This window comes from Sus scrofa, chromosome 14, assembly GCF_000003025.6.
Source record: "Sus scrofa isolate TJ Tabasco breed Duroc chromosome 14, Sscrofa11.1, whole genome shotgun sequence".
Classification (NCBI taxonomy): domain Eukaryota; kingdom Metazoa; phylum Chordata; class Mammalia; order Artiodactyla; family Suidae; genus Sus; species Sus scrofa.
In genome coordinates, this window is record NC_010456.5 from 92,286,514 (window position 1) to 92,347,461 (window position 60,948).

Below are 60,948 nucleotides of genomic sequence, written 5' to 3' on the forward strand. Positions count from 1 at the left end.
TGTGGCTTAGATTCGGTTCCCGGACTCAGAAGCTTCCACATGCTGCCAGTGTGGCCAAAAAAAATTTTTTTTCACCTATGAATTAACAGTTTGCAGCTTTGAAATTATATTCGACTCTATGTAAGTGATATACAGGCAAGTTAGTGATGAAGTTGCAGTTTTTTTTTTTCAATACTCCCTTACATTCTATTGTTTCTTTTCTATCCTTATAAAGACTCTTTCTTGACTTCTTTAATTAGTATATTGTTAAAATAATATAAGTTCCTTTATTCAGTTATTCATTCGGTCATTCAAAAACAGGCTTGCATTTTAAAAAACTACACACATACAAAATGCACGTGTATACATGCATAAGACGTGTGCAAATAATATGCACAAAATTTGGTTTAATGATTATACCTGAGTAGCAGGAGTGAGTATAAGTACTCAGTTTTTACTTTATGGGATCTGTGTTCTTCTACATTTTTTCCCAAAATACAACAGTAATATTTATCATTATATATATATATATATATATATTTTGTTTGTTTGTTTGTTTGTCTTTTTGTCTTTTAGGGCCACACCAGGGCACATGGAGGTTCCCATGCTAGGGGTCAAATGGGAGCTGCGGCCACCAGCCACAGCCACAGCAACGTGAGATCTGAGCTGTGTCTGTGACCTACACCACAGCTCACTGCAACACCAGATCCTTAACCCACTGATGGAGGCCAGGGATTGAACCCTCATGGATGCTAGTAGGGTTCGCCAACCAATGAGCCACGACAGGAACTCCCATTTTATATATTTTTAAAAATACTCTGCTCCTAATAGAAGCCAGTACCATGCTAGATACTGCAAAATGTTCTAAAAATACAAAGATGACTAAGGCATGATCCATCTGTTTATATCTACTGGAAGAGTAAGAGATGGCTTCATAGAGTAGGTGACATTTGAACTTTTTTTTCAAGTGAGGAAGGGTGGAGGTGCTTTCCAGAAAAAGGAAACAATATGTGCAAGTCACAGATATGCATAAGGGCATGATGTCCTTCAAAAGACAAAATAGGGGAGTTCCCATTGTGACTAAGCATATTATAAACCCGACTGGTATCCATGAGATTAATTCAGGATAATCACGCACACATTAAAAAAATAAAGGAATGTCTAACAAGCTATTAGAGGGGAAAAAATGGGGTATTCTAAAATTTGATTAATCTAAAAGATAGAAAGAAAGGAGGAAAAAATAAAAAAATAAAACATGGTTTTAAAAAAATTAGGAACATGGTAGCAATTCCATTAAATGCAAAGGACTAAATATTCCAATTAAAATACTAAAGCTATCATATTTGATAAAAACCAAATCAAAACGAAACTATAATGGGTATAGGAGACACACATTTTTAAGAAGACAAAGGCCCAAAGTTACAGAACAGAAAGACATATACATTGCAAATACTAGCCAAAAAGAAAGCCATATTAATATTAAAGAAGACTTTAAGGCAACAGCATTATTAAGATAAACATCTCTTAATGATAAAGTGATCGTTCTGCCAGTAAAACATCACGATTTCTTGTGACTGTATTGTGTGTATATGTGTGCATATATCCAATAATATGACTTCAAAATCTTTAAAGCAAAAATAAAGTAATAAATAGACAATTTCGCAATTACAAAGGGAAAACTTAAACACATCACCCATAGTGGCTGTGAGAACAATATTGTGATCACAGTTAACAAACTTGATCTAATTGGCACCTATATAAACTCTGCACCTAATAACAGATTCATATTAATTTCAAAAGCTAACAGATGACTTATGAAAATTTACCAATTCTAGGTATTAAAGCAAGCTTCAACACATTTCAAAGGATTGAAATAACTCAGTTTATGTTTTCTGGTCATGGAGAAATTAAGCTAGAAATCAATAGCAATAATTTTAAAAACACAATTGCCTGGGGATTAGACAATATATTTCTACATATAAATCATGGAAAAATCAAAATAAGAATTAGAAAATATTTTGCACAGCAAAGGAAACCAAAAAGAAAACAAAAAGACAACTTACAGAATGGGAGAAAATAGTTTCAAATGATGCAAATGACAAGGGCTTAATCTCTAGAATATATAAAAAACTTATACAACCCAACAGCAAAAAAAACCAATCAATCAATGGAAAAATGGGCAAAAGACCTGAATAGACATTTCTCCAAAGAAGATATACAGATGGCCAACAAACACATGAAAAAATGCTCAACATCGCTGATTATAAGAGAAATGCAAATCAAAACTACCATGAGATACCACCTCACACCAGTCAGAATGGCCATCATTAATAAATCCACAAATAACAAGTGCTGGAGGGGCTGTGGAGAAAAGGGAACCCTCCTGCACTGTTGGTGGGAATGTAAACTGGTACAGCCACTATGGAGAACAGTTTGGAGATACCTTAGAAATCTATACATAGAACTTCCATATGACCCCGCAATCCCACTCTTGGGCATCTATCCGGACAAAACTCTGCTTAAAAGAGACACATGCACCCGCATGTTCATTGCAGCACTATTCACAATAGCCAGGACATGGAAACAACCCAAATGTCCATCGACAGAGGATTGGATTCGGAAGAGGTGGTATATATACACAATGGAATACTACTCAGCCATAAAAAAGAATGACATAATGCCATTTGCAGCAACATGGATGGAGCTAGAGAATCTCATCCTGAGTGAAATGAGCCAGAAAGACAAAGACAAATACCATATGATATCACTTATAACTGGAATCTAATATCCAGCACAAATGAACATCTCCTCAGAAAAGAAAATCATGGACTTGGAGAAGAGACTTGTGGCTGACTGATGGGAGGGGGAGGGAGTGGGAGGGATTGGGAGCTTGGGCTTATCAGTCACAACCTAGAATAGATTTACAAGGAGATCCTGCTGAATAGCATTGAGAACTATGTCTAGATACTCATGTTGCAACAGAAGAAAGGGTGGGGAAAAAACTGTAATCGTAATGTATACATGTAAGGATAACCTGACCCCCTTGCTGTACAGTGGGAAAATTAAAAAAAAAAAAAAAGAATTAGAAAATATTTTGAATTGAATGATAATGAAGATACAATATTTCAAAAAGTGCTTAGGGGGAAATATAGTCTTAAATACATGTATTAGAAAAAAAGAAAGGCTAGAATTATGTTTCAATCTCAAGAAGCTAAAAAAATTAAAAACCAAAACTAAAAGAAATAGAAGATAGTAAATAGAAATCAATGAAATGGAAAACAAATGTACATGACAAAATTTTTAAAAATCAAATGATTCTTTGAAAGATTAGTCAAACTGGGAATCCTCTAAAAATAATTATTAAGAAAAAAGACAAAAAATATAGGAGGTATGACTAGAAAGAGGCTATTGTGAACAACTCTATGCCAGCTGAATTGACAATTTATTTATTTATTTTTTTTAAATTTTTTTTGTCTTTTTGCTATTTCTTGGGCCGCTCCCGCGGCATATGGAGGTTTCCAGGCTAGGGGTCCAATCGGAGCTGTAGCCACCGGCCTACGCCAGAGCCACAGCAACGCAGGATCCAAGGTCTGCAACCTACACCACAGCTCACGGCAACGCCAGATCCTTAACCCACTGAGCAAGGGCAGGGACCGAACCTGCAACCTCATGGTTCCTAGTCGGATTCATTAACCGCTGCGCCACCACGGGAACTCCTGAATTGACAATTTAGATGAAATGCACAAATTCCCTTAAAAACCCAACTTAACCAAACTAGGAGTAACAAATAGAACATGTATCTAGTCCTATATATTTTAAAGACATAGAAATTCTTATTAAAATCTTCACACAAAGAAAACTCCAGAAACAGGTAGCTTCAGAATATTCTTCAAAATATTTAAGGAAGAAATAGCACAAATCATACACAAATTATTGCAGAAATTAAAGAGGAAATATTGCCCAACTTTTTATAAGCCCACATAATTTGAGATAATCAAATTTGACAAAGATGCTCAAGAAAGGAAATTATAGGCCAATTTATCTCATGAACATAGATGCAAAAATCCTCAGCAAAATCTAGCAAATAGAATCCAGTGCTTTTTGAAGAAGATAATAAATCTGAAAGTGGGTTTTGGTCCAGAATTGTAATGATAATTTTACATTTGAACATAGTGAATGTCCAATGTGGTATGAATTAATATAATTCATACTATAGTAGTAGAGAAAAAGGATAAAAGTCACAATAATCTTGATAGATGTAGAAAAAGCATTCAATGAAATTCAACATGTAACTCAACAGTGATTAAAAATGCCCAATAAACTTAGAAATAGAAGGGAACTTAGTACTGCTATTACTTAGTAAACACCATACTTAATATTAAATCCAGAAAGAATGCTTGCTATCATTGTTTCTATCCAGCATGATAACTGGAGTTCACATTAATGCAACAAGGAAAGAAAGAGAAATAAGAGGCATATAGATTAGAAGAAATTAAAAAATTATCAAGGAACATATTTGCAAGAAACATAATTGTAAGTGTAGAAAGCTTTAAAATTCTACTAACTTTAAAAAAGTGAAATTAGCAAGGCTGCAGGATACAAGTATTATAAATTGTTTTTCTGTACATAAGAACACAAAAGGAAAATTAGGTGAAAATAACTTTTATGAGAGGTTTATAAAATTAGATACCTAGGAATAACTCCAATGAAAAATGTGCGAGACTTCTATACAGCAAACTGCAAAACAATCGGAAATTAAAGACAATCTAAGTACACTGAGTGATCTATATATTCATAGAAGAAAATAGTGTAGCTAGTTATGGATCTGGTGTTGTCACTCTAGCACCCCAGGTTTGATCCCTGGTCTAGGAACTTCACATGCTGTGGGTGTAGCCAAAACAAACAAAAAAAAAACTCTCAATAGGATGTTTTTTTTGTGACCCCAGATTCCTTCTGTAGAGGTGGGAGTCCATGTTCCCTTCCCTCGAATTAAGAGGGGAAGGGAACTGATTCACACAAGTGATGCTATGTGACTTGAAAAGCTAGATTATCAAAGGTCATAGGGCTTTCTCCTTCTTCTTTTTGTAGATCAGTTCTCCAGATGCTCCCTCTTGGAAGTGAGCTGCCATGATGTGAGAAGCCCAAGTCATATAGAAAGGTTTTTAATAAGTGCTCTGGCATTCACATTCATCCAGGTGTCAGATATCTCAGAGGAAGCCTCCCAAAGATTTCAGTCCCCAGCCATTCGAGTCATCCCCAGCTATGGTATCAGTAGATAAGTCATCCCTACTGTGCTCCATTTTAATTCCTTACCCAGTAGAATGCATAAGCAAGCATTTTTTTACATCACTTATTTTGGAGTGGTTTGTCATTCAGCAACAGAACAAAAGATGCTAACTTTACCAAAACTACCCTATAGATCCAATAAAGCTCCAGTTAGATTCTTAGCAAAGAGGAGTTCCCGTCATGGCACAGCAGAAACGAATCCGATTAGGAACCATGAGGTTGCAAAGTTTGATCCCTGGCCTCACTCAGTGGGTTAAGGATCTGGCATTGCTGTTAGCTGTGGCATAGGCCAGCAGCTATAGCCCCGAATCAACCCCTAGCCTGGGAACCTCCATAGGGCGTGGGTGTGGCCCGGAAAAGAAAAAGAAAAAAAAAAATTAGCCAAAGAAATGGAAAACCTAGTCCTAAAATGCATTTTGAATCACAGGGGATGTGAATAATCAGAACAATATAGTAAAAGAACAAAGAAAACCCACACTTCCTGATTTCAAAGGATACTACACAGCCTCAGTAATCAATATAGTGTGGTACTAGCATAAGGCATATAGCTCATTAGAAGAGAACTGAGTCCATTAAACAAGCCTCAACAAATGGTGTAGTCCTGATTTTTAGAAGGGCTTGCCTGACCAGGTTGGCCCTCAGCTGGTATCTGGGAACATGGGCTTTCGAAACTTTCCCTATGTGGTATAAGGTATCTGCTGTGCGACCCTGACCAGACTTTGTGAATAAACAATGAGATTTCAGTGAACACCTACTTGTCTTCTGGGAGCCCAGAATTTGGGTAGGCAAAGGGTGCCTACAGGGTTTAGCCCCACAATAAAACTCCTGAACTTTGCATTTCAAAACGTGCCTGCATTTCACTGTTAGAGGGAGACTGCACTCTGTGTGGCCCCTTCAGGGGGAGCTTAAGCCCGCACATGGATTTGTCCAGCCTGTGCCTGATTTGTCTTTTCCCCTTACCATTGCAGCTGTGGATCTTTGCTGTCCCACTATAATAAATCTTAGCTGTGAGTACAACCACATGCTCAGTCTTGTGAATTCTTCTATTGACACACCGAATGTGTGGGTGGTCACAGGTCTGCCAGAACGGGTGTATCAGGAGTGCTAATACAAGTGGTGTCACAACTGTTCCCCAAATATGTATATTAAGAGTTTACAATTAAATATTTCATATGCAACTCATAGTGGTCTTCTGCACTAAAAAGATTTTAACACAATTAAACAAATGATATGAGGAAACTTGCACATATGCCAGCATAATATATGCAACTTCTTCCTTGGGTAAGAAAGGCACATCTCCGAGTTCCCATCGTGGCTCAATGGTTAGCAAATCTGACTAGGAACCATGAGGTTGCGGGTTTGATCCCTGGCCTTGCTCCGTGGATTAAGGATCCGGTGTTGGCATGAGCTGTGGTGTGGGTTGCAGACTCGGCTCAGATCCCGTGTTGCTGTGACTCTGGCATAGGCCAGTGGCTACAGCTCCGATTCGACCCCTAGCCTGGGAACATCCATATACCACGGGAGCAGCCCAAGAAATCGCAAAAAGACAAAGAAAAAAAAAAAAAAAAGGCACATCTCTCCCTCTATAGTAGTAGAACCTAAGGGAGTGCTAAAATACGTCTCCAAGACATGTATCTTACTGTACAAAAATGCCTCCAAATATTTAGGTGCATATTCCCTCTATCAGGTCAGTTCATTTACAATTTAAAAGCACATTCTTACATAACAGGCTAATGAGAACAGAAATTTAAATGTAATATAAATGATAAAACACTATTAGGTTATCACCAAGACACTATTGCACTACAAACTGTTTCTACAACCAAAAATGTCAGCTGCTCAAAAATTTTCTTTTTTTTTTGTCTTTTTGCTATTTCTTGGGCCGCCCCTGCAGCTTGTGGAGGTTCCCAGGTTAGGGGTCAAATAGCCACCGGCCGACGCCAGAGCCACAGCAACGCGGGATCCGAGCCGCATCTGCAACCTACACAACAGCTCACGGCAACGCCGGATCGTTAACCCACTGAGCAAGGGCAGGGACCGAACCCGCAACCTCATGGTTCCTAGTCGGATTCGTTAACCCCTGCGCCATGACGGGAACTCCAAAAATTTTCAATTATTACTACTATTGAAAAAACTCCCAAAGTGTATCAATAGGAGTTCCCGTTGTGGCTCAGTGGTTAACTAACCTGACTAATACCCATGAGGACTGGGTTTGACCCCTGGCCTCGCTCAGTGGGTTAAGGATCCGGCGTTGTTGTGTCTGTGGTGTAGGCTGGCAGCCACAGCTCTGATTCAACCCCTAGCCAGGGAAAAAAATCCATATGCCACAGGTACAGCCCTAAAAACACAAAAGACGAAAACAACAACAACAAAAACCCAAAGTGTATCAATACACAGTTCGAGTTTGCAGATGTCAGTTAAAAAAAAAAAAGTAGAAATTGTTATCTATACAGAAGAATTTAATTTTTCTTTCTTTTGGGGGGGGGGCATGGTTGCACCACACATAAGTTCCCTGGCCAGGGACTGACCTCATGCTATAGCAGTGACAAAGCTGGATCCTTAAACTCTAGGCCACAATGGAACTCCCATATACAGGAATTTTTACAAGTAAAATTGGATGAATTTCTACCTGCCAACTTATTTGTACATCTGTCAGAACAGTAAAACAGAAGCACTGTAAAAAATGAGAACTTGCACAAATAATCTACATCAAATTTTAGGGCTATTAAACTGCTTTAAAGAAAAAAATTTTGGAAATCATAGTTTACAGCCGATAGTGTAGAAGTAAACTTAAAATTCAGATGTTATTTTTTAGAATTTTTTTAATTTTAATTTTTTTTTTTTTTTTTTTTTGTCTTTTTGCCATTTCTTGGGCCGCTCCTGCAGCATATGGAGGTTCCCAGGCTAGGGGTCGAATCAGAGATGGAGCCGCCGGCCTACACCAGAGCCACAGCAACACCGGATTCGAGCCGAGTCTGCAACCTACACCACAGCTCATGGCAACACTGGATCCTTAACCCACTGAGCAAGGCCAGGGATCGAACTCGAAACCTCATGGTTCCTAGTAGGATTCGTTAACCACTGAGCCACGACGGGAACTCCCAGATGTTATTTTTAATAATCACTTAAAAGACTTAAACTGAAAAGATAAGTCTCTGTTGTATCTAACAGGCCAGTCAACAATTTGAATACACTGAAGCTCTACTTATAGGGCCATGGCTAGAGTATTAATTACATTTTTTCATAGCTAGTCCTAATAAAAATGAGTAACAGGGCCAATGAATTCTGGACTGTAGATCTCAAACTTTAAAACATCATTGAGGGTTCTCCTGTGGTGCAATGGGATAAGGATCCAGCATTGTCACTGCTGTGGTTTGGGTCACTACTGTGGCACAGGTCCAATCCCTGGCCAGGGAACTGCCACGTGCTGCAAACGCAGCCAAAAACCAAACCAAATCAAACCACATCATTGACTGAACTTTGAATCCAGTTCAAATTAGGTACCAATAAACAGATAAGATATAAGATACAAATGGTTTCACCAAGAATCTCTCTTAATCCAAGAGGAAAATTAATTTCCCTATCTTTCCACTTTAAAAATACAGAACTGTTGGGGGGTAGGGGGATGCGCTGGGGTTGTGGGATGGTAATCCTATAAAATTGGATTGTGATGATCATTACACAACTATAAATGTAATAAATTCATTGAGTAATAAAAAAATTTAAAAAATACAACTGTGAGAGAGCAGGATTTATGAAATATCAATAAGTACAAAGATAAAAGTATCACTGTGATAAAATAAGGGAATGAAAGACTGCAATTGGTACTGTTTTTATTAAGTTTAAAAAAAGCTACTCTTGAACAGATGCTGACTCACAGACATTGAAAAACTTATGGTCTCCAGAGGAGACAGTTTGGGGGGTGGGGGGATGTGCTTGGGTTATGGGATGGAAATCCTGTAAAATTGGATTGTTATGATCATTATATAACTACAGATGTGATAAATTCATTTGAGTAATAATAATAATAATAATAATAAAGCTGCTCTTTGGAATATTAACTCTTAGGGTTGCCCTTGTGCTGTGTTTGTGCTTCTCCAGGCCTTTGGAGCCTTTGAAATTGCTTAAGTAGTTGACAAAGTAAATTTTAAATTTTCCCTAAGGAAAAAATAAATAAATTTTCCTTAAGAGAGTTCATGGAGAGGTTGGGGTGGGGATATAACTGAAAGTGGAAAATGAATAATTATATATGGTTTACATAGGCATGTGTATAAGGCAGCTTGCAGCAATGCCAGAATCTTAACGCCCCTGAGGGAAGCCACAGAGACAACATCTGGTCCTTAACTTGCTGAGCCACAATGGGAACTCCTGAACTCTTAAGATTTTTAATTAATTATGAGAACTTGTGCTCACTCCTCAAAAGTGAGGTCGTACAATTTACATGTAAGCAAAGGCAAACGAGAGCTAAGGCAAGTTTTAAAAACTTTAATAAAGAAAAAAGACACTTCCAAAAATAAATGCCACACAAATAAAAGTTTTTTAAAAAGTGAAAGATATTCAAGAAACAAAACCCTTTATTATCAAAATACACTAAATTATTAAATCCAATGATGTTTAGTGTTCAAATTCTGGGCCAGTGTAGCTTATAATAACATAGCTAGTAAAGTGTATTTCATGATATGGTTGTTTCAAGACATCACTGAATATAGTTACTTTTTAAACCTATTTTCTTAAACATCCATTTCACAATTCATTTAATTATTTTACATTCATTTATAAAAACACATTTTCTAACAACAGGCTACTTTGTGCTTTAATAATAATGAACCATGGTAAAATACTTAAGTGATTTAAATTCTTTGCTAATGACTACATCCATCACAGATTTTGTACACTTATACAGCTACTGCAATAATCAGAAGAGCTACAACTCTTCTTAAAAATGACACTCAGGTTTGGTAAGCATGCTAATAATTAGAGATGTATTTTTCTCCAAGTTAAAACATTAGAACTTTCTAGCTTTCTTTAAAATCTGCAAAGATAACCTGCTTCTTTAAACCACTTTTAACTGACAATTTATAGCAGAGGGAAAGTGTCATTTTAGAATTTTCGTTATAACTTCTATGATAAAAAATGGATGTCCTCTTTCAAACTGTGATGGCACTAAAACTCTATTTTAGAAATTCTAGATTTTAAAATGTTAAGAAATACAGTATCAGTTACATCTAGAGGGGCATTTTAATGATTTAACCTAATTATTCTTTAGATCTATAAAGACTTTTCTTCAATGTGGGTGACACTGCCTTATTTGTATCTCAGTACTTTAGAAAATAATCCATTTTAGATGTAATCCAAGGCAAACCCCAACTTATTCTAAATTCTCTTCTATAGCAAGGAACCAATGTATATCACCCTTTAGATTGACAATTTAATAAACAGATATAAATCTGAAGCAATAAAATTTATATAATTAACGGTGATTAATGCCAAATACAGCAAACCTCATTCTCACAATTTGGAGTTAATTTTCATGCAAAATTTTATATAGAGTATTGATCCTTACTATGGATAAAGTAATTTTTTAATCTTTTTAAGTAATCAAGACAAATAGTAGAAAAAGAATTTTATTTATATGGAAAAAGCTACATTAAGATCTGTAAAAGGTGTCAATATAATATTGCCTATACAGAAAAAAACTCAGATGTGAATAGTAACAAACAAAAGTTACACCTCTTCCTACTTAGCAGTGCAATTAATTCACATTGTAATAAAGTTGTCAAGTATAACAAAATCAAAACAAGTGTTTCTCCATAATCAGTATACTGAGAATTACAGTGTAAAGATCATTTCAGGTTTAAGAAATCTGTAGCCAATCTACAGAATACCCTAAGACAAGGGAGACAGACAGTTAATTAATTTCATTATCAGTTGGGGTTTTTCAATACTGTTCACAGGAAAAAAGTAATGAGTTTACATACATGTAAATAGAATATATTTAGTCTATACAGTAAAAAAATACAAATTATAAAGTGAGCTAACAAAGAATGAAATCTGAATACAGATTTATAAAATTGACATCTTAGACAACACATACAGTATTTTTCATGTAAAAACATCTAGTTTCAGCAAAAAATAATTTGGTTGCTTTTCAGGTGCATTGTAGATCTTATAAGCTGAAGATGCAGATGTCCAAGTATCTTAAAAACCATAATAAATGTCTTCCTCAATGCATACAAAATGATAAATGCTCTCATCACAGTCTTAAGGATATTTTTGGAAGTTTCTTTTGTCTTGCTTCAGAAATACATTTAAAATGGGTAAAAATCAAAAGATTTCATGGTACAATGAAACAGTAAACAGTGCTCGATTTACTGCCAATGTTGAAAAAAAACCTAGATTTTACAGTACTCTGGTATATATGAAAATTTTTTTGATTTTACATTGCATATTTCTGAGTCCATTCTCTTGCATGTCTGTTGTATCTGTAGGCATACAAAAGGATATAGTAAAAAAACATACAAATTAAATCTTTTAGAAGATCTATGTAAAACTGTAGACTCTACCTTTTCAATCTTAATTGCAATAGTGATCATACATATACCACTATTGGGTCAATGTGACTTAGGCCCATGCATAAATAAAACAGAAAGCATGTTTTTTTTGTTTTTGTTTTTGTTTTTTTGTAAACTAATGGATCTCTTTACAATCTATATGAAAACATACCTAAATTATAAACAAGAAAATAAAGAAACCAATTTCTAACAGAAATCTACAAAAGTCAACTAACCCTGAGTAGTCACCACCTTTAAAATGCAAATGAATCAATGGTGCCAGCAAGATGAAGCAGCTTGAAAATAGGTAAGTTTAGGGGATAACTTCTCTTCCAGGGAGGAGATAAGGAATACAATATTCAGTATTTTCCAATTACCAACTTTTTTTAAATGGCTGCACCCAAAACATTTGGAAGTTCCCCAGCCAAGGACTGAATCTGAGCCGCAGCTGCAACCTATACCACAGCTGTGGTAACACTGGATCCTTTAACCCACTGTGCCTGGCAAGGGATCAAACCCGTACTCCTAATGAAGGCAGGAGTGCAGATATCTATCTACACTGTTTTCATTGCCTTTGGATGTATATTCATGAGTGGGACTGCTGGATCATATGCTAGTACTATTTTTAATTTTTTTTTAAGGAACTTCCATACTGTTTTCCAGAGTGGCTGCACCAACTTATATTCCCATCAACAATGAACAAGAGAACAAGAGTTCCCTTTTCTCTATATCCTTGTCAATATTTGCTATCTCTTGTTTTTTGATGATGGCCATTCTAACACTTGTGATGTATTATCTCATTATGATTTTGATTTGCATTTACCTGATGATTAGTGATGTTGAGCATCTTTTCATACACCTGATGGCCATTTGTATTTCTTCTTCTTCTTTTTTTTTTTTTTTTTTTAATTTTATGGCTGCACCGGAGGGATATGGAAGTTCCCAGGCCAAGGACTGGATCCAAGCCACAGCTTGGACCTATGCCGCAGCTGTGACAACACCCAATCCTTTAATCCATTGCACCAGGCCGAGGATCAAACTTGCATCTCTGCAGGGACCCGAGTCACTGCAGTCAGATTCTTAACCCACTGTGCCATAGCAGGAACTCCTCAACTTTTTAAAATTTAAATTTACTACCTAGAATTACAGACATAGAGAAATTACATATACTATGCCAATGCAGGACAAGTACTATTAAATAGTAAATGATTAAACAATAAGTGGGAAGGAACAAGATTTTTCTGTAAACAAAGTTTAAAAAGAAAGGTTTATGGAGTTCCTGTTGTGGCACAGTGGAAACGAATCCAACTAGGAACTAGGAACCGTGAGGTTGCCAGTGCCATCCCTGGCCTCACTCAGTGGGTTAAGGATCTGGCATTGCTGTGAACTGTGGTATAGGTTGCAGATGCAGCTCAGATCTGGTGTTGCTGTGGCTGTGGCATATGCCGGCAGCTACAGCTCTGATTAGACCCCTAGCCTGGGAACCTCCATATGCCTAGGGTGCAGCACTAAAAAGCAAAAAAAAAAAATAAAAAAATAAAAAGAAAGGTTTACTCCATTGCAAAGATAAACTTAATATAAACATAATGAACATAACCAGATATACTTCAATACATTAATAATACTTATGTTTTCACATTACAGAGAAATGCACCCAAAGAGAAACTAAAATAAGCACTTACTTTTCTTTGTCTGATTTGTAGATTTGTGCAATATCTGGTACTAAGGGGTCATCTGGATTAGGGTCACAAAGTAGAGAACATATGGACAATAAAACTAGAAGGAAAAGAGAAATTGTATTACATAATGAACTTTCTACTTTTACAAATTACACATGTAAAAGCAATTTTACTGAATAGACAATAAAGTTATAAAGAAAAATATAAAATGAACATATCCATTTTAGATGAACTTTGGTTAGTAGAAAATACCTTTAATGTTTTAATTACAAAATTACCATATAGTCTACATATAATACAAAATTATAACTTTGAAGTTTAAAATTCTATTTTAATTTCTATTTATTTAAAAAATATAAGCCTCCAAAATGGCTATTAACAACCTTCAAATTAAAAGAGTTTTCTACAAAAATATTTTTAGGTAACACACATATACCCCAAATGGTACATAACTGAAAGAATATTAGGATGGCATCCTAGTCTTTAGGTATTTCTTAGAGATGCTTTTTTACTTTAGTGAGAAAACTAACCACTTTTAATTCCATTTTGATGCAGAAAATCTGTGTTCTAATCAATTCAAGGTAAAGCAATCAAATTATACTTAACAGTCCAAACCATTTTGGGAGCTTGAGCTCATGTACTTTTTATACTTGGGCTTAGAGCTAATGAAGAAAGATTTGTAAGATTTTTTTCAAATTTTTTTAAATTCCATGTATATTATTAATACCAAATGCATTTAAAAATAATATGAACTCTTGTTTCTTGCCACGTTTTATCAAAATACTAATGCATACAGCTACATTTAAAAAAAAAATCTAAGTATCTGAAAAAGGAGGGAACAAGGGGTCTGGTTTCTCATTTGTCTGCTTCAATTACATGCCACCACTTCTGAAGGGATACCTGGATTCTTTGAAACAAACTTCCATCTTCACCTTCCTCTGCTATGTTCCTCTACCTTTTCCTATTCTTACATACCCAAAGGTGAATTTTTTAAAGCAGAGTTGATTCTTAAATGATATGGAAAAGGAGTGTTAAGGACTAATGAAAAACTAATATTTTATTCATCATCTTTTATTTTCCATCTGCCCAATGCAATTTCAAGCTTGTATATTAAAACAACAAGGTAAATTATGTTGGCTCCTTCTCCAGAAAGTTTCCAGACTAAACTCATGATAAAAAGCAAAATAAGATTTAAAATACTAAAAAGTGAAAAATTTACAAATAAGGAAAAGTATAAGCTACCTTATAAAGTAAGCAAAAGGGAAGTTCCTCATCTTCCCACTCCTACTGCCAAGAGTACTGTGCCTGATTTCATTATTATGCACACAAATCCAATGCTTTAAGATAAGGGAAAAGGTGATAGTTTTAGGGCCCCATCTGCAGCATATGGAAGTTCTCAGCTAGGGGTCCAATCAGAGTTGCATCTTCCTGGGCTACACCACAGCCACAGCAACGTCAGATCCTCAACCCACAGAGCAGGGCCAGGGATTGAACCCATATCCTCATGGATACTAGTCGGGTTTGTAACCTGATCAGCCACAATGGGAACTCCAAGGTAACAACAGTTAACATTCATTTGAGTGCTTACTATGCACTAGTTGCTGGGACCATATGTAGTGTTAGTATTATAATTCCCATTTGAGGAGTTCCTGTCGTGGCGCAGCAGAAACGAGTCCAGCTAGGAACCATGAGGTTGCTGGTTCAATCCCTGGCCTCGCTCAGTGGGTTAAGGATCCGGTGTTGCCCTGAGCTGTGGTGTAGGTGGAAGACGTGGCTTGGATCCAGCACTGCTGTGGCTGTGGCGTAGGCCAGAGGCTACAACTCTGATTAGACCCCTAGCCTGGGAACCTCCATATGCCACGGGTGCAGCCCTAAAAAGGGAAAAAAAAAAAAAAAATTCCCATTTGACACATGAGGAAATTCAGGCTCTTTGAAGTTGTTCTTAAAGAACAGTTTCCAGAAGCCAACAATAACTAATTATTTTCTATCAAGAGCTACCAACGTCAGAAGGTAAGTGTTCAACATCTAGTAGTTTGCTCTTTATAGGTAAGTGTTTAGCTGCATACGCCAAATAAATTCCATTTTGTGACACTACTGCAGGAAAGAGTATATTAATTTGAATAACCCTATGACACAGTATCTTTCCTTTATCTAGTGTGTAACAGTTTTATTACGTGAAAGATTTTTACTCTTTTTTTTTTTTTTTTTTTGCTTTTCAGGGCTGCACCTGAGGCATATGGAGGTTCCCAGCCCAGGGATCTCAGAGCTACAGCTGCTGGCCTACACCACAGCCACAGCAGCATGGGACCCGAGCCAAGTCTTTGGACCTACACCAAAGCTCAGGGCAACGCTGGATACTTAACCAACTGAGCGAGGCCAGGGATCGAACCAGCAACCTCATGGTTCCTAGTCAAATCCATTTCTGCTGCTCCATGACGGGAACGCCTATTATGTGAAAGATTTTAATTTTATTTTAATTTTTAATTTTTTTTTGTCTTTTTGCCTTTTCTAGGGCTGCTTCCCGCAACACATGGAGGTTCCCAGGCTAGGGGTCTAATCAGAGCTGTAGCCACCGGCCTACGCCAGAGCCACAGCAACGCGGGATCCGAGCTGCATCCGCAACCTACACCACAGCTCAAGGCAACACCGGATCCTTAACCCACTGAGCAAGGGCAGGGATTGAATCCACAACCTCATGGTTCCTAGTTGGATTCGTTAACCACTGAGCCACAACGGGAACTCCAATGTGAAAGATTTTTAAAAGGACACTAGAATCCACATGAATTTTTTTTTTTTTTGGGTGTACCTAAGGCATGAGGAAGCTCCCAGGCCAGGGACTGAACGTGCGCCACAGCAGTGACAATACTGGCTCCTTAACCCACTGAGCCCCAGGGAACTCCTTTAGCATTTAAAAAACAAGTTATAGGAGTTCCCTGGTGGCTCAGAGGGTTAAGGATCTGGTGTTGTCACTGTTGTGGTGTGGGTTCAATCCCTGGCCTGGGAACTTCCACATGCTGTGGGCACACCAAGAAAAATCACAAAAGACCTCATTACATATTCAGACAACATTTATTAAAAAAATTTTCTAGGCATTCCCGTCGTGGTTCAGCAGTTAACAAATCTGACTGGGATACAAGGGAAAACAGGTTTGATCCCTGGCCTTGCTCAGTGGGTTAAGGATCTGGTGTTGCCGTGAGCTGTGGTGTAGGTTGCAGACGTGGCTTGGATCAGGCATTGCTGTGGCTGTGGCTGTGGCTGGCAGCTATAGCTCCGATTAGATCCCTAGTCTGAGAACCTTCATATGCCTCAGGTGCAGCCCTAAAAAGCAGAAAAAAAAAAAATTAAATGACCATGGATTCCTCTCCTGAATCCTTCAAGAGAAACAGTTTTCTTAAATTTTATAAAAAGCAAACTACCAAGTTGCTTTTATTTATTTTTTTTTTATTTTTATTTTTTTTGGTCTTTTTTTTTTTTTTTTTTGTCCTTTTGTTGTTGTTGTTGTTGCTATTTCTTGGGCCGCTCCCGCGGCATATGGAGGTTCCCAGGCTAGGGGTCGAATCGGAGCTGTAGCCACTGGCCTACGCCAGAGCCACAGCAACACAGGATCCGAACTGCATCTGCAATCTACACCACAGCTCACGGCAATGCCGGATCATTAACCCACTGAGCAAGGGCAGGGACCGAACCCGCAACCTCATGGTTCCTAGTCGGATTCGTTAACCACTGCGCCATGACGGGAACTCCTGCTTTTAGGGGCAGATGCTTCTAACTCAAAATAGTAATTCAAGTTCTCTTCTGTTGGAGAACCATGACAAAATTAAGAGGCTGGCAAAGCAAACAGCATTGGCTAATGAAACAAAACAGCTTCAGATGCCCTATACATACATCTCATAATTTATTAAAGAACAGTGCTATATACATTTGCGAAAGTTGAGAATCTCCATGGATTATGTATCAGTCCTTACAAGGATGCTATAGATTATTTGAAGTTTAGACTAACATGCCACATGTGCTACATTATTCTAAAGTGGTAAATATGTCTCTCTTTTAAAAGCATTTATTTTATCTGCCTAGTCTGACATTTCTTCTTAGATGAAGTGAATTAGATGTAAAGCTTTACTCATTACGTCAATAAATAATTCCATCTAATGGGTAGGACAACTGGTCCCAAAATCTTATTATTATTATTATTTTTGTCTTTTTAGGGCCGTACCCATGGCACATGGAGGTTCCCAGGCTAGGGGTCCAATCAGAGCTGTTGCTGTCAGCCTATGCCGCAGCCACCACAAGGCCAGATCCGAGCCACGTCTGTGACCTACACCACAGCTCACAGCAACTCCGGATCCTTAACCCACTTCGTGAAGCCAGGGATCGAACGCGAAAACTAGTTGGACTTGTTTCTGCTGCGCCATGATGGGAACTCCCCCCAAATCTCATTTGTATTGCTATGTGTGTGTTTGCGTGTCTCTGTCTCTCTCTTTTTAAAGATAAAGCCCAAACTAAAGGAGTAAAAGGTCAACTGGCTTATCCCCAAATTCCTAGCTCTAACATTTAAATTTCTGACATTTCATCATTTAGATTTGCCCATCAACTCCTCAAGCAAGAGTAATATAAAAGATAGGAAAACAAAGCAGTATCAAAGCAGAAGAAAACACAGTAAATTGGTTTTTTTAAACTTTTGTCTCTGAGATACCTCTGCTGTATTTTTCCTGTCTCACTGTTACCAACAACTATAAATCTGATAAAGGAAATTACCTTTTGATACAGTCAGAGCCGGTGACCACTGTGACCTCAGGATATCGAGACAAATACTTCCATTACTGTTTATGTTTGGATGGTAAATTTTTGTTGTGAAAGCAATCTAGGCATAAAACATAACAAAACAAAACTGTGACAACCCATGAACTATGAAACCAAACAATTAATTTGCCCCAGGGTAAAATGTCCTCAATTTTATGTGATCTTACTGGAGAAATGCATTCAACACAAACTGGATGAGCATCTACTTTATACTCGCAAAGCTTTAGCTATTGATAATGTGAAAGCAAATAATCAGTCTCCTGCTCTCCCCACCCCAAGGAATTAAGAATTATTTTGGAAAGTGTGATAAATAAGTCTACAATGGTTAGTATGACTGGTTCGGCAGCACCTGAGGTAATTAACCATCCCTCAAAGCAAGACTTTTCTTAATTTGATTAACAAAGGGACACCTGGATCTAAAAATAGGATGCTGACCCTATTCCAGAAGAAAGTTGAGGGGCCTCGGCTTATAACCTGTCCTAAGAAATTCACCAAGAATTCTAATCTTCCACAAGAGCTGTTATATCACTTCATATACAATGTTTTCTTTGGTCATGCCTACAGCACACAGAAGCTCCTGATTCACGGATCAAACCCACACTACAGTAGCAACCTGAGCTGCAGCAGCAAAAACAGGAGGTCCTCAACCTGAGGAGCCAGAGAGGAACTCCCTATTCAGGGGTTTTTAAAAATCTAAAATAATTATTTCTTGAGTGACAGAATTTGTTAATGATTTCCTCCCGCACTGATATACTCCCATCATTTGTTTCCTCTTTTGATCTAACTTTAATAAGAACGTGCTTTTAATCCCACCTACCACACTAAAGGGACTGTGTCACATTTAGTTTTTATATTCCCCAATGCAACAGAACATGGTAGGTGTTCAGCAAATGTTTACTGAGTGCTTAAAAACTGAGAAGGAAGGGCCAACCTAGGATAGATAACCCCTTGAATGGAAAGTCTAATTCTTAACCATAAAACCCCCCTGTACTACATATATCTAATGAGGAGAGAAAGACAGGTAGGGAAGCTAATTTACTGCCTAAGAGACACTGCCTCCTGTGTACAGACATAATACAATATTTGAGTAAGAAAGCATAATTTAGATTCAGTGGTTTTATAGAAAAGATTGAACATGCCAGCCTACCCATGGTCTTTTGACATCATGAAAATATTGGATAGAGTAAAACCCCTGACAGAGTTGTCACATGAACCATAAAAATAAAGATACCTTTGGTGGTTTAAAAGGATAGTCTGTCGGGAAATGTACAGTGAGAAAGAAGACTCCACCTTGATATGCGCTATCAGGCTGAAATTACAAAATAATTGCATCAGTGTTTGATTACTATATTTATTAGTAGTAACCTAAAATGATTTCCCCAAAATATATCATTAAAAAAAAAAAATGCCAGGAGTTCCCGTCATGGCGCAGTGGTTAATGAATCCGACTAGGAACCATGAGGTTGCGGGTTCAGTCCCTGCTCTTGCTCAGTGGGTCAACGATCCGGTGTTGCCCTGAGCTGTGGTGTAGGTTGCAGATGCGGCTCAGATCCCGCGTTGCTGTGGCTCTGGCATAGGCTGGCAGCTACAGCTCCAATTAGATCCTTAGCCTGGGAACCTCCATATGCTGTGGAAGCGGCCCAAAGAAATAGAGAAAAGACAAAAAAAAAAAAAAAAAAAGCCACTTTGTCATAAGTTCAAATCATTTAAACTTGAAAACAGGTTTTTCTTTGCAGGACTGAAGGAGAATTTTCCAACAATTATGCTGACGTTGTAGTTCAAAACAAAACAAAAATAGGACACATGGTGGTGTGACTTACCCAAACAAATCTGTTTATGAATATAAATTTTTAAAGATCAGTATAGACACAAGCCTGCTGTGAGAAAAGAATAATTTTTGGCAGCAGTAATCAATATAGAAAAAATGGCTGGGGCTAGTATTTAACCTCCTTAATTACAAAACTAAAGTCCTGATGGTCCTTTAAGGGGTACGAATGGAGATGAACTGAAACAACCAAATTATAAAAGAAAAGGCTAAGTGACACTGTGATATAATTTAGACCTCAAATCTTCACTTAGTTTATAAAATAACATGGAAAATGCAAATAAGCCCCAAACAAAATTAGATAAATTCAATTTCATAGAATTATAAAATTAGGAATCAGTTTTACAAAAGGAATTTAAATTTGGCCATGCCTTTATAGCAATCAGGAAATATTTGTTACAAGCAAGAAAAAAAAGTTTTTTTTAAAAAAAAAGGGAAGGAGTTCCCATTTCGGCTCAGTGGTTAACGAACCTGACTAGTATCCATGAGGATGCGGTTCAATCCTGGGCCCTGATCAGTGGGTTAAGGGTCCGGTGTTGCTGTGAGCTGTGGTGTAGGGAGCAGACGCAACTCAGATCCCACGCTGCTGTGGCTGTGGTGTAGGCCACCAGCTACATCTCTGATTTGACCCCTAGCCTGGGAACTGCCATATGCTGTGGGTGCGGCCCCTAAAAAGACAAAAAAATAAAAAAATAAAATAAATAAAAATAAAAATGAAAAAATAAAAAAAAGGGAAAAAGAGGGAAATAACAAAAATACCTTAAATTCTATTTAAATTCCTTTATATTTAATTAAATGTACTATATTATTTTAACTTTTTATTAATAACAGCAAGGCTATTATTACCTCCTCTTTAAGTTTCTAAATAGACATTAGAGGTCTATACTGTATAACTATTCTTACTATATACCTAGTTTAATTCTTGTTCATCAAAAATTATAAAGAATGTAGAAAATTTAAGTTAGTTACCATCAACAGATATACTCAAATGATACCACAGAGTGGCAATATTTACATTACTAAAATAAAGGGGATATGAATAACATAACTGTAACCATTTGCTACATGTGATTTACCTAAGAAATATTCCTGAAGGGCTATAATTTAAATGGCAAGGATGAAACTGGAAATACTATTTTGAAGGTTCTTGGTAGGCAATGAAAACAGATAACTAGATTCTTTTTGGCCACTCCTGCAACATGAACTTCCCAGGACAGGAATCGAATCCGTGCCATACCAGCAACCCAAGCCGCTGCAGTGACAACGCTAGATCTTTAACCTGTGGCACCACAGGATAACTCCCAAATAACTAGAATCTTATTAAAACTTGTTAAATAAATATGTTGTACTTCCCCCTTTAAAAAACTAACTTAATACAACAATGTAATAATTTAAGTTACTTGCCCAGGACTCCTGCTCTGAAAATTCAGTAACTTGTATTTCTTTTTTTTTTTTTTTTTTTGTCTTTTTGTCTTTTCAGGGCAGCACTCTGGCATATGGAGATTCCCAGGCTAGGGGTCAAATCAGAGCTACAGCTGCTGGCTTACGTCAGAGCCACAGCAACGCTGGATCCAAGCTGCGTCTGTGACCTACACCACAGCTCATGGCAATGCCAGATCCTTAACTCACTGAGCAAGGCCAAGGATAGAACCCAAAACCTTATGGATCTGTTTCCCCTGAACCACAACGGGAACTCGGAATAACTTGTATTTCTTAAAAGTTAAACGTGCTATGATAAAAACTCTATAGCTTACAAAAACATGCTATAATAAAAACTCTATGGCTTATAAAATGAAGCTCTTCTAGGGGAGGGAGGAGAGAATGATGCTCATGGAAACATGTTACAAATATACTCTTAGCCAGAGAGTAGATTTGAGCTGTCTGTGTCCATTCTTATGCAATCAGATTTTTGCCAAAAGAAAGAAAAGCCTACTTCAAGTCAAAACTGCTTCTCAGGTATAGAAAGGAATAATCGTAACAAAGGTAAGAACTGTTAAGAGAATCCAGTCATAAAACAACAGGTAATTTTGAGTGTAGGACAATGCAACAAAAGAGGCAAATTCATGAGGTGGCAACAGCAGAGCCACTGTGATATATTATTGGTTCTCTCTTACACATAGGAACAGTGATGAAATTTACTGCAAAATAGTGCTTATTACATTATTGAGTTAACCAAACTTATTTCTAACCTACTAAAACTGTTGAAGTAAGAGTAATTACGCTTAGTTTTGAACAAATGGCTTTTTGTGTTTTTCAAAAAAAAGAAAGCAAATACATAGCCTGGTTACAAATTGTGGGCAGTCCATTACTATGCATAATGATCAAGGATTTGGCAAAGTAAATGTGATCCAAATGAATATTTGCCCCCATGGCTCTAGAAAAATCACCCTAAATCCTTGACTTGTATTTTGTTCCCAAAGTGATTCAGAACACAAAAAAATTCAACCTTAGCCACAAACATCTGATCAGAGGTGAAATGGCAAGAATGAAGTATGTCTGAGGGGATTAATTTTATATATGAATCATACTTACAGGCCCCATAATAGTTGCTTGCCAGTGGAACACTGAAACAAACAAAGGAGTTTTGGAGTCATTAACAAGTGTTCAAACCTGTATTATTAATGGTAGTAAATTCCTAGCAAGAGAGCAAAGCTTACGGTCATCTCCCACAGGTCCAGCCGAACAGTGAGCAGGTGGGTCACGCTGTAGATCACTTAATTCCTGGAACAAAGCAAAAATACTTGAGGTTAATTCTTTTCCAGTGAAACAAGCACAATAATCCACGAAGGCAGACTATTCATTTAAAAATCATTTTAGGTTGTTCTATTCAAATGTGGGAACATAAAATGTGCTTGGTCACTGAGATGTAGAAGAGTATGAAATGAAGGATTAAATTCCACGAGACAGCTCCAAATCTTGAAAAAAAATTAAATGAATTAAAATTCATTTAACATCCCTGGGGATGTTTTTCTTTAACATCCATAAGGCAAAATATTTTTTAGTATCTACTGAATGTGAGGTAATTTACATAAGTTCTAGGTATATAAGAAACAGATCTGACTTCAACAGTTTTTTTTTTTTTTTTTTTTTTTTTTTTTTTTTTTTGCTTTTTAGGGCTGCATCTGCTAGCTTCCTAGCTTCACAAATATACCATTTACTGAGAAGTGGGAATACTAGAAGACATGTTGAGTTCCCTTCTGGCACAGTGGGTTAAGGACTGGGTGTTGTGTTGTTACTGCAGCAGCGAAGGTCTTTGCTGTGGCAGAGGTTCAATCCCTGACCCAGAAACTTCCACGTGCTGTGAGCATGGCCAAAAAAAAAAAGACAACAACATGTTGATTTGGTAAGTTGATAGACTGAATCTGTGATCCCTGTGATATCAAGGAAAAATTTAGTTAAACATACAGGGTAGGAGCTTAAAAAAGGATTAGACTAGAAATCAGAAAATCACTGAATATATTTGGTATATATGTGTGTATGTTACTAGTCAGATTCATTTCCACTGAGGCACGAGGGGAACTCCTACCTGGTATTTAAAACTGTGGGAATGATGTAAACATTTTTATAGGAACACATGTAAACAAATACTACATTCATCAAATCTAAGATGCCAGCGACTGTAAATCACATCCTTATTTTATGTACTGATAATTAAGAAGAAATGCTGCCAATTAAATTTTAAGACACCAACAATTTTAAGGCACATCCAGACTTCAGAAATGTTAAAATGAAAAAGATATGCACCTTAGAATCACTGCCATACAGTAATTACAGCAATGAGTTCAGTGTTCTAACAGAGACAAACAAGGAAGAAGATGCGGTAGGGAAAGGTTGTCCTAAGAAAGTGATATATTGGCTAAGTAACCAATCGAGTCAAGTGCAAACTCAAACTCAGTTCTCTTCCCAAGTCTTCCAGTCTTTTCCAGTATACCTTGGTACTTTCATTTTCACTTTCGTTTTGTTTTGTTTTTATCCTCCACAGCTGGTGCTGTGCTTCTTTTCCTGACAAAAATTAACTAATGGAGTTAGCAGCTTCTTTGGTACAGGTACAATTAAACGATGAAGAGGCAGATTTCAGTGATTGGGAGTGGCTGTCGTGGCTCAGTGGTTAACAAATCCGACTAGGAACCAAGAGGTTGCGGGTTCGATCCCTGGCCTCACTCAGTGGGTTAAGGATCCAGCGTTGCCATGAGCTGTGGTGTAGGCTGCAGATGCGGCTTGGATCCTGCGTTGCTGTGGCTCTGGTATAGGCCGTCGGCTACAGATCCAATTAGACCCCCAATCTGGGAACCTTCATGTGCCACAGGTGCAGCTGTAGAAAAGACCAAAAAAAAAAAAAAAAAGAATAGTGGTTAAAAAAAAAAAAAAAAAAAAGCACGGTTTTGAAGTTCAAGTCCAGATGCCATCGATCACTTGCCACATGATCTTGGGCAAAACTTTGTTTTTCTCTATAAGCCTAAGTTTTCTTTAATACCAAGTGGCATTATGACATTCATCCACAGTTTCTATGACAAACAAGTGAAATGACACATATGAAATGCACGGCAGTATTTAGCACAGAGCTGGCATTCAAATAAAGATTAAGATAATATGGAATTAATAACAACCATCCAATTCTCTAGTGGCATAATATAATTATTTAACCATTTTAAACGATTGGGGGAGAAGCAGTTTCTAAGTCATAGTCTCACTTTAGAATGACTGTGCTTTATTTAACAGTTTTCTAATTTGGGCTTTTAGGAGATTGCTTTTGAAAAGATTCATCATGTTGAGTTTTCTAAACATTAGCGTAAATGGGTAAGTGGAATTTCTTTCCCCTTATTTTAACTAGAAATCTAGTTAATTGGAAATTGATAGCCTCTAATTGTGGTTTAAAAAACTTAAATATTTGTGCACATATATATTTTACAGAGTAATATATGTGTGAATAAACCACATATACATTAATACAAATTTATTTCTTTACTAAAAACCCCAAATCATATTTTACTTGCAGTAGCCTTAAATTGTGTTCAAATTTCAAATGTCAGACTATTCTTTCAAATCCCTTCAAAATAGTAAAGTAAAATACTCATTATCTTGTAGCTATATTTTTGTGTCTTGATTCAACCTCTTGTTAGAAGTTAGGACTAAGGACAAGTAAGAGAGAGAGAGAAGGAAATCCAACAACTGAACTCCTGCAAAGGCCAGGTTCTTAAGCTGTCTATTTAAAGCTCACTTATTATAGGAAAGAGGCAGCTGACAGCATGTCAAACATTCTTAACAGTCACATCAACCATTACTTACTACTAATGACATAGTGTTTTGATGAGATTTACACATCTTACTTAGACTTTCTAGGAGAGTCTAAATTTCTAATGTTCTATCTCTTTGTCAAAATATATGTCTAGGAGTTCCCGTTGTGGTGCAGCAGAAATGAATCCAACTAGGAACCATGAGGTTGGGGGTTTGATCCCTGGCCTCACTCAGTGGGTTAAGGATCTGACCTTGCCATGAGCTGTGGTGTAGGTTGCAGAAATGGCTCAGATCCCGAGTGACTGTGGCTCTGGCGTAGGCTGGTGGCTACAGCTCTGACTAGACCCATAGCCTGGGAACCTCCATATGCCGTGGGTGCTGCCCTAAAAAAAAAAAACAAAAAAGTAAAAGATCTCAAAAGACAAAGCATTTAAAACTATTCATTTTTAATTAAGTTGTATGTGTGTCTTACAAAAGCAAAGCAAAGCAAAACAGTGCTTTGGAGGCAACAAAACTGGAAGAGCAATGTAGAAATAGTCAAAAACCCATAATGCCACTACCCAAACCAAACCATTCTCAACATATTAGACTACCTCCATCCATGGTTGTGATGGGGAATAAAGCATGTCACTGCTGGTGAAGAGAGTGTTAGGCTGAAATAGAACTTTCTGGAGGGCAATAACTATGAAAGTGAAAAATGCATATGGTATCTGACCCAGTAATTTCACCTCATAGTAATTAATAATTGTCCAAATGGGGTGGGGAATAGAGTGGCATTGTTTCATACATGTTCAGATCTCCTTAAAGTCATGCTTATAAATGACAGCTAAATTTTCACTTTTGTTCATGCACTCAATGTTACAACATCATATATCATTAAAGTGGAAAACTCCACTGTATACCCAGGAGAAAACTGAGAATGAAAAAGGCAAATAATATCTTAGTTTTATTATGAAATTAATTTTGACCTCACAGACCTCTTGAAGGTCTTTAGAAAACCCTCTTCTACCAGAATGGTATTTTAAAACTAGGACTTTTATGCACTTTATCCATGGATTCTTCCACAATATAAGGTGTTTGATATTGTCTGAATTAAACAATACAATTTAAGAAATAGTGTGATCAGGAGAGCAGAGACATCTGAAATTTCTATTTTTCAGAAATGCAAATGATTAGACTTGGCAATCCAATCTGAATTAATTACTCCCTTAAGCAGATGTACAGATTGCATATAATAAAAAATCTTAATAACAAGTGTTAAGAGAGAGTAGTGCAGGTCACTTAAAAACAATGGGGTGGCCTTTTAAATAAAATAACATCTAGAAATCAACCTCAAAAGAATATTAATCATTAAGGTATCAAAAACACATGCCACTGCTACTATTTTCAATTTATAGAATGTATGATATTCTTACTAGACATTTTTGTTGTGGCTTTTCTGATTTAGAAAACCTCAAAACTCTAAATACTCCATCCTTATTGTTTATTTAAGAAGCTGATGACCTACTTTCAGGACACAGCTTTGGGCTGCTTTTCCAAGAGGAGTTAGGGGTTAGTGCTGAGCCGACCTAGTCTCAAAGTTGTCTTCTAAACACTGGCAATCCTTGATGACAGAGCTACCCATGGACAGAGCTGCAATCTGTGGCATGGACAGAAGTTTTTTTTTTTTAACTTGTTCCAAGCTTAGTTTAACCAGATGAACTAATTACAGCAGGAGTTTATTAAGCACTTCCACATCCTTTTTAAAGGGATCATGATTCTGATTTTATACCCTTCTCCCAACTCTACACTCCTAATGTTTTAAAAATTTATTTTAATGGTATAGGACTATGATGCTAATAAAAACCTCTCAAGTCACTGGTCAGGCACAGTTGTTGATAATTAAACCGGGGCAAGAAATTCAAGGAAAATTTTTTGTGGAAAAAAGTAACTTCATAAGATAAAAGTTTAACAGATTTGGAAAGAGGTCCTAGAAACTTAAAAGTAGTTGTGTCTCCAAGAAAATACATGTAATAGTAGCTATAAGCCTCAAGGGTCACCTTCTGAATATGTTCACGGATATTTAGAATACCCAAGGGAGTCCTAAAAAAAATTTCTCCTAGGACAGAAGTATGATCTATAAAGAAACTGGCATAAAATATCTTAACTGACACAAACTACTTTTTAAATAAAAAAATAAACTTAAATATGAAACATTAAAAAGGTTCCAAGAGCTGGGAAATTCTGAAAAGGCACATGGATTGCCTAAGAGTTTCTTTCTTACTCTAGCCCTTTAAACTTGGGGCACACCACAATACTTAACCTTCATTTGTTAAAACGTGGATTGCTGGAGCACAGAAAAAGGTATTCTTTTTTTTAAAAATTTACCAGCTATTATAAGCAGCGCTGAGGACTGCTGCATTTTGCCCCACGTGCCAAGAGCACCAACTCCAAGGGGCGCCATTCACATAGATTTCAATGTAAGTGGTGCCCCAGGGCTCTACAAAGCTTCAATATAGAAAGTTGCACATAAAAGAAATGAACATATCCTTCACACCCAACTTAGGATATCATCACAAATTTGAATAAACAGCATTTTTTTTAACTTCTTTTTTTAATAGATTTTTATTTTTTTTCATTATAGTTGGTTTACTATGTTCTGTCAATTTCTGCTATACAGCTAAGTGACCCAGTCATAAACATATTTTTTCTCACATTATCCTACATCATGTTCCACCACAAGTGACAAGATATAGTTTCCTGTGCTACACAGCAGGATCTCATTGCTTATCCACTCCAAATGCAACAGTTTGCATCTATTAACCCCAAACTCCCAGTCCATCCCGCTCCCTCCCCCTCCCCCTTGGCAACCACAAGTCTGTTCTCCAAGTCCATGAGTTTCTTTTCTGTAGAAAGCTTCATGTGTGCCGTATATTAGATTCCAATATGTGATATCATATGGTATTTGTTCTTCTCTTTCTGACTGACTTCACTTAGTATAAGAGCCTCTAGTTCCATCCATGTTGCTGCAAATGACATTATTTTGTTCTTTTTATGGCTGAGTAGCATTCCATTGTGTGTATATGTGTATATATACATCTTCTTAATCCATTCATCTGTTGATGGACATTTAGGTTGTTTCCATGTCTTGGCTAATGTGAATAGTGCTGCAATGAACATAAGGGTGTAGGTATCTTTTTCAATGAAAGTTTTGTCCAGATATGTGCCCAGGAGTGGGATTGCTGGGTCATATGGTAGTTCTATATTTAGTTTTCTGAGGTCAAACAGCATTTCTCATGTAGAAGTAAAAGTGACGGTGTTTGACATCTGAGTGGGACCATGAGCACTTATTTTAACTTTACTTCATCCATGTGCTGAAAATGGGAGGCAGGGGAAGGGCAAACCTGAAATTCAAAAATTAAAAGTGAAGAGGCGTTCCTGTCATGGCTCAGTGTTAACAAATCTGACGGGCATCCATGAGGATGCAGGTTCGATACCTGGCCGTGCTTAGTGGGTTAAGGATCCGGTGCTGCCGTGAGCTGTGGTGTAGGTTGCAGATGCAGCTTGGATCTGGCATTGCTGTGGCTGTGGTGTTGGCCAGCAGCCATAGCTCTGATTCAACCCTAGCCTGGAAACCTCCATATGCTGCGGGTGCGGCCCTAAAAAGACCCCCCCCCTCCAAAAAAAGTGAAGACAGTGACGTTCTAGTGGAGGGAAAAGGAAAACTTTTTTCAATAGATGGTGCTGTTTGTCAACCTAGCAACTATTTCCTAAAGGGTATCTATATAGGAAAAAAAAAAAAGAACTTTAACCTCCCTCTACCTCAAACAATACACAAAAATCAATTCTAAATAGATAGGAGGTTTAAATTATGAAAGGTAAAATAGCACTTTTATTTCACTTTATTTTTTGTCTTTTTAGGGCCTCACCCACGGCATATGGAAGTTCCCAGGCTAAGGGTTGAATTGGAGCTGCAGCTGCCAGCCTATGCCACAGCCACAGTAACTCAGGATCCGAGCCTCATCTGTGACCTACACCACAGCTCAGATGCCATATCCTTAACCTACTGAGTGGGGCCAGGGATTGAACCCGCATCCTCATGGATACTAGTCGGGTTCTTTAGCAATGAGAACCTCGAGATTTCTTAAATAGGACACAAAGAGGATTAACCATAAGTGAAAAAGAGAAAATCTGGATTTGATTAAAATCAAGAACATCTATCTGGGAGTTCCCTTTGTGGCACAGCAGAAACAAATCTGACTAGTATCCATGAGGATGCAGGTCCGATTTCTGGCCTTGCTCAGTGGTTCAGTGATCCGGCACTGCTGCGGCTGTGGTGGAGGCTGGCAGCTGTAACTCCGATTCAACCCCCAGCCTGGGAACTTCCACATGCTGCGGGTGTGGCCCTTGAAAAAAAAAAGAGAAGAACATCTATCTGTACACAGAGAAGACACATTAAAAGTGTGAAAAGGTAAGCCATAAAATAGAAGATATTTGCAATACATGTATCTGACAAAAGGCTCACATCCAGAATATGTTTTAAAAAAAATCCCATGGATTCATCTTTCGTTCGTTCTTTTTTTTTTTATGCTTTTTATAGCCACACCCGTGGCATGCGGAGGTTCTCAGTCTAGGGGTCTAAGTGGAGCTACAGCTGCTGGCCTACACCATAGCCATAGCAACGCAGGATCCAAGCCGCATCTGCGACCTACACCACAGCTCGTGGCAACACCAGATCCCTGACCCACTAAGCAAGGCCAGGGATGGAATCTGCAACCTCATGGTTCCTAGTCAGATTCATTCCCGCTGTGCCACGATGGGAACTCACGGATCCATTTTTCAAAGGCAGACTTGAATAAGCACTTTACAAAAGAGGCTATCCAAATGGTCAATATGCACATGGGGAAGGGCTCAGCTCCATTAGTCATTACTGAAATGCAAATCAAAACCAAAATGCCATGTCGCTACAACTCCAAAATAAAAGTTAAAATAAAAAAGGAAGTACAAAATGTTGGCAATGAAGCGAAGCAACTGGAACTCTCATGTGCCACTGGTGGAAGAAGAAAAGTCTGACAGTAACTACGAAAGGTGAACAGAGGAATATTCAATGACCCTGCAATTCTACTGCCAGTGATATATAAAGAAATCATATAATGTGAAAGATGGCTATCAGATAATGAGACAAGCTATAAATCCATATACGAAAAGAACACACTGTGTGTATACATATATTTTGTGTATCTTTCAATTTCATTTCCAGTGGCTTTTTAAATCTAAAATTGAAATACATCATTTCAATTTCCGTTTGCTCCTTTGAGACAAAGTGAGCTTAAAACAAACCAATCTTAAACACAGACCATGCAATAAATATCATAAAAAACTGGTGAAAGTATGCCCCAAGCTAAAGTAGTCTTTGTTAGTGAAGCAACTTTCTATCCTAATACAATTGAAACGCAAGTAAAAAACTATTTAGGATATTTAAATTTCAAAATAAAAATATAAGACATAGTAATGAAAGGCAGATTACAAGATACTGTCCCTATATTATGACTGGCACTATAAAAGCACTATGAGTCCACAAAAACATGTACTTAATGGATTTATACAGCCTTACATGGCTAAGGATCTCTATTCTAGTTCAGATTTCTATAGCCATCTAGACACAAAGAAAAGTACTGAGAGGCCTCAAACTGAATTTTAAATTGGCACAGATGGCATGTTTATAACACCTCCACAATATGCTGAGTGTTCTCTATAAAACCAACCTAGACACAGTCCCTGCCTCTAGGGGACTTAAAATCTAAAAGTAGATGAGGCAGCCTAATTCAAAGAAAGTAAACAAATAAAAAAGGAAACAAAGAAGGGAATGTAAGAGAAGAGAGGCCTGCATTAATCTCTCAGCTCCCAGAAGGGTCACAGCACAATCTCAACAGTGGAGAAGGAAAGCTAACAAGTTAGAGTTGCCTTATTTACCATCAGGCTTAATATGACACCATGCAGTAAATATTCTCTAAAAAATTGTGCTGACCAGACTGAAAATGCTTTGTTGTTCTCTAGTTTCAACATTCAGAAGGTCTAAATCTCCATAACAGATACAATATATACCCCACTGGGTGTCTGTAAAGGATATTAAGCAGCCCATGCATAGGGACTGATTTACAGTCTAAAATCTAAATTACTGAATCCAAAGCATATGAAAGCATTATTTCAAAAATTCTGGCTCAACTGGCAATTAATTAACGTGACACAAGCATCTTTGTTTCAACACTCTTAAAACAAGACAGTGATTCTTACTGGACTGCATTTTTGATGTTGTCTCTAAAGGGATATACGAGCTATATTTGGTTTGTCTGTAAATAAACATTTCATGGGCTTACAGTTCAGACTCTGATCTCCTTATCCAGTTGACTAGAGCTATTTCAATAGGGAGATGTCAAACAATTCTCAGAAATGTCTCTGAATACAGAACCTCTCTAAACTCTTGAATTAAATAACATCTTTATTTTAAACCATGAAGATTCTTTCTGGAAGACTCTTAAATGCTGACAACATCCAATTAATTAAGTTATAGGAACCAAATTTACTTCAATAAACTGGTTCTGGCTGCTTTGCTGTCTCTTTAGATCAGGTATCTCTGGCAAAGACTGTTTGTTAAAAATAATGATAATGCAGCCAAATTTCACACAAAAGGAAGAAAACAAAGAAAGCAATGACACTACTGACTTGGCCACATCAAAGTAATATTTATTGAATCTGAACTGTAAAGATCACAATTTAGAATAAATGTTTAAAGTCAGGATTAGGGACATTACACTCAATGTCTCAGATCTGTAACCACTTTCCTCCAGTGCTCTCTACAGCAGCTGTAATGTAATTATTTTCAATTTCCCAAAATGCTATCTTGACTCTAGTTTAAAACATGGTTTCCTTTTAAAGAGAAGATTTTTTTTGTGTCTGCTTTTTAGGGTCGCACCCAAGGCATATGGAGGTTCCCAGGCTAGGGGTGGAATTGGAGCTATGGCTGTCAGCAATGCCAGATCCGAGCCACGTCTGTAACCTACACCACAGCTCACGGCAATGCTGGATCCTTAACCCATTGAGGGAAGCCGGGGATCAAACCCACAACCTCTTGGTTCCTAGTGGGATTTGTTTCTGCTGCGCCACTACGGGAACTCCTAAAGAGAAGATTCTTGATCACTTCCTTTTATATGTAACATTTCCTTTGTGGGAATTACATAAATAAAATTATATCTTAGACAACTCCAAGGTATCCCAAAAAAGACTACACACGCGCACACATTTTTGCCTTTTAGGGGCGTGCCTGAGGAATATGGAAGTTCCCAGGCTAGGGGTTGAATTAGAGCTGCAGGTGCTAGCCTATGCTACAGCCACAGCAATGCGGGATCTGAGCCTTGTTTGCGACCTACATCACAGCTCACGTCAATACCAGATCCTTAACCCACTCAGCAAGGCCAGGTATTGAACCCCCATCCTTATGGATACTAGTCGAGTTCGTAACCTGCTGAGCCACAAAGGGAACTCCCAATAAAGACTATATTTGAGTCTAACTGATAAAGGTTTTTTTTTTACTTTATTAAGTATTATAGTAAAAAAGCGCTTATTCCAGGAACCTGACTCTAAAGTTGGGATCATCATGATTCCTTCTTCCCTTCATGTCCCACCCCACCCTCCTACCCACTACATTAATCAGTACCAAGTTGTTCAGATTATCCTTCAGTCCATATTCTCCCACTGAAAGGATCCCAGGAGGAGGCCCATTATACAGAAAAACAGATCCAAAGGGCAGAAGAGCCTGAGAAAAGCCAAAGGAAGGACATTTCAGGATAAGAAACCAAAGGTTGGAACCAGGGAGACACTATTCAAGAATCTGAGGAGTTCCCGTCATGGCGCAGTGGTTAACGAATCCGACTAGGAACCATGAGGTTGCGGGTTCGGTCCCTGCCCTTGCTCAGTGGGTTAACGATCCGGCGTTGCCGTGAGCTGTGGTGTAGGTCGCAGACTCGGCTCGGATCCCGTGTTGCTGTGGCTCTGGCATAGGCCGGTGGCTACACCTCCGATTGGACCCCTAGCCTGGGAATCTCCATATGCCACGGGAGTGGCCCAAGAAATGGCAAAAAGACAAAAAAAAAAAAAAAAAAAAAGAACCTGAGAACAGACTGGGCAATAGATAGAGTCTGAAGATACTGCCCAGACTACTGAGCCTTAGACATATGACCTGATGGGCCAAGCAGGGGTAGGTTTGGTGGGTTACACCAACTCAAAAAAGCCAGGTGGTACACACCTTATAATTTTTATTACATACCCTTCTATCTGAATGTCCACTGCCACCATGCTAGCTTAGACTCTTGGATCTCACCTGAACAAGTGCACTGCTGTCTTAACTGACATATTGTCTTACCATTTCTCTTGTTATGAGTTAAGGATCCAGCATTGTCACTGCAGCAGCTTGGGCCACTGAGGTGGCAAGGGTTTGATCCCTGGCCTGGGAACTTCCACATGCTGCAGAGGCAGCCAAAAAAAAAAAAAAAAAAAAAAAAAATCTTCTTAAAGAACCATGTCAAACCTTTTCAATGTTTTTCATTAGCCTTAATAGAAGATTTATAAATCTCTAAAACGGCTTCCAGAATCTGAGTCCTCTCTAACCTGTGTGTGCAACCACCTTCCTCCCCATGCTCTCTCCACCAGTCATAATGACTTTCAATTCCCCAAAATCTATCTTGCCTCTAGTTTCAAACAGGATTTCCCTTTAGATAGAAGACTTCTAATCACCACCCACTACCACACACACTCATTCACCTCATTTGCTTTACTTTTATTTTCATGTCTCATCTTAAACATCATTTCCTTAAAGCAGCTTTCCTCAAACCCTCCAAAGGGTCCCTACCATATTCCTATGGCACTCTGTACTTCCCTTTTCATGACATACAACAAGTCTATAATTAGAAACGATAAAGTATCTCACGTGCTATGAGGGCAAGAATGTATACCCAGCAACAGGATTAATAATGTTATTTCCTTACTTGAAAACCTTCAGTGGCTCCCAACTCTATATTATTCATTTACTTTTTTTGTCTTTTTTTGTGTGTGGGGGGGTGCTGCACCCATGGCATATGGAGGTTCCCAGGCTAGGGGATGAATCGGAGATGTAGCTGCTGGCCTACACCACAGCCACAGCAATGCCAAATCCGAGCTGTGTCTGCTCCCTACACCACAGCTCGTGACAACACTGGATCCTAAACTCACCAAGTGAGGCCAGGGATCGAACCCACATCCTCAGGGATATGAGTCGGGTTCGTTAACCACTGAGCAGGGCGGGAACTCCCAACTTCTACATTAAATATACATTTCTCAGTATGGGTCTTCAAGGCCCTCCACAGGATGAACTTTTATGGTCTACTGTTTTCTGAATGCTCCCCAAAGCCGGACTATCTGTTCCTTTCCAAATTAGCCATGCACTTTCCAGTGCCTTCATTTCTGTAGCTCCCCTATGAACCTGGCTTCCCTGCCTTTCAAAATGCTTCCCATTCTTCCAAACTTATATCCATCTTCTCCATAGACTTTTTTGCTGATTTTCCCTAAATAGATTTGGTCTCTCCCACCTTTGACTCTCTTCCTGCTCAAGTATGTTGTACCTTCCTTTTAGTATTTTCCTAAGTCTACCCAGTTGTTATGGTACATCTCATACCCTTAATAGTTTTAAGTTTCTTAGATAATGCTGGTTATATCTTATTTTTCTATATATCTCCTTATTACATTTTTGTATATGCTTTATATACATAAGGTACTCCATAAATGTGTTAACTTGAATCTAAAAAAATCTACATATAAGGCAGTTGTCTAAATATGTGGACAAAATAATCTCTAAAGTAGAAAAGATACCTGTGAAACAGAAAGGTGTTAAATGGAATTAGAAAAGCACATTATGTTACTAGTACAAAAACAGAGATACATCTTATTTGCATCACAAATAAACACTCTTTAATCAAAAGCAATACATCTTTAGAGACTCATTAATTTCATATTATATGTTAAGATGCCCACATTTATTTCAATTCTGACAATTTAAAATAAATAGAACTTTAAGTTTCACATAGCAGTAGAACACAATGCCACTGCGCAATATTTATTTTTGTGACTATTTTTGCTGTTTGCTGAACCAAAAGAATCTGGTAAATGACATTATTTAGGAATGTCCAATATTATAAATCAGAAAAGACCCAGAAGTTATCTAATTCAACTCATTAAGTTTCTAGATAAAGAAAATAAAGACTGAGTTTCTTGGTCAAGGTCACAAAGCCAGAGCTAGGACAAAGACACAGACCATCTGACTCGCACTTCAGCACTCTTCCCACCCCAAAACAATACTCACCTCAAGGCTGCAATAACTAGAGCACATTATTCTCAACTGACATTGGAGCCAACAATGCCCCAGTACTGAATTAAGGCCATTTGCACATTTTCAGCCATGCTCAAGAGAAACAAAAGTGTGATGAGTGAAGAAATGAAAAGAAATTCTTATTATTTTTCCCCAGGAGACTTATACCTTATAAAAGGTTAGAAATGAATACTATTTCATAAGCTCTGAGAGGCAAGACACTTGAGAGGCAAGAAAAACATGATAGGAGATTATATACAACTTTTCAAATACATAATAGAATTGTCACACTATGGAACATGCAACAAAGCATTTTAATTGCTACATTATCAAAAGTTACTATTTATTTCATAGTAATCAAGAAAGATAGTGATTCAGGGAGAAAGAAAAAAAGCTAGCAGCCTACTTCTCAAAACCTACTTAAAACACAAACCTATCTACCAATATTTACCAAATTTACCTTCCTACACCTCTATCCCTAATAACTGGCATAGAGTAGGCACTCAATAAGTATTTGAATAATAAATTAATCTCTCTTAGTATCATCTAGTATTATTCTTGAATATTGCAGTTGTACATCAATATCTATAAAATGCTGCTACTTGTAGTAGAAAACAATGAGCATTGACAGTTGGCATCAAATAGAAACGTTTTCTGGTATGTGTATATGCATAACTGAATCGCTTTGTTGTACTGCAGAAATTATCACAGCATTGTAAATCAACTATAATTCAATAGAACTTAAAAAAAAAAAGGTAAAAAACCCAAAGCAATGCACAGATGAAGCTGGATGCATCTAATTTTTAGATCTCTCTTAGCAAATCTCCATGAGTAATCCATAGTAAAATTATCATTAAGTTTGCTTTGGGGGGAAAAAAAAGAGAGAAATGTTTCCAAGACTAGAATATTTTACATTGTGTGTGTTATCTATATGTGTATGTGTGTTTGTATGTGAGGATACATGTTCATTTGCTTCCTCTATATATACATGTATATACATATATGTGTATTTGTATGAATATGGCATGTATTTTTGACAATACTGATTTTACCTAAAGAGTTTATGCTATGGAACAATGATTTCCAAATTTTCCTTAAAGTAATTCATAACAAGAAAAACAGCATACACCACAACCTAATAAATACACACACACACACACACGCACACGCACACGCGGGAACACACATGATAACTAAAACAAAGGTTTCATGAAACAACACCACCATTACCATACCAAAGCATTAATATTTTCTATTTCTTTTTTTTTTTTTTCATCTTTTTAGGGCCGCACTTGCGGCATATGGAGGTTCCCAGGCTAGGAGCTGAATCCGAGCTGTAGCTGCCGGCCTATGCTACAGCCACAGCAATGTCAGATTGGAGCCGAATCTGCAACCTACACCACAGGTCATGGCAACACTGGATTCTTAACCCACTGAGCAAGGCCAAAGATCAAAGCGGTGTCCTCATGAATGCTAGTCAGATTCACTTCCGCTGAGGCATGAAGAGAACTCCTATTTCATTTTTTGAAATGCGGTTTGTAATCCTCTCAACTGATTCTGTCACCCCTGTTCTGAAAGCTCACAAAAGTGGGAGAAGACACTGGGAAGGTGTAAACCTTAGTTTAGCACTCATTCCTTAGACATAGCTTAGGTTCCATAGATTCCAACCAGACACTGGCAAAATGAAGACCAGAAATGATTAAACACTGTTCATTGAAAAGCTATGTGTAACACCAGAAGGGTTTTATTACTGCTTAAATAAGTAAAAAATTCAGACAACATTTTGGGCCATAAAAGAAGTCTCAAAAATTTTAAAGGAGTCAAATTATAACACTTATTCTCCTGATCTCAATACAAATAATTAGAAATCAAGAATAAAAAAAAAAGCTCTGTAAAATTCCAATTATTTGGAAAATAAATAATATACCTCTAAATAACCAAAGGATCAAAAAAATCAAAAAGGAAATTAGGAAATAATTTTAACTAAATGAAAATGAAAACACAATGCAACAAAACTTGGGGGAAGCAAGAGTTTTCCTGGTATAGGGAAAAACAACGAGTACAGGGCACCCAGTCTGAGGGCTTCCCTCTAGAGCAATCCAAACTGCTCACCAAAGGCAGTGGCCACTTGGAGTGAGAACCATCAGGTTAATTTTACTGCTAAGTTTAAGGTGAGGGACCCATCTCTTCCCCCACACCCCACCTCACTGCTATTAGAAAGGCTCTTCTAAATTTGCAAGGAGACTAGGAATCTAACAGGCAATGTGCTGTCAGGGAAGGAGAAGAGCCACACAAACAGGATGATGTGAATAGAGAACAGTGGGGGGGAACATCCAGAAAGAGTTAAGACAGGAAGCTGCAGAGCATGGCGGAGATCCAATGGGCAGCACCAGACAGGGTGTTTCAGGATGGTTTCCTCCCCCAACTAAGGACAACTCCTGAATAGGAGCCTCTTACACTGTCTAATGCGGGGGTAAATGAACCTTCACAGCTTCATACCAGAACCAAATTAAATCCAGAAGAAAACCCTCAGCTACTCTGAGGCCATCCAGACCAAAACAGACCCAAAATAGATCCTGTTTAGCCTTCATTTATTCTGAGGTAGCCTAAAGACCCCTCCAACTCCGAAACCCTGCAAATGTGAGTTATACTATATTCCAGTATCTTTCAATCTAGCATACAGGGTTCAGAGAGAGGACAAAAATGTCGATGCTGGTTTTTAATTAAATATAATATCAGTTCATCCACTCTTGAAAAAAGGGGTGGGTGGTGCTGATACATGCTAGATAATCATTAACTCCATTTGACAGAAAGTATTAGGCTGATCATTTTGATTAGTGATGCTCATTAAACATGTTTTCTACATGTATTTCAGGGAACTAAAAAGAGTAAGGATGCTACTCTGCTTGGCTGGAGGCAATCCCACATCCTGCTAAGTTTGGTTTTATTATATGTGCTGGGCTTCCTGAAATAGGCACAAACAACCTTATTTAGATCTATGCTCTTTATTTCCACAGAGAAGGAACCTCAGAATTTTTAAACCAGAATAGGTTATCTTGTCTTTTTATAACTTTGTTGTGATAAAGAAAGAAAAATCATGATACTATGGGCAAAAGGAAGATTGAGCTTAATTACCAAGATTCAAAAGCAGAAAATTCATACAGTGGCTCTTTAAAAAAAGAACACTTTCATCTCAAGGCAAACCATCTATTTATCTACCAAGAACCACATTATCACGCTCCTTCCTTTTAAAACTCTTTAAAAAGTTATATCCTTTTTTACTGAAGGCACCTGTAGCCTTGTACTCTTGTAATCTGAAAGTTTTTCTAACATATCCATGCAATTTGAACTGCTGACTACTACTCAAAGTCATTATAGGAACTAAATGGCTAGATCAATTCATAAACCATTTCCTCAAATGAAAACTTCAAAATGAAATAATACTTTTGACAGAACATTTATGAATTATAACCAGTTTTTCTAAATCTTCTTGGAGGAGAAAAATTTTAAGTGATGCAACAAAGACGAACAACGTTGTATTATTATTTTACCACATTAACTGATCCAGTGCACATTACTTTAGAGCAGAAATTTATAATGCATAATCAACACACTGAGTGATGTGTCAGTGAAAATGATTAAATGTGCCAAGGCTAATTACAATAATACCACTTTACATTTGTATAGAACATTCCAGTTTGCAAAACACTCACATCCATAGACTCATCTGACTCTATGTCTTTCATTAAGTACAAGAGATATGATGTGAATCTATCTGTATATACTGAAATAGTTAACAGGGACTCCGGAGTCAACTGCCTGGTATGGACTTCTTAGTGCTGCCACATACTACTTATGTGATTCTGAGTACATTACTCAACATCTTTGTGCCTTAGTTTCATCATCTGTAAAATTGGGATAATAATCATTTCTACCTCTTAGGTCTACTAATGATTAAATAAAGGAATATGTGTCATGAACTTAATACAGTGTCTAGCACAGAGTTACCATTATGTATTATACGTGATGGTTGTAGTTATCAGCAGTGTCACTACATGGATAAGGAAACAAGCTAGTAAGTCACAGAACTGGAAACAGAAACCAGAGCTGCTTCTCTTCTCCCATTTGATGCTCTCTCCACAAAGGGCTGGGGTTTTTTTGGTTTGTTTTTGAAGTATCCTCAGGATTTTTAGACTGACATAAACAGTCAGTCTAATGTGGAATTGTACAAATCCAAAAATTCAGCAGCTTAAAATGAATTTGTTGTTTCTTTTTCTTTCTTTCTTTTTTTTTCTGCACTCGAGGCATGTGGAAGTTTCCAGGCTAGGGATCAAACCCACATCACAGCAGTAGCCTGAGTCACTGCAGTGACCGGAACCTTAATGTGCTGCACCAGAATGGAACTCCCATTATGTTGTATTTTAATTTACAAATACGTTTTAAGTTAAATTGACTATTAAATATTCCATTTGGGGGACAAAACTATACACTAAGGAATAGCCATCTGTGTTGCTATATTTGTAAAACAAAACTCTTTTGTTTAATTTTTCAAGATAGATCACATCATTTAGTATTGTGATTAGTACTTCAATTTCTTTATCAAATAAAATCTAGAGGGAAATATAAATACACTCAGACGATGACGATTGTGTTAAATTTCCTTTTTTTTTTTTTAACTTTCCAGTTTTCAAAACATTCAGTATTGTGATATAACATCTGTAATTTAAAAAATGATTTTCGGAGTTCCCGTCGTGGCGCAGTGGTTAACGAATCCGACTAGGAACCATGAGGTTGCGGGTTCGGTCCCTGCCCTTGCTCAGTGGGTCAAGCTTCCGGCATTGCCGTGAGCGGTGGTGTAGGTCACAGACGCGGCTTGGATCCTGCGTTGCTGTGGCTCTGGCGTAGGCTGGCAGCTACAGCTCCAATTCGACCCCTAGCCTGGGAACCTCCATATGCCGCAGGAGCGGCCCAAGAAATGGCAAAAAGACAAAAAAATAAAAAAAAAATAATAATAAATAAATAAAAAATGATTTCCAAAAAATTTACCAAGGCTTGAAAACAGTATTAACAGAAGAAACATTCAAAACTAATTCTAGAAAATAGCAAATGCCCAGCTGAAAACTGCCCTCTTTTTTCAGACATGCCTTAGTTATCTTTCCTTAGACTTTGCTCAAATTTCTTCCCTTTAGTGATTTAGGTGACTATGATAACATCTTCCACTGTATCTAAAAATAGGGCATGAGTGTGTAAATTTATGAGCTGAAATGTAAAAACTGGCACTGGATGTCTAAATTAGAGTATTAAATCATTTACCGTACTCTAGCATAAAAATATATTTTAAGCACTCATCTCCACATGCTTTGTATATTCATACAATTTTAATTCAACCATCCTTAATCTTTTCATATGAAGTGAAGAAATGTGAAATCATGAACTTTTTAACATTCTCAAATATGCCAAATCACTTCTTAAGAGATTAACTTGGACAAAGCACTCCACTCCAAACCTCAGACTCCTCTGACTAACAAGGAGACTAGACTAGAATGTCAGTGGTTCTCAGCCTTCTTTCCACCCCAGCCCATCTGAGGGATTCTACAACTGACAGCAGTCATGGACAGCAGTGGGGACAGCCTGCAATACATCTCTCAGAGGTGATTCTGATACACTACCCTAGAAGCTGTTCCCCTTCTCTCCACTCCACTCTGCTACTGCAGAGTTCTTTGAGGTTCTGCAGTTCTATAGGCTGCCACTGCAGGTACAGGAAAATAACAACCCAGAGGACCTGGAAGGCAACTGACAGTATTCCTTTAATACACTTAAAAAGAAAGGCCAAACATTACTATGCATTTTCTTTTGTTGAAGCATGCAAAATTCAAAGAGAATCTGTATAATGATGCTATCAAATAGGGCTTTGTAAGTGTTCATATGGCAAACAGCACACATTCTCTGGAATTCTTTTTTAATCAAGGGGGTAGGTAAGGCAAGAGGAAAAGTGGGGAATCAAAACAAATACCTTCTAAAGTTTGAGGGAATTGTTTGAACATGGAAGAGAGATTTATGCAAGTCAACTTTTCTGACAACAGAGAAGGAAAGCCAAAGACTGACACATAGAGATGGGATGTTATGTGACCCCAAATCTCCTCCCCAAACTATCAATTTGTTACAGATCTGACATCAATTCTACGTAAGAATATTTTCTTAACCAGACAACTCTGTTACAAACTAAGAGCTGAAAATATGATTTGGGTATATGCCATATTATAAATACAAATCAAATATACTGGCTCAGCATGGTGATTGATAGTTGCCCAGTATATTTACAAATAATGACAATTTCCTTTGTCTACTGTGGACAAATTCTACACTACTTAAAAGCTATTATATGTGTAAAGCTTTGTAAAAAATTCTCACAACTAGAGAAGAAGAAAATGTAATTTTTAAGACTTACTTGGAAAAATGTGTGTGGTTTACTTCAAATGAGAGCCAATATTACATCATCATTAATAAGTACACAAGGCATGGCAAAGATGCTGAGTGAGGCTTCAGATTAGAATTATCTATTAAAAAAAAATGTGTAACTGCATTATCTTCAAACCAGAAAACATACTAATCAATAAATGCTGATCATTAGCTATGGGCTTTATAGCGAGAGGAACTTTAAAAAGTACAAAAATTAACAATATTCCACAGATTTAGTATTTGACTCTCCCCCCCCAAAATTGGCTGGTTCTAGAAAGTTGCTGTCCTCTGTACCAGAAGATGCCACCAATGGTGACTAAGAAAACATCTCTATCACTGTTCTTTTGATTCATGCCTGAAAAGGTTGATAAATTTTTTCGGTAGGATTTCTTCTGAAATCCTTTACAAAACATACTGTCCATTGTTGGCTTAACTTGCTGAACCTAACTCCCATTAAAATAACAAATTCTCAATGTTCTCCACATGAAACATACCAATAAAACCTAAAACTTGTGTCAGTGAACAGACCAAATCACCTAACAAGAAGTAAAAGTGAACAGAAAGAAAATGCCCCAACCCAATTTTGTAAGATGTTCATGTAGAGACAGTAGCAATAGATACTATGCAAGAGAAGACAATACCTTACACTGCGTTTGGGATAGACAAACATTTCTTTAATGAACGTACACATTTCTTCCTCATTCTATACCCATGTGTCAAAACATCAAACAATTAAATTTGTGGCAGTTTCTGTTGTGTCTCAAACTTTACACCTAAGTTTATCATGAGGGGTAAAAAAAACCTGCTTGGCTTGACTTGCCATGAATCACAGCCAGGAGGTCATCTTGCTGTGTATCAGCAACTATGTTTTCACTACAGCTATGTGACCTGAAGTGGCAGCAGCAGAGGGACCAAAATAGAAGGGGCAGGAGGCTTCTCGGCCCCAAACAGGCTTTTCCAGCCCATTCGGGCATCTGAGCAAGAGCCAACCTCAGAGGAGAGAAAGAACAAATCCAAGGGCTCCGCGGAGGAAGGCTGCAGGCCCACCACACCTTCCTTGCCCTCCCCGGGAGTCCAGGGAGACAAGAACATAAAAGAGAACCGGCTTAAGAAACAGCTTGAAGAAAGCAGCATGACAAGGGCCAAAACTCGCCCGGTATAGGACAAAATTCAGGCGCGACCGAGAAGCACAGATTTCGGGAAGGTCTGGAGACCGAAACGATCTCCGGCCGGGGCTCCGGGCGCAGGTCCTGAGAGAGCGCACGGCGGGCCCCCTGCCTCCCAGCACCTCCAGCGCCCGGGACCTGCCGCTGCTCCCACCTCACCTGTCGGGTGCCCGCTGGCCCCGCCAGCATCCCTGGCCCCTGGTTCCCGCCCCGGCCCATCCTTCTTTCACGTTCCCTCCAGGCACAACTCTCAGACCACCGCCGGGCTCAGCGTGGGCAGGGGGCTGAAGCCCCCGCCCCAGACCGGGCCCCGGCACTCACTTTCTGAATCCGCTTCAGCGCCATGGGTCAGGGAGGACAGCGGGGACACTGGCCGGTGGGGGACGGCTTCGGGGCTCGGAGGCGTGGGATCGTTGCGGACTCGGTTCGCTGGCTATTCGGCTGGCTCAGCCGGGAGGGTCCCGGCTTGCTGCTCTCTCGCTCGCTCCGGGAGCCGCTGCCCGTTCCGAGTGCGCCCCAGCGCCAGTATGCGGGCGGGGACGCCGGTGAGACTCTTTTGTTTCCGCTTTTGCTTCTGGGAAGGAGGCTGTGTCCGCCCCGCCCCGCCCCGCCCCATCCCGCCGGGCACTTTGGGAAGTGTAGTTCCGGCTCTTCCTGGCCGCCGCCCGGGGCGGGGGTGCGTTGCTCACAGATGACCTAGACCCGCAGGCTGATCTCAGAACTACCCCGGGTTGAGTAGGTCTCTGCAGTTGGATTTTGAGCAAGGTACTGAAGTGGAGTCCCCATTCTGTAAAATGAGGATAACAAATTAGCTTGAAAAACATGTACAAGAATTTCTGACGTGCTGTAGCTCATCTTGCTTTTTTTTACGTTTACAGATTTTACCCTCTTCTCAAATACTTGAATTGCGTCAATTTCTCACATATGCACAGACTTATACCAGTTAAGACACCTTACCTCCTTAATTCCTATTTCAAAAGTCGCCCCTTCTATCTGATGCTAATCCCACCATGTTTGCTTCTTCTTGGAACTCCCAATTCTGAGTTTCATCCTCCTTCCTTTCCGTTGACAGACCAGTAGTACCTGCTCTGTCCCCATAGTCTCCTCGCGCTCCTCACTCACTCAATTCTTATGAACGTGTGTGCTCAATAAAACTTGGCTTCTGCTTTCAGCACCAGCAGAACTCGCTTCTCACCAGAGTCGCACTTGAGCTTCTACTTCCCAAATCGAGTTCGCTCCTTTTCCTCCATGACGTTTTTGACCTATTTCATTGCTGGCTACCTTTTGCTTTTTAAAATACTTACCGCCTACCAGAGCACTAGGGTAGTTGGGGTTTTTACTCCTCTGGCTTTGGCTTTTTTGTCACTAGCTCCCCTTCTCAAGAGTCAGAGTGGCCTGGAGTTCCAGTCTCTGATCTCTACCATGAACTGGGTGGGAGCCCACGAAGCTTGGCTGGAGGGAGGGCTTTGTAGACAGATCCTCTCCTGGAATGGGATCCCAGCTCTGATTCGTACCCACTGTGTGGTTGTGTAGTCAATTAAACTCTCTAAGCCTCAGTTTCCTCATGTCAAAATCTCTAGATATGTTATTGTAAAAATTAACTGATATACATATAACATGCCACAATACCTAATATGTTGAAAGTGCTCTATAAAAATTATTTCCTTGTTTTTTTCTATATGATAATGACTTAAAATCTTTCTTTCCAATGAAACTCTCACCCAAATTTCAGCCTTTTATGTCCAAAAGTCTACTGGACATGTCCACCTTCCTTCTTTGTGGCCAGGAATGAGAATGTGTTACAATGTCAGGGTTGGAGGAAAGCCCCAAACAGTAGCTACCATAGCTTCTTTAAAGGCTTACAAAGAACAAGGAACAAAAATCCACTCATGTAACTTAAAGTCCTAGGTAGATAGGATAGTGAAAGAATGATGGAAATGTGTAATGGAATCTGAAACTTGATTTAGAAGCCTCTCATCCCCTTCCCCCAAAATAAACATAATACTAAAATCTTTCTGGAGTTTAGCTATTCTCTTACTTCCTTTTTCTTGAGGTTTGCTTCTCTGCACTCTGGCCCACCCTCCTTTTCCCAGTTCCCTCTTAGCTTCTCTTGCACGTGGCATGAGCTCCTATCACTCTTACTCCATTTTTTGACACTCTTCCAGCAACTGCTCCTGCTGTTAAATGGCCAGGCCTTTTGGTACTCCCTATCTATTTCCCTAAAAGGAAGAATCTCATTGATACATCCATCTTTTTACTCCAGGCTATAATTTTCAGCTAGTGAGCAAAGTATGGACTGACTACTCTTAGGTTAGTTAGCCACCCATGGTCCAATCAATAGGAAGTCTGAAGTATGTTGGGACAAGGAGGTTTGTGAAACAAACCAGCAAGGCCATATCATCCTGCAGAGAGATGTATTGGGGCTAGATTGACCCACCATCTTTGTTCTCTAGAAAATGGGACCCTACCCTCAACATCACTCTTTTTTTTCATAGGGCAGACATGAGAGTGTCCTTGTAAATAGAGGAGAAAAAGTCTGGACTTGGGCACCACCTGTTTTGAGGAGTTGCATTCCCATGTTGATAGTATTGGGATATTATGCACGAATTGAGGCCATGCCCAGCTGCTCCCACTATGGGGAAGCACTAGGTGCAGGTAGCTCATTACCAGGAAGCCCAGAAAAAACCTTCTGGGTCATTAAGTGGACAGACCTGATAACACCACAGCCACAGCAATGCTGGATCCGAGTTACATCTGTGACTTACACCACAGCTTGTGGCAACATCAGGCCATTATTAAGGCCAGAGATCAAATTTGCATCCTTATGCACACTATGTTGAGTTCTTAACCTGCTGAGCCCCACTGGGAACTCTGGATTTATATCTTGATTGATTCCAGTACTAATTAGCTGTGTATCTTTTGGGCAAGTTTCCTAACCTCTCCATTCTTTTCTTTTTTTTTCTTCATAATATGATAATAATACCAATTCCATAGAGTAGATGAGAGGATGAAATGAACTATATGAAGCACTCACTTCAAAGCAAGCATCTGATGTTATTCTTTTGCTCCTTTTCTTCCAACTCTTTAAACACTTTTTATTTTTTTAATCTTTTTATGGCTGCAGCATATGGAAGTTCCCAGGCTAGGGGTTGAATTGGAGCTGCAGCTGCCGGCCTATGCCACAGCCACAGCAACTCCAGATCCAAGCTGTGTCTTCGACCTGCATGATAGCTCACGGCAACGCTGGATCCTTAACCCAATGAGAGAAGCCAGGGATTGAACCCAAATCTTCATGGATCCTAGTTAGGTTTGTTACCTCTGAGCCACAATGGGAACTCCCAGAACTTCATATTTAAGGATAGGGAGCAGCCATTGTCAGCATTTGGAATACAGAATGGTTGGCAGATGATGTTAATCAGGAAAAAGAATGGTCCAGGGCAAGAAGCTTAGTTAAGGAATTGGCACCTTTGGAGAAGTCTCTAACCAAGTAAAAGAGGTGAAAGAAGAGCTTCTCCAGACCAGGTGGAGTGTGCTGACCAAGCACACTTGATAGAATCAAAGCAACAATCTGGGCAGTTCATGAAGCCTCTAGAGAAACTGACAAGCAGATCTGGCCAGAAATTTTCAGAGTTGAGCAAAAAGGAAGGGTTTGGTGAAAAGATTCAGGCATTCCTGGCAAGTGTGGCATGATGGAGCAGGGCATGTGTCAGGAGTCCAGGGTTTGAGGTCCATGAACTTAGTCCTGGCCCAGTTAAGACCAGCAGAGGGGCTGCCCTGTTAGGAACACCACCAGCAGCTCCGTCATCTCTGGAATGGATGTTACCCGATTTATCAGGTACTGCTGAAACAGTCGCTGATTGCCAGGTTTTTAAAAATGGTTAATGAAAACCAATTTCGAGCACTGAAAAGCAGAAGAATGTTTAAACATTTTCAGGTTTCTGTTTGTTTGACAAAGGTATGAGAAGGAAAAGGCTTCTGTGGTTCCAGTCATAATCTAGTTTAATAAAGTTTTACGTAGCCCTAGTGTATTAGGGTCATGCAGGGAAAGAGAACGGATAGGGCATATGGTACGTAGATATCAAAGAGGAGATTTATCATGGGCATCAGCTCATGTGGTTACAAAGGCTGAGATATGCCATGATACACCACCTGCAAGATGGAGAACCAGGAAAGCCAGTGGTGTCATTCACTCCAAGTCCGAAGGTCTAAAAACCAGGGAAGCCTATGATGTGACTTCCAGCCAGAGGCCAAAGGCCTGAGAAAGAGAAAGGGAAGAGGAGGGTGCTGGTGTAAGTCCTGGTGTCTGAAGGCCCCCAAACTGGAGGCTCCTGTGTCTTCCCGTGTTGGAGGGCAGGGGAAAATGAATGTCCAAACTCAAGAAGAGAGGGAGGGAATTCATCCTTCCTCAGCCTTTTTGTTCTATCCAGGACCCTCCACATATTGGATGGCAAGCATCCACACGGGTGAGGGCAGGTCTTCTTTCTTAGTCTAGTGATCACTGTCACACACACACACATCACCAGCTATCTGGACATCCGTTAGCTTAGTCAAGTGGACACATAAAATTAATCACATCTGGTAGCTAGAACTCTTCTTAAACAGAGCAGCTGTATCACCTCATTTTCTAGCATGGTACCCAGCAGACAGGCTCCAAACAGTCCACGCTCAGGCCAAATGGTATTTCACGAAAGTGCCAGAAGTTAGGACTGGGGAAATTCCCCGTTGTGGCTCAGTGGTTAGCGAATACTACTAGGAACCATGAAGTTATGGGTTTGATCCATGGCCTCACTTAGTGGGTTAAGGATCCAGCATTGCTGTGAGTTGTGGTGTAGGTCGCAGATCTGGTGTGGTTGTGGCTATGGTGTAGGCCAGCGGCTATAGCTCTGATTAGACCCTAGCCTGGGAACCTCCATGTGCCACAGGTGTGGCCCTAGAAAAGACAAAAAAGAAAAAAAAAAGAAGTTAGGACTGGGATCGTGGAAGCTGGGACAAGGAAGGGGTGAGGGCAAACGAGTGGCCCCTCTCACTCCCAAAAGTTTTTGGAGCAGTTCAGTAGTTATCTGTTTTTCTAAACTATTTGAATGGGCTTGGGTAAGTTTCCTCATATAAAAATTGGTTTAATAGCACTACTCATACAATGAAATGAGGTCATGCATGGGATGTACTTAGCACAGTGAAGGGATCATGGCACTTTCCAGAAAAATATTAGCTGCTATTGTGTTTGGACTCTACTTTTTTTTTTTAGGGCTGCACCTGTGGCATATGCAAGTTCCCAGGCTAGGAGTCTAATCAGAGCTACAGCTGCCGGCGTACTTCACAGCCACAGCAACGAAGGATCCGAACCATATCTGTGACCTACACCACAGCTCACGGCAATGCTGGATCATCAACCCAATGAGCAAGACCAGAGATTGAACCTGCATCCTCATGGATGCTAGTCGGGTTCATTACCACTGAACCACAGCAGGAACTCGAGGACTCTACTTTATTTATTTATTTTTTAATTTTTAAATTGTGTGTGTGTGTGTGTGTGTTTTATGCCTTTGCTAGGGCCACTCCTGTGGCATATGGAGGTTCCCAGGCTAGGGGTCTAATCAGAGCTATAGCCGCCAGCCTACACCAGAGCCACAGCAATTCAGGATCCGAGCCAAGTCTGCAACCTACACCACAGCTCAAGGCAACACCAGATCCTTAACCCACTGAGTGAGGCCAGGGATCGAACCCACAACCTCATGGTTCCTGGTCGGATAACCACTTAGTCACAATGGGAACTCCTTGAGAACTCTACTTTAGAGTTTGGTAGAAGAATGGATTGTAGTTCTTGAAAAACATGTTTGGAAATCACTGATTTGGCTCTTGTTAAAAAAACAAATGTTTTGATTATATAAAGAGTACATGAATTCATTTGTATAAAAAATTTTAAAGAAGGGAGTTCCCATTGTGGCTCAGCGGTTAATGAACCTGAGTAGTATCCGTGAGGATTTGGGTTTGATCCCTGCCCTTGCTCAGTTGGTTAAAGATCTGGCGTCACCGTGAGCTGTGGTGTAGATCGCAGATGCAGCTCAGATCCCGAGTTGCTCTGGCTCTGGCATAGGCTGTTGGCTACAGCTCCGATTCGACCTCTAGCCTGGGAACCTGCATATGCCATGGGTGTGGCCCTAAAAAAAATTTTTTTAAATAGGCAATAATGACAATATAGCAGTCTCCCGTCGTGTTTTCTTCTCTAAAATGAAAAAAAAAAAATCTCTGTAGGAAAATGTCACTAATCAACTCAGTTCGAACTTTTAATGTAAAAAAGTTAAAGCAGTGATAGTCCTAGAGCAGAAAGCTAAATACAGAGAGAATTTTATTCCCTGCTTAGATGTGTTCTGCTGTTTTAACAGTTTTCTTCTATGCTGGGAAATCTCTTTCCTCTCCATAAGTCTTTTCAGAAACTTGGTTCCGGAGTTCCCATCGTGGCTCAGCAGAAATGAACCTGACTAGTATCCATGAGGATGCAGATTCCATCCCTGGCCTCGTTCAGTGGGTTAAGGATATGGCTTTGCTGTGAGCTGTGGTGTAGGTCGCAGACATGACTCGGATCTGGTATTGCTGTGGCTCTGGTGCAGGCCGGCAGCAACAGCTCTGATTAGACCCCTAACCTGGTAACTCCCATATGCCGTGGGTGCGGCCCTAAAAAGACAAAAAAAAAAAAAAAAGAAAAAGAAAAAGAAAAAAAAGGAGTTCCCGTCGTGACGCGGTGGTTAACGAATCCGACTAGGAACCATGAGGTTGCGGGTTCGGTCCCTGCCCTTGCTCAGTGGGTTAAGGAACCGGCGTTGCCGTGAGCTGTGGTGTAGGTTGCAGACATGGCTCAGATCCCGCGTTGCTATGGCTCTGGCACAGGCCGGTGGGTGTAGCTCCAATTCGACCCCTAGCCTGGGAACCTCCATATGCTGCGGGAAGGGCCCCAGAAAAGGCAGAAAGACCGGAAAAAAAAAAAAAAAAGAAAAAGAAAAAGAAAGAAACTTAGTTCCTTCATCCTTTGATATGACTTGTCATATTAGGCTATAATATAAATATTCTGGTTGGAGCCTTTCAACTCTATCCCCACCCTCATTGCTCTGAAAATTTTTGTTCTATTTTACAGCAGTTGCACATTTCCATCTGATATTACTACGTAAAAACTATTCTTTAGAGACAATATATGACTTCCCTGCTCTGTAAAGTCTCTAAGTATTCCAGGACAATACATGACAAGTTACTGAGAGGGATGTTAGTAATTTTACTCCCCAGTTTAAACAATATTAAGCATGTTAATGCTATAAAAGTTGTTAAACAAGTCTACATGATACAGCCCTTTAACAAACAAACTCATTTCTAAGTGCCCTGAATCATGGTTGGATGTGCTTTCTGCAAAGCCCAACAGAATCAAATTATGGGCAGTAAATGCAGCGCCAACAGCGTAATCAATTAAAAGCTTCAAGGACTCCAAAAAACCAGTCTGTTCTGGAGGACCTTTGTGTGTGTGTATCTTGTGATATATATATATATCTTGTGAAAGACAGAAAGGTAATTACTTCTGACTGACAAGGGGAGGTTGGTGGTTGGCCTTACTCTAGGCAAAACTGGGATAAAATGTGTATTCCTAATCCCTTTCTGTACTTTCTCCTTTTCTTTTCTTTCCTTTTTTTTTTTTTTTCTTTTGGGATGAATCTTGAGGACATTACACCAAGAGAAATAAGCCAGTCGCAAAAAGACAAATACTTATACCTCCACTTATATGAGGTATCAAATTCATAGAAACAGAAAGTAGAATAGTGGTTTCCAGGGATAGGGTGCCTAGGAGGTGGGAGGAATGGGGAGTTGTTGTTTAATGAGTGTAGACTTTCAGTTTTGCAAGATGAAATAGTTCTGGAAATTGGTTGCATAATGATGTGAATATACTTAACAGCACTGAACTGTACACTTAGAAATAGTTAGGATGATACGTTTTATGTGTTTTTTTAACTCCAATTTTTTATTTTATTATTTATTGATTGATTGATTGTCTTTTTTTGACATTTCTTGGGCTGCTCCCAAGGCATATGGAGGTTCCCAATCTAGGGGTCGAATCGGAGCTGTAGCTGCCAGCCTACGCCAGAGCCACAGCAACACGGGATCCGAGCCGGCTCTGCAACCTAAACTACAGCTCATGGCAACGCCGGATCCTTAACCCACTGAGCAAGGCCAGGGATCGAACCTGCAACCTCATGGTTCCCAGTCGGATTCGTTAACCACTGCGCCAAGACGGGAATTCCAACCCCAATTTTTTAAAAAGTCTTATTAAAAAGACAAGTGTTGGAGATGATGGGGACAATGTGGAATCTTTATACACTGCTGATGAGAAGGTAAAATGGTACAGTCACTTTGGAAAAATAAATTAACAGTTTCTTAACAAAAACATAAATTTTGCCATATGACCTGGCAATTTCACACTTAGGAATCTACCCCAGAGAAATAAAACATATATCCACAAAAAGGCATGTACAAAAAAGCATTATGCTTACTGACCAAAAGTGGACATAGTTCAAATGTCTATCAACTGGTGAAAAGGTAAAATGCATGTGGTGTAGTCATACTATGAAGTATTATTAGGCAATAAAACAGAACAAACTATTGACATGTGCTACAACAGCTTTGAACATCAAAACATTATGCTAAAATGAAAAAAAGCCAGATGCAAAAGACCTACATATTGTATGATTCTATTTATATGAAATGTCCAAAAAAGGTACACTTATAAAGACCCAAATAAAGCCAGATTACTGGTTGCCTAGGCTTGGGAATGCAAGTGGAGATGAACTGTCAACAATTGCAAGGTAACTTTTGGGAGCAATGGAAAAGTTCTAAAATAGGCAGTTCTAGCTGTGGCACAACACTGGCATCTCTGGAGGGCTGGGGCACAGGTTCCATCTCTGTTGGGGCACAACAGGTTAAAGGAGCCAGCATTGTCACTGGTGTGGTATAGGTCAAAACTGTGGCTCAGATCTGATCCCTGGCCCCGGAACCTGACATGCCTCAGGGCTGCCAAAAATGGAAAAAGAAAAAAAAGTTCTAAAACCGGATGGTGGTGACAGTTGGTTCTCAAAAATCACTAAAAACCACTGAAATGTACATTTTAAATGGTGAATTTTACAGTATGCAATGGCTACCTCATAGCATGTAAAGATACTTCAGTGAAATAAACATTAAAAATAAAAATTAAAAACAACCCTGTACCCCACATCAGGGGAGCCATCCTGAAAGTAGATGCTCCAATTCCACTCAAGCTGCCAGGGCAAGGGTCTCCTGGAGCTGAGGGGAGCTGCCTCAGCTGAGCTCTGCCGAACATGAAGGTTGGTGAGCAAAATAAAGCTCCCCCCACCACAAATCTATGTCCTCAATAAAAGAATAAGATTTCACATTCCCGCAGATTCTAACATGCCTCTCCTACTTTCTCGAAGAAAAAATGTCCCTCATGGAAGAATTCCCACCAGTGAACTGTACTTTATACATGGTCACATTTCACAACCCTAGAATATAGGCACTAGGATACTCATAATATAAGACAGCACAAATGGTTAGATACCCTAACCATAAACATTAAAATACAAAAAAAAGTCTGCCTTTCAATTAAGAAAATACTTATTATTAGTCCCATTTTACATATACAGAAACTGATTTAAAAAGAAAAAATTCAGGAGTTCCTGTCATGGCTCAGCAGAAGCAAGTCTGACTAGCATCCATGAGGACACAGGTTCCATCCCTGGCTTCACTCAGTGGATTAAGGATCTGGCATTGCCATGAGCTGTGGTGTAGGTGGTAGGCACAGCTCAGATCTGGTGTTGCTGTGGCTGTGGTGTAGGCGGGCAGCTGCAGCTCTGATTCCAGCCCTAGCCTGGGAACCTCCATATGTCGAGGGTGCAGCCCTAAAAAAGACAAAAAAAAAGAAAAAAGGAGTTCTCGTCATGGCTCAGTGGTTAATGAATCCCATCTGGAACCGCGAGGTTGCAGGTTCAATCCCTGGCCTCGCTCAGTGGGTTAAAGATCTGGCATTGCCGTGAGCTGTGGTGTAGGTTGCAGATGCAGCTCGGATCCTGCGTTGCTGTGGCTCTGGCGTAGGCTGGCGGCTATAGCTCTGATTAGACCCCTAGCCTGGGAACCTCTATATGCCTCAGGAGCAGCCCTGTAAAAAGACAAAAAGACAAAAAAAAAAAAAAAAAAAACCCAACAACAACAACAAAAAAGAAAAACAAAAAATTTAGAGTTCCCTGGTGGCTCAATGGGTTAAGGATCCAGCATTGTCACTGCTGTAGTGTGGGTTCAATCCCTGTCCTTCATGCTGCATACTGTGGGCATGGCCAAAAAAAGGGGGGGATTATTACATGAGGTCACATAGCCTGTAGGTGACTGAGCTAATAGCCGTTGTCTCTTTGGCTTGTATTTGTCAAAAAACTCCATCCATGGCCGTTCTGAAGAAAGGGGACACACTCTATCACTAGATTATCAGGAAATGCAAGAAATGAGAAGAGATTGGAAATGAGGGAGCAATCTACCTTGTAAAACTTAAAAAAAAGATCAGAAACAGTGACCAGAAAGAGCAGTTGATCAGGAGAACAACCTTGAGACTTTGGGCGAGGCCCTTTGTTTAATAGGAGATAACTGTGCTGTGTTGATGCTTGCCTGCTGGGAAATGGGAGAGGGCAATTGAATAGAGAGGAGAAACACAGCCACAGTGTCTGGCTTTTGACATAAACATCCCATAAAGGTGCACTTATGCGAGTGACTGCTATTTGGTTAATTTCTAAAGTCTCCCCAGCCCACCACTCTAGTTGGGGATGGGAAGAAACTGAGTCACATCTTAACATTAACATCCCACCCACCTCAGAACAAAGCTGTCTGGATTGAAGTTTCTCCTGCCTTTGCAAGAAAAGGAGGTGACATTAGTGTGAATGTAGGTGTTGTAGCTGCACAGCTGATGCAGTCTTCATACCTTAAAAAAGAATAATCATCTTATTCTTATGGTGTTACAAAGTCTCAGGTAACTGACAGGTTTAAGCATATTAAGCCTCTTGGAATAATTTTCAGCTATTTCTAACAGAAAGCTGGGTAGGGGAAAGGGAGAAAGAGAGAGTGATGGAGAAAGAGAGAGACAGAGAATTCTGTCTGAAAGACTGAAAGCTCATTAAGGCAGGGAAACTGCAAAATCATCCCTGAATGTCATTTAATGCTCGATTCCACAATCCCCTGGTTACTCTGTGGTTTAGCATTTGGGCAGCCGTAATATAGCTGCCCTGAGTTTAGAGCCTAAAGGAGTAAAATTTAATGACAATTATATTACGTAGTATTCTGGACACATGAATTGATCCAGTGTTGAGCCAAGAGAGCTATTTTGCCCTTGGTACAGACTATATGGGGCTCATGGTGGAGAATAAAAGAATAATATAAAACTGGCAGCAATTCTAAACAATGTCAATGATAAAATTCTCCTCCCCTCAAAAATCTTTCATTGAGATAAGTTCTAAACTATTGCTGTAGTTCCTCTTGAGTTTTTAAAACAAATTTATTGCCATATAATTTCCCTACCATAAAATTCACTTAAAATATACAATTTAATAATTTTTAGTACATTCACAGAGTTGTGCAGCCATCACCACAATCTGTCTAGAATATTTTCATCACCCATTGGATTTTACCAATACATATGTAAGCTTCTAATGAGTACATTTTTATTACTAATTCTTTAATAGCTTTGTATACTATATGAAAGTTAATTTGGAGAATTTGCAATTAAACTGTTGGCTTCTGACCCAATGGAATTTAGCTACATGCCTTCATTTTGAAAATAAGTTTATAATGATTGAGAATTGTTTTAGGTCATTGGGCAGCTTGCCAACCATTATAATTTACATATTCTTACACTTAAACCATAGGTTCAAAATAACAATGATAGATGGAAGCAAGGGTTTTTGTTATCTTTTTTCTGGTATGAAAATTTTAGATGAGATTAATCAAATATGAAAATATTTGTAAACCAGACTTGAATAATATCTGATGAAACATCAAGCCATGAAATTGCTCCCTGAAGATCTGTGCATATAAATTGAGGAGAAGGCTATACAACAACAAAATGTAAGGAAACGAGACTTTCACATTGAAGAAACAATAAAAGTTCAAAGAATGCCAAGAGAAACAGTGGAAGATTCTGGTCTCATAGTGGTATAAGAAATCAAGTCAGGAGTTCCCGTCGTGGCGCAGTGGTTAACGAATCCGACTAGGAACCATGAGGTTGCGGGTTCGATCCCTGCCCTTGCTCAGTGGGTTAACGATCCGGTGTTGCTGTGAGCTGTGGTGTAGGTTGCAGACGCGGCTCGGATCCCACGTTGCTGTGGCTCTGGCGTAGGCCGGTGGCTACAGCTCCGATTCGACCCCTAGCCTGGGAACCTCCATATGCCGCGGAAGCGGCCCAAGAGATAGCAACAACAACAACAACAAACAACAACGACAAAAGACAAAAAGACAAAAAAAAAAAAAAAAAAAAGAAATCAAGTCAATGTTTGAATTCCAAGCACTGAACCCCCATTTTAAACCAATGGATCCAAAAAAATGCTAATATTTACTATCAGTCAGTCATTTTTCTCAGATTTTTAAAAATAAGATGCAAAACTTTGGAGTTTTTACTAAATTACAGAAAGAGTAATTTCTGGTAAAGATAACTTTTTTTCATGGCACATTGAAATTTCTAGACTAGGGGTCAAATCAGAGCTGCAGCTGCAACCTATGCCACAGCCACGTGAGATCTGATGCAGCTCATGGCAACCCACTGAGTGGGACCAGGGATCAAACCCACATACTCACGGATACTAGTCAGGTTTGTAACCGCTGAGCCACAATGAGAACTCCTAAAGTTAACATTTTAATTAATTAATTAATTTTTGCTTTTTAGGGCCACACCCAAGACATGTGGAGGTTCTTAGGCTAAGGGTCTAAATCGGAGTTGTTGCTGCCGGCCTATGCCAGAGCCACAGCAATGCCAGATCCGAGCCTCGTCCATGACCTACGCCATAGCTTACGGCAACGCTGGATCCTTAACCTACTGAATGAGGCCAGGGATGGAACTCTTAAACGCATGGTTCCTAGTTAGACTGTTTCCGTTGCGCCACGATGGGAACTCCTTAACTTTTAAAAATAGTGACAAAATCCCCTTCATAGAGGTTGTCATTAATGGTTTTTAGCTTATCTGGAACCAAATTATTTTCTTGTAGAAACAAAATATTTGATCAATTAATGCTTTGTAGTACACCGTCTGCTGGGTCCAAAAAAGCAGCCTACCATGAAAGTACATTCAGTTCATTTCAGTCCATATTGCTGGAGCCTGTGCTATATTCAGGGCATAACTTAAAACAGTGAGGAAGAAAAAGGACAGTGACAGGGAGACATGGAGACATGTCCCAAACACCAGAGAAGAAAAAAAAGTCCTCCTGCACCAAACCCCCCCCAAAAAAGTGCAGAGAAATCTTGAAAGAAGAGGCCTTTTGTGTTTTTCTAAGGCTTCTCTCAATGCTTTGAGAAGTCTGGAACAGGGAAGGTTAGGGTCTTGGCTGTCCCAGTCTTCAGGCAGGCAGGAGATTCCAGCAACAGTAAGGCTTGTGTAAGTATACTGAGAAAATGAACACAATCAAGTGATCAGCGAAGAAAAAGTTTGGGTGGCTGGCAATGGAGAGGAAAGAGAAGGATTTGTAGGGGCACCAGTGAGGAAGAGGGTTTGGGCTTCTTGGGGGGGTAGAGAGAAATTCTCCAGGGGAGAAGTGTAGGTTAGGGACCAGGAAAAGGGAACGCGAATGTTGGAAAAGGGTCATTATAATCTCTTTCCTGTCATTATCTCAGGTTTTGTCTGTTGAAAGCCACTTTGATGGGTCCCTACCAACCTAGACTCAAGTGCAAATCATCTGATATCCTGGCTTCCTCTTCTCGCTTCTTTCCTTCTCTGTACCAGATGGTTAGTGCAAACCCAGCCAGATAGTTACCACATTTGTAAGTGATAATTTTTATTCCTGAACCCCTTACCTGCCCCAGCAGACAGGATGCATAATGTAGAGCAAACTGATCTTCTGAATGCAGGCTAGGGTTTACTTTGCTGAAAAACCCTCTGAACTCAATTTCCAACTTCTTCGTCATGTCTCCAAGAAAAGATCCCTTTATATAGCAAACCCAAGTAGAAGATACAGATGAGATGAGAGTTGGAAGCAAACACCCAGTAACTTTATAAAGTTATACACTAGAAGTTTGGAAAAGATGTTAAGGGCGACTTGGTCCCATATGTCAACAAAGACGGGAATCCCCAATCAGTGATCTGTAACGACAAAATACTCGAGTAAGTTTGGAAACAGATCAGCTCCTGATATAGTTTTGTTATTAACTTTTCTCTCTATAGTAAACCTAATCTTGTTTTCTTTGTACTATTCACCTCCTAGTCCAATTATAATATCTATCATCACATTAAATAAATTTAACTTCTCATTCCTATAAATGCTTATAGTATTTACTGTTTATGTCATTTCTCCAGGACTTATTATAATTTATCTTGAGATATTTAATATAATAATTAATCAGTGAACACCTATTTCTGGTCTACAGTGTAGCAGTCACTTGCCTGTATTTTACTGTTTTAATGAATAGTATAGGGCCATGCCCTCAAAATGTGGAAGTATGTAGGAGATACATAAATAGGTAATAATAACTCATTGTTAAGTACTATCTCTACTAGAGGCTTGAACAAAATACTACAGAACAACAGACGAGGGAGTAATAGAACTTGTGAATGGAGTGCCATGAAACAACACCCACACTTATCATTAAATAAATATTTGATCTAGTTTTTGAAGTATTATACATTTGGCAGGTAAAGAAATGGGGAAATTGTTTTCAGAGGTGTTAGTTTCAGGGATTTCTTTTAGGCTTCTTGAGAGGCAAATAAGTCTGGAGGCCTAGACGTCCTTGCTCCCTGCGGTGGACAGACTTTAAGATGACCTGCAATGGGAGTTCCCATTATGGCGCAGAAGAAACGAATCTGACTAGGAACCATGAGGTTTCGGGTCTGATCCCTGGCTTCACTCACTGGGTTAAGGATCCAGCGTTGCTGTGAGCTGTGGTGTAGGTTGCAGATGTGGCTCGGATCTGGCATTGCTGAGGCTGTGGCATACATAGGCCAGCAGCTGTAACTCCAATTTGACCCCTAGCCTGGGAACTTTTATATGTTTCAGGTGTAGGCCTAAAAAGAAAAAAAAAAAAAAAAAAAAAAGACCTGCCATGATCCCTACTTCCTGGTATCAATGCATTCATATAATTTCTTTTGCTTGATTGTGATTAGGGCCTGTGACTTGCTTCTAACCAATAGAATACTGCAAAAGTGACAGCATGTCACTTCTGCTGTTATATCATATGAAGTGTAATGACTATTTTAATAGCATTGATGAAGCAAAAGCCATGTTGAGAAGGCTTATGTGGCGGGACACTGAGGGTGGCCTTTGGCTAGCAGCCAGCCGGGAATTGAAGATGGCTTCTGCTGACAGCAAGAAACTGAAGATCTCAGTCCAACAGGCCTGCGTTTGAAACAGATCCTTGCCGAGTCGAACCTTGAGATGGGAACAAAACCTGGCCAACACCTTAATTTCGGCCTCATGGGACCCTGAAATAAAGGGTCCTGACCCATAGAAGCTGCGAGATAATAAATGTGTGTTGTTTTATTGTTTTAAGCTGCCAATTTTCTGTTAATATTGTTTTAAACTTCTAATTTTCTGATACTGTTTTGCAACAATAGATAAGTGATACACATTTTCTCTTCTTATTCCTTTTATTTCTCTTCTTTATGTTTTGAAGTATCTCCTTTCTTCACTCTCTTCTCTCAATTTTTTTTTTTTTTTTTTTTTTGGCTGCCCGGTGGCATATGGAGTTCCTGGGCCAGGGATCAGACACAAGCTGCGGCTGCAGAAACACCAGATCCTTGTTGCCAGATCCTTTAATCTACTGTGCCAGGCCAGGGATCAAATCTGTGTCCTGGTGCTGCAGAGACACTGCTCATCCTGTTGCACCACGGCGGGAACTCCTCTTCTTTCTCTTTCTCTCCCTCTCACTCTTTCTCTCCCTTTCTGTCTCTGGCTCTCTCTTTTTTGTCCCGTAGGGCTGAACCTCTTTAAGGGTCAAATTGGAGCTGCAGCTGCTGGCCTAAGACACAGCCATGGCAACTCGGAATCTGAGCCACGTCTGTGACCTACACCACAGCTCATAGCAACACCAGATCCCTAATTCTCTCAGTAAGGCCAGGGGTCTAACCCACATCCTCATGGATACTAGTCAGGTTTGTTTCAATTGAGCCACAGTGGGAACTCCCTCCTCTTCCCTTTTTTATAGAAAGGAACTAAGCTGACCTTTCTGAAAGTTTTAGCCTAGAATGTTCTCTCTCAGTGAAAACAGCAAGGAATGGCATTTTTTTAAAATTTTTCTATTTTTCTGTTTTTTCTAGGGCTGCACCTGCGGCATGTGGAGGTTCCCAGGCTAGGGATCTAATCAGAGCTGTAGCCACCGGCCTACGCCAGAGCCAGAGCAATGACAGATCTGAGCCGCATCTGTGACCTACACCACAGCTCATGGCAACGCCGGATCCTTAACCCACTGAGCAAGACCAGGGATTGAACCCGAAACCTCATGCTTCCTAGTCGGATGCGTTAACCACCAAGCCATGATGGGAACTCCAGGAATAGCATTCTTTACTTAAATTTAGCATTCAAGTAAATGAATTTAGCATTCATCTTTGTCTGGTATTGAGTGAAAAATGGAATTTTGTGCTATACAGTAGGATAGATATTAAATTTAAAATCCTGGATAGTTCTGATAAGAAAATTTACTTATTTATTTGTGGATGGGGAAGACTTTACATATCTCATTTCATCTATTGAAATAATGTGAGATTTCAATTTTGCTTTTATTTCACCTTTATAATGCTTTACACTGAGACTTGACCCCATTTTAGCAGGCTCTGATAGAACACATACCATTCACTTAAAGAGTATTCCTAACGTCTATTTTGGGCAAAATGTATTTTATAAAATTAACGGGTCCTAGAAATGAAAAAATATTTTATAGAGGAAAATAGCCGAATAAATTAGGGAAAAGGAAACCACTCCTTATATTGCTTATAAAGAGAAGAGAAAACAGAACAGAAGTAGGCTGTATTCCTACTCCTAGGAGATGAAAGGACTGCTTTACTTTTTCTTAGGGCTATACCCTCGGCATATGGAGTTTCCCAGGCTAGGAGTCAAATTGGAGCTCCAGCTGCTGGCCTACACCACAGCCACAGCGATGCCAGATAGCTGACCCACTAAGCAAGGGCAGGGACGAACCCGCATCCTGATGGATACTAGTTGGATTGGTTTCCGCTGCGCCAGGACGTGAACTCCGAAAGGATCACTTTATTTATTTATTTATTTTGCTTTTTAGGGTCGCACTCGCAGCATATGGAGGTTCCCAGACTCAAACGCTGAAAGTACCACTTTATTTATTTATTTATTTATTTATCTATTTATCTATTTTGCTT

At 39.2% G+C, this 60,948-nt stretch overlaps 1 protein-coding gene across 2 annotated transcripts; it reads right to left on the reverse strand.

The window, feature by feature from the left end:
• UBE2D1 (UB2D1) lies at positions 9,801-43,919 on the reverse strand. 2 transcript variants are annotated; one of them, NM_001078674.1, is made up of 7 exons: positions 43,677-43,700; positions 22,778-22,841; positions 22,653-22,684; positions 19,527-19,604; positions 18,251-18,356; positions 13,499-13,592; positions 11,702-11,747 (listed from the first exon to the last, which is right to left on the reverse strand). In NM_001078674.1, the coding sequence occupies exons 1-7, from the start codon at positions 43,698-43,700 to the stop codon at positions 11,702-11,704; spliced, it is 444 nt and encodes a 147-aa protein (NP_001072142.1). The 2 variants fall into 2 exon arrangements, with proteins under 2 accessions (XP_020927866.1, NP_001072142.1); XM_021072207.1 differs by lacking the exon at positions 22,653-22,684 and having other exon boundaries at positions 9,801-11,747; positions 43,677-43,919.

Coding starts and splice junctions, on each gene's coding strand:
- UBE2D1 (NM_001078674.1), bottom strand. CDS start 43,700: ATGGCGCTGAAGCGGATTCAGAAA. Junction 22,842..43,676: donor CGCTGAAGCGGATTCAGAAA/GTGAGTGCCGGG, acceptor GCTTTGTTCCAG/GAATTAAGTGATCTACAGCG. Junction 18,357..19,526: donor ATCCTTTTAAACCACCAAAG/GTATCTTTATTT, acceptor TTTTATGCCTAG/ATTGCTTTCACAACAAAAAT.